At 35.0% G+C, this 72,089-nt stretch overlaps 2 long non-coding RNA genes across 3 annotated transcripts; both read right to left on the minus strand.

Annotated features, from left to right (window-relative positions):
* Nucleotides 1–4,943: 4,943 nt before the first annotated feature.
* Nucleotides 4,944–7,561, minus strand: LOC132303368 (uncharacterized). 2 transcript variants are annotated; one of them, XR_009481181.1, is made up of 2 exons: nt 7,394–7,561; nt 4,944–5,233 (listed from the first exon to the last, which is right to left on the minus strand). It is a non-coding gene; the product is annotated as an uncharacterized LOC132303368 (long non-coding RNA). The 2 variants fall into 2 exon arrangements; XR_009481182.1 differs by having other exon boundaries at nt 4,944–7,286.
* Nucleotides 7,562–12,126: 4,565 nt separating this feature from the next.
* Nucleotides 12,127–19,928, minus strand: LOC132303369 (uncharacterized). The gene is made up of 2 exons (XR_009481183.1): nt 19,604–19,928; nt 12,127–16,299 (listed from the first exon to the last, which is right to left on the minus strand). It is a non-coding gene; the product is annotated as an uncharacterized LOC132303369 (long non-coding RNA).
* Nucleotides 19,929–72,089: the final 52,161 nt, after the last annotated feature.

Raw genomic sequence — 72,089 nt, forward strand, 5'->3', positions numbered from 1 at the left:
AGCTCTATGAAGCTTGCACAAAACCATTCCGAGGCTACTGCTTGTATTTCGAGCGCTCTAAGTCCATTTTCGAGTGCTCGAAATGTAAGCCTCTTCATTTTCCCGAGCTTACTGATCCAATTTCGAGCACTCGAATTGGCATTTCGAGTGCTCGACATCCCTCCACATCTTGCCAATCTCTCTGCCCCAAGCTCGAGCACTCTAGCTCCCATTTGGAGTGCTCGAGCCTAGCCAACATGCCCACCATGCAACAAACCAAGCAACCTTCCCATCATCAACCAACCTCTTCACCCCATCCTCTCCACCAACCTCCAACCAACCCACAACCCCTCTCAACCTCACCCGAGCTCTCTCACTCCTCTGCCGAGCTTGCTTGAAGCCCTCACCCGAGCCCTCTCACTTCCCTCTTGAGTGCTCGAGCTTGTTTGAAGCTCACACCCGAACTCACTGCCAAGACTTCGAGCACTCGAGGTCCCATTTCGAGTGCTCGAAGTGTGAACCAACTTCTCTTCCTCCCTCACCCGAGCCCTCATCTCTCACAACTCACCTCACCAAACCATCACCCTTACTACCTCTCGGCATCAACCATCTTCCCCATCTCCCTCACCTGCAAACCACCAACTCAACCTCAACCCCACACACCACCCTCCTCCCTCTCGGCAACTCCTCAACCAACCCACATTAACCCACACCCATGCATGCACAACCATGCATGCACAACCTTCATCTCAAACGCATCAACCTCACTTCATCATTCTCAACCCGCATCTCACCTCCCAAACCAACCGCCATCCCTCTCGGCCTCACACCATTCAACCACCATCAACCTCACTTCACCACCCTCATCTCATCCCACCATGCATGCAACCCATAACTCAACCAACACCATTCCCTCAACCTCATGCCTGCCCAAAACCATCTCTCTCTCTCGGCACTTTCATGCAACTTGCATGCACCTCACAACCAACTCCAACTTCACAACCCAACCACCCTCAACCTCACCACCCCATGCAAACCCACCTTCACCTCCTCCACCTTTTTCCTCACTCTCCTCTAACCCAAGCACCATCATCAACCTCCCACCCATCCCCACCATTTATCCCACGCACACAGGGCCTTTGGTTCTCCATTGTTGGGTAAGTGTCTAACCCTCTTTTTCTTTTAATTTTTGATCAATGGAGGATGGGATTGCTTGTGGGAAGGATTTGTGATTGTTTGGGAGTTGTGTATTGCATTTGCAGGGCCAAATTTTTGGATTTTCTCATCTCTAATCAACCTTTGGCCCTCTTCCTTTTTGTCTTGCACACCACGTGTTTGACGAATTGCCTAAGCCAACTTTATCTCTCTAAATGCACGGCTTTTGGCATTGTTTTGTTTTCCATTTTACACTTATGACTCATGTGTGCCAATTTGTATTTTGTATGGATTTTTACCTTGCAATCACATTCGTCTTAGTGTTTTCATTTCTGTTTTGATTTTTTTCTTAAGATACCTATGCTTTCACCTGTGTACATTAGTTCTGTCTTGATAGGTCTTCATGTCCAAGTTTGGGGGACGCCGTTGCGCACTCACATGGCTGAACATCTACGTCGTCGTCACTCCACTTGGTATTATTGTTCTTTTACCCTCTTTGCGCTTATTTTGATTTACTTGTCTTCTCACATTGAGGACAATGTGACATTCAAGTTTGGGGGTGCATTTATGTATTTTTGGTTTTACATTTTTGCTAAGCAATGATAATGGAATTTGAAACCTGTTGGAGATGAAAGCATATGTTTAAAACTTTGTGTATAGAAGCAGCTGATATTTTTGAAAATAAAGAAAATTTGAGTTAAAATGATCATGTAGATTCAAATTAGTCTGTATAAATGTCTCAATTAAATTCTCGCTGGATTTGACACTCTTTTAAGCTTCACAATGCACAGATGCACATTGGAAACTTAACTGTGAGGCATGCAACTTGATTGACCTTGACCTTGCCCTAGTTAATCTGATTTGATGAACCTAATGGATGAATACTTTTGGCATGAATCTAAAAAAAAAAAAAAAAAAAAAAAAAAAAAAAAAACCTTAGAAAGAAAGAAAATAATGATCAGTTGATGTTCGTAGCCTTTCCAACTCGAGTTATTAAGCCCTAGGAGTGTCTCTACACTTAGCACCCTAAAACCGTCTGGTTTGGGAGTTGTTGGCCTAACGCTTGCTACAGGGGTTGGTTAGAAAGCTTAAGGGACTTAAACATTGCACGGTCATTCAAAAAAATAAACTGGTAATAAACATGGTTCGTTGGAGTTCGTAGCCTTTCCAACTTGAGATATTAAGCCCTATGGAGTGTCTCTACACTTAACACCCTAAAGCCATCTGGTTTGGGAGTTGTTGGCCTAACGCTTGCTACATAGGTTGGTTAGAAAGCTTAAGGGACTTCAGCATTGCATAACCATTCTATGTTTCGCTTATGAGTTACAATAAATTGTCAACAAGCAACAAAAGTTGTCTTGTAAATAAATTCATGCCTTAGGGACTTCATTTAAAAGGGAATTCAGTGATTTGAAAACTTGTGCTTTGGAATTGGAAAAGAAAATAAAAGCCGCATGTTGAGAATCCAATTCACTTTCACTGAAGCTAGAGTTGATTTCCATTCAAGAGATGATAATTGAGTTATTTATATAGACTTTGATGTTGATGCATGTATGTGGAAATGTATTTAGCCAATTTTTGTATCAATGCTTCATATATGCAAGGTAGTTTTCCCAATGACCCCATCTCTAGTTTTTGTCTGTTTCAAGTTGTATTTGAGCTATGTATCTATCTCATTTTACCATGGATGATATTTTTGTAGTAGCATGCCCATGGTTGTCTTTTTATTAAGTTTTTCATTGTAGTTTTGCTAAGGGACTAGCAAAATGTAAGTTTGGGGGTGTGATAAGCGCTGAATACTGTATATTTAAGCGCCCTAAATTGCATTAGTTAAGTCCGTTGTTTGTTTAATTAAGTAGATTATCTTCATTTGTGTGTATGTATATATTTTCAGGTCCATTTTCCAAAAAAGGAGCAAAATCAAGGCTTTGTGGAGTTTTGGCCATCAAAAGGCACAAGGCTGAATTTCTGGCAGCAGTGGATCCTGAACTTTGCTCGCCATTTTGACCTTGCTAACTCAAGAACTGGACTTCCCTCATAACATGAAAGATTTAGAGCTCTGAATCAGATTTCCAAATCTTCAAACGGTTTGTCATTCGGAGCTCGGAGCAGAGAGTTATGGCCTTGTTACCAGAGGTGCGCAGAACTGCCTGGCAGCAATGAAATTCTGCCTTGATCTTCATTTTCGACCAACCATCCTTGAGAATTGGATCTCCACAAAAACATGAAATATTTAGAGCTCTGAATTAGCTTTCTAAATCTTCAAACGGTTCATCATTCGGAGTTCGGACCGCAAAGTTATGGCTGTTTAACCGAAGTAGGTCTGGGCGGAGCAAGTGAAGCATGGGCATTTTTACACTAAATTCGAGTGCTCGAGGCCTTGCTTAGAGTGCTCGAATTTTGGGCAGAATGCCCTTCGGAAATGGCTCATTTCAGCCCACTTGCACCTTGGTTTCTTCACTTTGCTTTCCTCTTTAATGAAGTGGTTGGAGATGTTGGTTGGTGACCTTTTGGTGGTAGATAAGGCAAGGAAGGCCACACATATCATTATCCCATATTCTACAAGATTAGAGGAGAGAGAAGGGAGCAAGAAAGAGAGCTCTCCAAGCTTGAAGAAGGGAGCACGAAAATGGAGGAGGTCTTCAAGCTTCTTCTTCATTCTAAGGCTCCAATGGGTAACTAACTCTTCTTCTAGGGAGGTGATGAAGTCCCTCCCTTGTAAGCATGTTCTAGTGTAGATTTTATTTTGGGATTTCAATGTATAACCTATGGTCTTTTCATGGTCTAGAGCATTTTGCTTCTTGTAATGGATCTTCATGTATTTTAATGATTATTGTTGAATTAATTATCTATCTTAGATGGTTTATTCTTTTAATCATAGTGCTTGCACTCTCATGGTGACAATGGTAGTGAGATCATGGAATAGTCTTAATGGCATGAAGTTAGAGAAATTTGATAGTCCATTGCTTAGGTTCCCCCTTTGATGGTCTATTCTTGATTCCTAACTTTATGTGCTTTTATCATTCAATTAAGGGCTTGATAATCTTTGGCTTAGGGAGCATGTTGAAGACTACACCCTAGTTTAGGTAGTTTAAGCATGTATTTCTTTGATGGATTATTCTTGTTTTTGATTCAATGACCCTCTTGAGGATATTATAGCAACCAAGGGTTGTTATGTATCATGACCATCGTTTATGTTGATTTTCCGAATTTAAATTTAGCCTAGCATGTGTATAGGGATGGAGACGGATTCACTTCTTTAGTTTCTCTTACTCGTATCTTATCTCGCTTCAATTATTGTAAGTTTTTATTTCATGCACTTCACATATTCAATTTAGTGACAAACAAACAACTCCTTATTTCCCCTTCATCATTCTAAGAACGATTCTAGACATTTAGGTTGCCTTAGACTAGCGCAGTCCCAGTGGTTCGACTTACCCGACCAATAGCCCTATTTTACAATGATTCGTGCTATTGCGAAGGTTGATGTATGATTGACCAACCGATCAACGTCAGGAACATATGTAACTTTAATCCAAACAGAAATTTGCTATGCCAGGGCATATAAATCCCAACAAGCTATGTTGTTCCCATGCGAAAGAAAAGATCAATATTATCCTACAAATGTTTGACAATGTGTGAAAATTAAATGTCTGGGACAAACTAAGGCTGTTCAAAATTAAATAATACACAGAAAAGCTCAGTAATTCACATGTCGTGTGGAAAAATATGTGGTAGATTGTTCAAGATTGAACACAACAGTAGGAAAAAAAGAAAAAAAAGAAAAAAAAAAAGAAAAGAAAAGAGAGTAGAGAAAGAAATAGTTCCATTGAAAGAAAAAAGGATAAAATGAATTTGTTCTCAAATTCTCTGTAGTTAGGCACATTCATATTGTTTCCGACCACTCCATGAGGCACATTCAACATACACGTTTAAGCATTACAGAAGTACAGATGAGATCACATACAAAGCTTAAAAATATGTTCTGTAAATTTGTTTCAAATAGTCACCATGCTTGCTTCTCTTACTAAGTTAATTGGTTTGTGATGTGAGTGAAGTCCAATCACAGTTCTTTCTTTGTAGTGAATAATTAATAGATCTGGAAAAAGAAACGAAATGAAATTACGAAGGATATGCAACATAGCTTAAGGACATGAACACTTAATAATGACATTCAAGATTTCAAAAATTCAGTATAGACTGGGAGTATCTTTTTGTAATACTTTCCTTTCTTTCCTACACTTCTAGTTTCCGAATTCCAAACAAAGCTCAATCATACAGAATCGAAGGGACCAACAAAGAAAAATATAAATTAAGGCTCCAAGATATAATGTTGAAGCAATTGCCAAGTAGACGAAGCTACAAACAAATAATTCTTTTTTGGGAAAGAAGTACTAAGAGTTTTGCTTACATAAGTAAAATTTAACAATAAAGATAGTTGAGTAAACTTAAACTTATTTAATAAATACACAAGTCCAGTTGCCATATTATTTTTTATTGTGCCAAAAGTTCATCAAACTAAGCACATATATAACAGGAAATATTTCATTAAATAATACTACATAACATCACTCAATTGTTTTATAGGTGATATGTTTAATAACACAAGGAAGGCAACAAAAATATAGAGAATATATATTTAAATTCTAGTATAATTCACTTCAACTGGGTGTCACTAAGATCAAACCAGATTTGCTTGAGCACCTTGGTTGCTTCATTGCTATTTTTATCAACTGATTCAGTTGTACTCTTCTTTGTTATGATTGGAGGGTGTTCATATTCATAAAGTAATATATTAAAATAATCAAGCAAGTAAACCATGTAACAAAATAAATTTATCAGAATCAAAATGCTGCCATGATGTGTGCACACACACACATAAAAAAGGAGAGTTTGGAAAACTTGACAGTAATATGTAATGTATCTAGTTTGACATTTTGTTCAACTATAAATTAACAAGAAAATTGTTGTTCCTTCTGTAAGCTTTTCGTTCCATAGAGAAAAATGACAAGAAACCCATAGAAGGCTAGATTAAAAATTGCTTTGTCTTATACCATCTTACTTTTCTATTAACAAGTGAAAATATGTTGGTATTTATTTAAGAGCTACATAATACTCTGATTTACTTTTGTTAACTCGGTTATTTTAACCCTTAATTTTTTAATTCATTTTTCAAAGGGCACCAGTACCAAATGGCTCTGAATTTCTTCTTTGAACTTTTCAAATTCAAAATATATTTAAGCCCTTAAATTATATATATTCACCTTTCACAATCAACAAAAAAAATGTGATGAAATAAAAATAAATGAATTGGATGAAAAAAAATCTCAAGCTATTATCTTCCCAATCTTTAGTCCTAGAACAATGATGTGACACTAATATTTTTAAAAAACAATGATACCATTTTTAATTTTAAAAATAATAATTGGAACGTTAGAGGACTTCAAATATCTTCCCCTTACTTTAACGAGATATATATGTATATATATATTTTCATTACCCTTACGTAGAATCCAAATTTTGATAAAGATGGTATTCCAATCAACACCCAGAGAGAAAAAAAAAAATAAAAAAAATAACATCTTTGTAGACACTAAACTAAAACTGAAGCTACAATGGAATAGATGTACTCTTTCTAGAAATGAAACAAACATAAACTTTTTAAGCTAATTAATTACTTAATTAGCTTAATATTAATTAATTAATTAATCCTGAAATAATAGCAAACATAAACTTGTTGACCAGACCTGATAACATTTTTCTTTTATTCAACCTACTCTAAAATAAACAAAATAACAAAAATCCTAAAGAATATAAAAATAATATTAAGCTAATTAATTAATTAATCCTGAAATAATAGCAAACATAAACTTGTTGATCAGACCTGATAACATTTTTCTTTTATTCAACCTATTCTAAAATAAACAAAATAACAAAAATCCTAAAGAATATAAAAATAATATGAAGCGAAGCACAAGAAATAATAATAAAGCCAAAAAAAAAAAAAAACTTAAATAAAGGAAAGCGAAATTTTTTGATTACTAGAATGAAATATGAAAGAAGCTTAAGAGCAACTTTAATTGTATTTTCTCACAAGTTTCATCCGCCAAAGCTTACCCTAGAAGAGAACAGATCTGATGCGTATGATCAAACTGAAAAAAAGAGAAACAGAAAGAAAAAAAAATCTCTATGCGCGAACAAAAAGAAAATAATAACAATAATAATAATAATAACTCAGTAAGTGAAGAAGGACACAAACCCGGACGATCTGTTGAGCTTGAGGGAAGAGTGATTAGAGAGAGAAAGGGAGGCGTCTTGCAGACTTTGAGGGAAGACTAGAAGAATGCTAGTAGAGAGAGGCCTCCGATGGAGTACAGAGTGATTGTAGAGAGAGAGAGGCATCTTGTGGGATGTTCTAGAGAAAAGACTGAGATTGGGAATTGGGTAAAAGTATAAAAATAGGCAAAAACGACAATGTCTGGCCATTTTTTTTTTCTTTTTCCAAAAAGTAAAAAATAAAAATATTTTGACACGCATATCATCGAAGGAAGGGCGCTAAACTTTCCCCCCAAAAAATTTTGGTGCGAGCTTCAGCGTCTTTGGAGACGGTGTACACTGGACACGTCCACTCTTTGAATGAATGTTTATGAATATTATATATTTATATAGGGAAACGATATTCGCACTTTACTTTTCTCCAATTGCACTTCATTTATCATTTTCTTCTAAAGGAAATGATAAGAAAGTCCTTAAATTCATTAATGCACAATTCCTTAATTTATATTGTCATAACTACCATTTATACAATTTTATTTTTTATTTTTTATTTTTTATTTTTACCTTTTTTACTTTTTTTACTTTTTTTACTATTTATTATTATTATTTTTCTAGAGGTCCTCTCAAAGAAAATAATTTATTTCATACTAATAATTTTACTTTTGACCGTCAAAAGGATAATTTATTCCATAGTGACTTTTTTTTTTTTTTTTTTTTTTTTTTCGTACAATCGAAATAGATATTTATTCAACATAATTAACTTGTAGTTATTCTGGTATATTAGGCATCTCGGTTATTTGCTGGAGTCGATACTGGTTCTGGAGTTTGGTTTGACTATCCGAAGGTCGGAAATTATTGTTTATGTTTTTGCTTCTTATTTACTTCATTATTATTTATTTAACATAGTAAACCAGCAAAGTGCATTAGTAGATACTTATAAAGTGAACCCTGTTGCATTGACATGATATCTTATAAAATACTGATACCTGATGGTATGTCGTCGCACCATAAGCTTAAGATTGTGCATTAAGGTGAGGGCCAAGTTTTACATTTATAGAAGCCACTACTACCTTCACTAAAAATATAGTTAGGGTGAGTAGGGATCGTCCCAAGGGATTGGAGTCGAATTTGGTTGTGGAATCGCTATTAGGGTTAGTAGGTCGAGTGATCAAACAAATAGTTGGTTGGTTGATTAAACTAGAGAGCAAATTAAACTAAATAATTGAATGCAATAAAGAGTAAGTAAGAGAGAGAGAGATCTTGGGGTTTAGAGGTCACCACCAAACAATGCTTTTCTACACCCTTAACTAGTGACTAATGAGGAAAATATGTGTTATAATATTGGTGCATGTGTGTGTTTGGTTGATTCAATTAGCAAGGATGACCAATTAAACATACATTGTCTAATCAATATGTGAAAAGCACAATATATCTAGCAATTAAATATATATTGTCTAAATAGCATGTGAAAAACACAATATATCGAGCAAGTCATTAATCCTTTCATCAAGCTCATAAGCCAAATACACCACAAGGTTAGAGACATATGCTACTTGCATTCAAAAGTATGCAACATCAAACAATAAGCATGGATTGTCCTCCCATCTAACAATTATGCTATCACTACACTACAATTAAGCTAATGACATGAAATTAAACTAATTAAGCTAACAGAGAGGCATAATCCATCAAGAAATGAGCATGACCTATCTAAAAAATTACAAGAGTATTCCTTTAAGCACTATGTTTTGACAATCTCTAGATCTATAGCATTAATACACATAGACATGCATCAATAACATAAGAAATAGAGACAAACACATGAACATTTATTCTAGTATACATAGACATATGGATAGAATGAAATGATCAATTGGAAGCATTAAACTACATAAATCATTGAATAAACAAGATCTATATATATAAAAGTGCCAAAACATATATTACAACACTAATCCCTCAATAATACACAAAATCAAAATGTAGAAAGCATGCTTGGGACTAACTCTAGCCTCAAGAGGATGTCTAGCCACTCATGGTAGTGCTTCTCCAACCCTCAAGGGCTAACTCCATGGTAGAGATTTGCTCCTTGGTTGATGAAGAGTCTCCAATGGTGTTTTTAGCCTTCTCCTCCTCTAAGCTTGCTCTCCAAGAGTTCTTCCAAGGTATATGAGATAATATGATGTGATATGATGTGTTCTATGTAAAAAGTAATCATTATCCTTATATAGGTAGGTCAAAATGACACACAAAATGAGCTGGGGTCGTGCACAAAATATTCCCCAATGATTGGATAAAGGACAACTTTTTGTGAGCTAGAGATTTAACTTTTTCGCATTGGAGGAAGTTCGATCGATTGAACCTTGGACTTGGATCGATCGAACATGGCTGAGATCTATCGAACTGAAGTTGGATCGATCCTTAATGGCGGCGCTTTTTGGATAAAGACAAATCTGAGATATTTTGAAGATATTTTTGGGAGAAGGAAAAAAGTGGTTGGTAGGGTGGTACAACTAGATAAGATCAATCATTTGGATAAGGACAAGGTAATTTGATCGATCGATCAAAGAATGATGTTGGATCAATCGAACTTTTGAGATCTTTGAAAATGTCATCATGGCTCTGATCCATTTTGAAGTGCTGAGATTGATCGAAGATGTTGATTTCCACCATTTTCTTCCTTTTGCTCCCACTTGGCTCCTTTTTTTGATTCATCCCAGAATTGCTTCATTTCTGCTCTTATTTGGCTGAGTTAGCTTATTTTTGGGATAAGTGCCTAAAAATGGAAATAATACAAAATCAATCTAAGACGGTAAAGTAAGATAAATAAAGGTACTAGAATGCCTAAGCTTAAGGGGTTTAAATATGCACTTTTTAGTGCTCATCAATACCTTATTCATGTTCTGTATTGCAGTTTATCTTTCCTTATGGTATTGAAATCACAACTGAAGTTATTAGTCATTCTTTCTCTATTATTTACTCTATAGTTACAATTGAAGTTATTACTCATTGTTTCTCTATTATTTGTTTTATACTTACTGATGGTCTGGTTTCTACTATTATTTGTTTATACTCACTGAGGGTTTAGTTTCTACAACTTCTTTCTTTTTTTGGCATTTTCCCAGGTACCATCTAATCATATAAGACTAAATACGAGACTAAATGGTTGGAGTTGGTATGAGATCAAATGTTGATATTTTTTATGGATTTCTGGATTTAGAGAAATAATGGTTCTAGATTATTGAGTGGAAGAATGTCTAATTTTTATATTACAGTGAGTGTTATAAAAAGATATAGACAATTGCATATATATCAACTCACCTTACAAGTAAGTTCTCCTTGAAAGCTTAAGCCTCCAGTAACAAAAAAGTTTCCACTCACTGCTAGCCTGTTTATCTGCCTTTGTGTAAAGTCTTCTAACAAGCTTCCCACATGTCTCTAGATGACAAATTATTAGAAATAATTAGCCGAACAGAACATTACCGCAAAAATAAAAAAATGAAGGAAGTAGAAGAAAATTGGGGGAACGTAAATAAGACTTATTTCATAAGAAACAAACATAAAGAAGGGGTAGAGTCATTCTCCAAGCCTCAAACTAAATAAGAAATATGACCCTTTTTTGGACAACTGCAAATAATCTATACTTCATATAGGAGTTGAAATTAAGGCCAAAAAAGGGCTATTAAACACATGAAAAAGGACACACTTTTAAGAAAGAAGTGGCTATATCAAACACATGAAAAAAAAAAAAAACTATTAAGCTTTTGAAACTTCAAGAGGACAATGGAGAAATTAAGACAAAATCATTAATAAAGAAGAAATGCACTGTAGAGCCCCTTCTTATGTGTTTAGAAAGTGAACTTTTTAATGCGAGAGGTCACTTCGCAAGGTCAAAATATGAATGTGATTTCGGAAGCCTTTTTAGTCAAATTTACATTTATAAAAACCACTACTACAACTAATGAAGTATAGCTAGTAAGGATCGTCCACAGAGATTACACGTGTTGGAATTCAATTTTGACTCTAGCGTATCAAAAGATTGCAAATGAAGGTTGTTTGTTTGATTACACTAAGATGCAAAGAAATTAAAATGCAATTAAAATAAACTAGTGAGAGATAGGGATTTAAGAGATATGAAGAGAGGTCTTAGGGTGTTGGAATCACCACTAAGCTCATGTAATTAACCACTTGCTTTTCATTAATAGGGAATACATTGTTGCAATCAAGATGTGGCCACAAACATAAACATAATTTGCATGTAAAAGTGTGAACTATCTAATGCAACAGTAAATTGTCTACCTGACCAACAAGTAAACTAAGTGTAGAACAACCCACCAAGACAAAAACATAATCCATCAATTAATTAACAAATGGGTCTAATGAGAGCACACATCAATCTAGAGAATCATGAAATTTGCAACAATAAGTATGGAGTATCAAACCAAGCAAAGATTGTCTACCTACCTACAAACATGAATTAAATTGTAGACCAACCCATCAAGTGTAAGTATAATCCATCAAATTAATTGACAAACCCATTCAATGAAAACCCATGCTTAGCCATCACTAAATCCTTAATTAATCACACATAGACATGCAACCAACATAGAGAATCTAGTGTACAGATCAATTCCCAAATAATCACACATAAGACAACATGTAATTAAAATAGAGAATCATAGGAAGAATTAAATCAACAATCACAAGGCTAAGCACTAACCACAACAATATATATATAAATCCCCAAAAATAGAAATACAAGGGTTTAGATTACACAAGACTTAGGGTTCATCCAAGCCTTAAGTGTAAATCTAGCCAATCATGGAAGAGGTGGATGTGGTCATGAAACCCTCAAGGGTAAGCTCCAAACATGACTCCATCTTCTTCTTCTTCTTCTTTGAAACTTTAGAGAGAGAGAGTATGTGGATCTAGAGATGTGTTCTTGGAGTGTGCCTCCACTTCCCTCTTTTCTTTTAACCTTAATCTCTAATTTTCTAGAGAGGGAAAGTTACAACAATATAGAAATTACAATGTAAAAATATAGATCTCAATATAAAAATGGTTCAATCTATCATATATACAAGGCTTTGAGAGCCCAAAAATGTGAGAACTTGGCCATAGAATCTTATCTTTCAAGGTTCGAAATGAGCTTCAGATATGCTTTTTAATAACTTTCGCGAACAGTTCGATCGATCAAACTTTTCTTCGATTGATCAGGGTTCGATCAATCTTGGTGTGATTGATCAGGAATTCGATCAATCTGGGTTCGATCGATCAGACTTGGCAGATTTTCAGCATCATTCTCCTTTTACTTCAGATCAGCCTTCATTTGCTTTAGATTCTCACCAAGACTTAGTTTGACTCCAAAGAGGCCTTAAGAATTCATTTTTAGCTCGTTTTAACATTATTGACCTAAAAAAGCAAATAACATGAAATTAGTCTAAAACGGAAAAATAAGATAGATAAAGGTTCTAGAATACTTAAGCTTAAGGAGTTTAAAAGCGCACTTTTCAGCGCTCATCACACCCCCAAACTTAAATATTGCTAGTCCCTAGCAATGAACTACAAAGTAAAGGAATGAAATGAACAACTATACAACTATGAATCTAGAAAGCAATAAATAGATAACACCACTTTCGTAGGGAACACAATTGCATTTAGTGTATGCAACAAACCTTTTAAACCTATAGGTTTCCCCTAGTGGACGAGTGAAGTCTCTTGAGGGTTTCCAGAAATGATACTCACAAACATTAAGCTCATTCTTATAAAAGAGGCACCAATATTCCAAACAAGTATTGAGAGAAAACTACCTCAAGTATATAATTTTTCAACCATTTCCAAGCAATCTCCCAAAATTTCAATATCAAACAAACAAGTATGGTCCTCCATACATTAAGAAAATGATCATGCAAATCAAAACAACTCTAGAATCCTTTTTGAGTGGATCGACATCAAGTATGTTGCTATCTAAGCCAACTAAAGAAATGATCATATCCTTACCCTCAAACTAGCACACAAATTTAGTACAGATCATCAAGACAAAAAGTGGACCTTTTATTAAAACTTTATTGATTTAGGTGCGCTTATTATTTTCACTCGATTTTAGTTTTTATTTTATTTATTTATTTATTATCCCTAAGGATCAAAGATGGAAGCATAGTGCTATGTGTTGATCTATTAAGCTTTATAGCGATTTATGAGGTTGAGTGTTAGGTCAATGACTCCTAAACCAGATGGCTTTAGGACATTAGATGTTAAAATACCCCTAAGGACTTGCAAGCTCAAATCAACTAGGATACAAATCAAAACAACTTCCATCTAATCATTTCCCACTTTTCACCTTTTGGGAGAAGTCCTCACTTTTTATTTGCTTTTGCAACAACTTTTTGTTTTGTTTTTTTTTGTTTTTTTTTTTTTTCAAGTTATTAGCCTAGAGTTTGGGCCCTCCATCTTTTGGCGCGAGAAATTCAGTGCTTGATGAGGCTAGAATCCCAGTTACTCAATGAAAAGGGTTTGTTATCCACCTTTATCAAAATGAAAGCTTTCAATGCACTACTAGCTCAATTGGGATATAACCAATTCAATAATCAATAAAGCATGTACCCCACAAATGAATGCTAGTGTGCACCTGTGTTAGTGTAGAATCATAGAGTGAATCTCAAAATAATCACAAAATCAAGATGATGTGGACCACAAATGTAAGTAAGACATCAATCTTTTGAAAAATTTACTCCTAAATGGCATCCACAAGGCATACAAGGAGTATTGAACTCTCAAGTCAATCAATTTTAAAATTCTAAGCAATATAGTCCTCAAAAGATCAAAATCATAGCTAACATGGATCTCAAATCTCAATCATGCATTTAAAGTTCAACTTTAAGTAGAATGTAACAAAGCCACCTTACCCCCAAACTTAAACCGCCCATTGTCCTTAATGTGCAATGAGAACAATGGAAAAGATAGAAAGAGTATACCGTAGTGTCAAAAGCATGAAGCCCGGTAATAATCCAATTCGAAAGACATCTCCCTCAAACTTGGAATCAATAACCTACTTGAATAACCACATTCTAAAACTCACATCAAATATCAAATGGGAAAAGATTACTCAAATTATGCATTCCAAGGCAATATAGTATAAGATGGTAGAGATAAGAGAGCAAGCCCTACACTAAACATGAAAGCATGAAGGCACACAAGGGCATAATGATGAAACAAATTTCCAAGGCAATATAGTATAAGATGGTAGAGATAAGAGAGCAAGCCCTACACTAAACATGAAAGCATGAAGGCACACAAGGGCATAATGATGAAACAAATTTTTGTATTTTTCATTTTATGAAATTAGTTATATACAAAATGCAAGAAAAACAAAGAATAAAATGCATGAACAAAATGCAAAAAGAAAAATAAAGAAGGCAAAATGTAATGAAAGAATATGTACAATGCAAGAAATGAAAACAAAAAAGAACAAAAAAAAAATGAAAATTAAAATAAAAACTTTTTTTTTTTTTTTTTTTTTTTAACATAACAAGTATGTACACACACACAATAAAATGCAATAAATAAAAATACAATGAAATAAAGAATGCAAATTTTTTTTTTTAATTTTTTTTTAATGAAAGTATGTACAATGAAACAAAATGTAAGAAAAATAAAGAAATAAGAATGAACATGAACATGTATGATACAAGAGATAAACGACATAATGTGTTATGTGGGTGTTAAGTTCAACGTTTCTAGTAAGACAGAATGCTGCTTTGAAAAATCGTCTTTTTTTTCTTTGGTGTTTTTTTTTTTTTTTAATTATTTTTTTTAAGAGAAAACAAATATGTACACAAACAAAGATAAAAAGGTAAGTAAATAAAAATGCAAGAAGTAAAAATGCAAGGAAATAAAGAATGCAAAGATTTTTTTTTTTTTTTTTCAAAAGAGAAAAGTAAGTAAATAAAATAAAATAAAAAATTAAAAGAAAATGAAAAATAAAATAAAATAAAAATAGAAAGAAGAAAAAGTCAAAAAGTCAAAGGGGCAAAGCTGTGATCGATCTAAGGATGATCGATCGAAACTCGATCGATCCAAAATCTGAAAACCTATAGACAACTTCGAACGATACACAGAGATCTGAAATATGCAAAGATTAAAAAAAAATTTTAGTATAGAACTGAGATCGATCGAAGGGATAACTAGATCAATCGAGAAATAATTGAATCGATCTGGAATAAAGTTCGCACGATACACATAGAGCTAATTTCTGCAGAGTGATTGCAGAGAGGTTCGATCGATCGAATGGACACTTGTGATCGATCGAACTGGCACCAAATGCTTAATTTTGAGATAAAAGTGCAGAAAATCATATGCTAGGCCCCAATGATGGTAACAAGAATAAAGATTGAAAAATGAATGGAAGAATGTGACAAACGGGGAAAAGACAAAATAGGGAAAATGACGAAAAGTGAATAGTGTCGAAAAACAAAAAAAATGTGGAAATGACTTGGTCCTTAAAGGAAGTTGTCAATCCAAAGAAAAGAGTCTCAGAAACCATTTTCGAGCACTCAAGACGACACTAAATAAAGAGAAACTGAACTAAGAAAAGAAATTTTAACGAAAAAAAATTAATCCGTAAAATTCTCATGAAAAAGAAAAAGGAATGAAATGACCGGGTCATTACAGACTTAATCCGCTGAACACCCATAGCTTTGCGACTTCCCGTCCAATAGCTCTCGACTTCAAACTTATGTCTCGAACCTTGTAGAAGGATTGCTGATAGATCAACAACACTTCGCGAATGCCTTGATCCCTTCAAAGTGTGATTGGAAAATCTCCTTCTTCGAAGCTGAATTTGTTGTAGAAGAAATAAAATCTGCTTTCTCCAATCATTGTAGATGCAATCTTCAATAAACTTGAACACGATCAGGAATCGAATAACACCCTAACTTACTCGTGTGCATATAATGTATATGTTATAAAATATCTCACAAAAACGCTTTTAGTTTAATACAAAAAGCCACACAACCCTAGGTGAGAAAAATATATTTTTATAAATAGACTTTTGAAACCTTAATGCTACATGAAAAACAAGTCAATTTCGTGCACAACCTTTTAGGAGTAAGTCTATACAAAATAGGAAGTTAAAACATAGTAGGAAACAAAGTTATCAAAAACTGATGTAGGACGTGAACAGGTTCAGCTGCCCTTGAATCGGTTCAAGTTGGCCATTGTATTTTTTAAAAACAAAGCATTAACACTTGAACCAGTTCAAGTAGGCCAGACCTGAACTGAAGGTTTTAACACTTCGAAATTTTTTGGCAACTCTCATTTTTGAAAACACGCAATGCATGCAAGTGTCATTACCTTCTTGCTAACCTTCCTAAAGTGTTGTCTTTACATTTCTCGAAATTATCAAGCTATCGACCACGAATTACTCTTCAATTCCACTTCTAATCTCGAACTTGAAATTAGAACTCAAATTTACAATTCAATCGGTCTTGTTTTGATAACGAAATTCACCAATTATAAATTTTATATCTCACAATAATAATATCCAGACTTTTGGCTTGGTAGTTAGATTTTAGAATCCAATATTGTTACTTAAACTAAATTCACCCTAAACATCATAAACTTTTATCCTAAATCTCATAAAAAAAAAAAAAAAAAATGTGTGGTGCATTTTGGAAGAAAAAGTGTATTAATCCCGAACGAAAGTGGTCACAAACTTGAAGTAAAGGTGGTGACTTTTGTGGTAATTTTTGTCAACAAGATAACTACTAGTTGACTAAATAATTGTAGCTTTTCAAGTGATCAACATGCACTGGCTGTATTGAAGTCTGAAGATCAGTGTTTTGTTTCACACTATATGAATCAGTTGAATATCCGATTTTTTGTTTTAATAGTATTTCCGAAACAAAAAACGTGCTCTATTGGGTTTGTCCCGTTTACTTGGCTCAGCATTTCTCAAATTGATTTCAAATGTGGAATTTTAGTCGCAAAAGCCGAAGTTTGACCGATTAGCTATTCTTTGAAGCTGCAAGTACAATTCTGTGATTTGAATAGTAAATTGTGAGTCAAACTCCACAATTTGGGACTGGAACTAGTGTTAACAAAAATTTTTGTATTCAAGTATAAAAATAATTGTATAAAAATTAATAAGAACTTTTTCATTTTTTATTTTATTTTATTTTATTTTTTTGAATCCTTCGAATAAAACAATAGCACATTGCAGTCTATGAGTAAATTTGTTGTTTGGGATCATGATTCCAGGCTATTTTGCTACTCAAAGTTTTAAACCACAGTTAAATTCCTTGCAGCATCAGAAAATAAAATAAAATTCCTAAAACTAGTCAAGGCAGAAAGTCCAAGTAACATCTTATAGCAGTTAAAGCTGAAGATAAACTCAACTTATCAAACGATAAAGAGTATTATTTATAGCAACTATATTATTCTATTCATCATTCATGAACTGAGTCGAGTTTTGCTTGAAGAATTAATTCTCACTTTTTCTAGCTTCAGATTTAGGCATATTAATCATTTTTATTTTTTTACATGCAGTCAGAATGTGCATACTGTGTGTTAGGGTTATATTCCCTACAAAGTCATTATTCACATTTTTTATAGGTTATGTTTTAATAATTAATCATCATATAATATTGATAAATTTGTATTGGTTAGATCAGGAGTCTCTGATTTCAGTTGTCCATTAGTTGTGATACGATAAATTCATGTACACAACCAATATAGGTATGTGCAGGAGATATGAATTTATAGGTATTCGTAATTATAAATATTTGTATTCTAAGGAATAGAATTCAACAATCTATTATTCCATGAGTATAACCATTGGTTTCTAACTCGGTAGAAATACTTAGTGGAATAACTTATCTCAGTCATCTTGATGGAGTGATCCATAATCAAATGAGTTGACGTGCATAGATCATAATCAAAAGAGTTGACGTGTTCTATAGAACACTGAACAGACAGACGATAAGTAGAAGACATACTTCTTGCACCATCATGAGTCTGCGAACTATATTGACTGAGGTTGTATTAATTATTTAGGTCCATATACTTGGAGTGATCAATGGACTGAACAACTTAAATACTTTGTATTTATTCGCTACTGAACGTATTTTATCAAAATGAAATCCACATGGCCAAAGTATTTAAGCTAGGTTGATTTGATTACAAAAAAAGTATTTGTTCAAATACTAACTAATTATCATGGATGGGTCGATTGGTATATTGGATTGATGAAAATATTTACCCAAATAAATAATTATTGTGAAGAGTCGATTTATGATATTTACTAACAGATGGGGTTAGACTATAATTAATCATATCCTTGAGTGCAATTATTTTCATATATTGGAGTTAGAAATAATTAAATAAAAAATATTCTAGTTGGTTAAGGAGTTAGCAGTTCACAACAGTTTCTATTAAAGTCTTGAATAAGGATAAGCGTCAAATCCCACTCTTGGTGCAAATAGTAAATCTAAAGATGAGATGTAATTCTCTGAAATGAACTCATGCAACAGGCAAGTAGTAGATCTAAAGCTGAATTTGTGTGGGATAAGGAGACGTAATTATCTGAAACTCTACCTCTATATAAAGACAGGTAATTATTTGGAACTCTATTCCTATATAAAGGGAGTAGTAGAACATCTGAGAATTACATACACCAAATTATATGAATCACACTTTCAATTGCTTGAGGAATTCCTAATTGGAAATAGAAGTGAAGATCAAAGGTATCACGGTCAATACATGCAGTATCAAAGGTATGTAGATATTCAATCTAGCAACTAACAAAATTAATAATCGGTGGCAGACAATTATTCAATTGTTTATAAGGTATGTTGTTCCAATCTTTTTCAACAATGAAGAATTAATTTAATTTGTTAAAGCTGATTGAGACGATCAAGCGATATTAGTAGGTAAATAATTTTATTAAATTAAAAATGCTTTAGCTAGGTCACTAGCTTTTGCAAAGTAGGTAGCCTAGTACCAATTAAGAAAAAAAAAATATTATATTATTTTATTACTTTACGAGTAGATTCCAAACACTGTAAGCATTTCATGAATGATCAATATCTGTTATGCAGCATGTACTAATCATTGCAGAGACATAAAAACTGCTGCTTATAGGATCATAGGTAGACATACATTATTGATCTGGGAGAAATGTATGAGAGTCGCGTACCTTCCATGCGTGTTTCTTTCAGAAGCTCATCAAGGTAGAAAGCATGGTGCAGTTACTCATACACCGGGAAGATGATAAGGTCGAGCATGAAAGACAAGAGCCTGTCAGGTTAGCCAAGGTGACCGCCTGTGAACCAAACAAGGTTTTCTAAACCTAGGGCTTCTGTTTTTCAAGTTACAGCTAGAGAAGGGCTGCAAACTACATAAGCTATAATGTGTTGATCAAACGCTTTGAGAGGATACAGGCAAGTCATCCTTGGCTACCAGACTATGGCTCTTTGTCTTCATGTAAGACCTCTCTTTCCTTTGATTTTCTTTATACTTGAGCTCCTTGTTGGTTAAATATAATGTTCTTGGACCTTTATATATATATATAGCCAATGAGGGTTCTAGTTTATATTCGAATCCTCATCTAAATTAGAATCACTGTGGACATGCATGATTAAATCATATACGTTGGAATTTATTCTAGGTTTTATATGGCTCAATGTAATCCAGCCATCTATGATGAGATAGAATTTCAATATATTAAAAAATTCTTAAAGTATGTGCTTACGTTTCAATCTTGTATTGACTTTATATTAATCTAGTTGGACAATTTGCAACTAAAGTCGGTTACTCTGACTTATTCTGACAATTTGCGCGCAACTAAAGTCGGTTACTCTGACCCTTGGACATTTTCAAATCGTTTATTTCCAAATGTAGTTGGCCAATTTGCAATCGATTAAAGTCGGCTAGTCGATTCCTAAGGGCTTAGCCGCCGTGGCGGAGATCTGAGATTTAAGTCATTGAAGTCTTACTTTCGAATCGCCTCTTTAACTTGAATGGTACTCGCGTGTGTGTTGTAAGATGGATACATGTATCTAAGGGAAAAAAGATTAAAAAAAAAATCATTTAGTTTGACTCTTGGATATTTGTAATTTATTTATTTTTTTTCAAAGTTGAAGCAAACACACACTCACAATATAACCCTCAACTATTCCAAAAGAGGAGAGATCATACTCCTAATATTATCCTATCAGGAAGGAACGGATCTAGAAATTTATGAGGGGGGACAGATTTATATAGAGAAGTTATTTGATAATTTCAGTGGGGGCAATTTCAAAATTTATTGGCATAAATAAAAATAAAAAAGTACAAATTCAGGAGTTTAAAATGCAATAACAAAAAAATTTCAGTGAGGGAGCCCACAGTACATCCATGCCTGCTATCAGGGCTCGAACACCTAACCACGCCAAATGATGAGAGATCATATCATCTACGTTAATGTCTATTAGTTTCATATCTTCTTCTTTATTTATTTATTTTTTTTTCACGTTTCATATTATTATTTTTAATTTTTTTTAATAAAGGTGGCCTTTGACCTTGGTATAAAGTGGGTAGGGAGGAACAAGGAATTTTTTGATCTTCAGGCTCAAGTTCGGTTGAGGCTCTTGTTCGCATTTCTATTGCGATGGTTGTCACCTCTCCCATCTCATTTTTGTTCACTTTATGGTCATATTATTCCAATTCCAACGTCAACCTCAATTCCCATACACCACTAAATAGCAAGTCAAATGTCTTTGCCACCAAACAAACCTTTACATGCACCACCTAATTGGTTGAGGTGGTGGAGGGCTCTTTTGAGGGGCATGTTTAAACCTCTAATTGTTGGGGAAATGCCTGGCATTTCTTTTGACTTATTAGTTTTGCAAGAACTATGATGAATTTAAAGTTTTATTCAAATTTCGACAAATAAATAAAGCAATTGTATATCAGAATATTATTCCTAGCTTTTTCAATAAAGGAAGAACATAACAAATTGTGCCTTTTCGTGTCTACTCTTTGCATCTTTTCTCGTCTTCGTGGTACGGGATGAGTAGAAAAGGAAGCGTGTACGTGTCGAGCACAAGGCATTAGCATTTTTTGCCCCACCTATGGTAACATGTTTCTTGGCGTAATGTTCACAAGGGGACTCTTGGCGTTGTGTAGAACAAATATATATTTGTCTATTTAGTACTCCCAAAGGCGACATTGTTAAAGTTCAATTGTAGCATAGTGACAGAGGGTATGAATGAGCAATTAAGGAAAGTTGGATTCAACTAGCAAGAAACTGAAAATTGTAACTTTATCATACTGTGAAATATGAATTTTGTAATCGGTAAATTTTGGTCTCAAAACGTGTCTAATCAAGTTGTAATTTTCTATTTATTTTTGAATCTCGATGTCAAAAGTGGAACAACAAGTGCACGTGTACTTCGGTTCAATGAGAACGTCATTTATAACAGGTATGCGAGTAAGGACGTATTGCATTTATATGGTTTGGATTGGTTGAGAGAACATTGAGCGTTGTACAGTTGAAAACGTCAATTTTTGGCCCACAACAAATACCATCAATTTTGTTTGTAAACAAAACCGGTAGTTATTTTTTTCAAATCTTAAAACAGCTCTCAGTAAAAACACAACCGGTGGCATTTTCTATGAAAAAAAGTACTGGCTCTCAGTATAACACCACTGGTGGCAATTTAAATCGCAACTGGTGGTGCTTTCCTAAAAGCGCGAAATTTCAGATTTTTGTAACTTTCAATTCCTTGTTTTTACCCAAACACTTGGGGAAATCCTTGTATGATTTTAAAACATCTTTTCATATATTTTGAAGACTCTAAGTCTATATAACCTCTCTTTCTTTCCTAAATTAATAGGACTTGAAGATTAATATTTTTCTAATTGAGAGTATTTTTCTTGCAGAAAATCATAATTTTATATACTTGAGAGCACACACTATTACACAAGAGCTATCTTAGGGTGATGTTCTCTATCTAATCGGAGCCTAAGCAATATGAAGATTCATAGAAATTTCGAACAACAAAAGGAGGGTTTCTATTTTGCCTTCACCAATTTAGAATTTGAAGGAAGGAGAAATCAATCATACTATGAAAGGTCGGAGTATTTGGGGAGTGTTCGTGATCTACTAGCAACCTTTCTACAAGAATTGAGGAGTAAGCCTGAAGTTTGCGAATCACAAGAGTCAGCCGTGGGAGGTATCAGCATATAGATTTTAATAACAGAACAAATTAATTAATGGAGGAGAATATTGAGATGCTCTGATACCATATAGGAAGTGACACAAATGTAATGAAGCTACAAGTTTTCATTAATCAAAAGAGCTGTACATATAGAGTTAAGGAAAAACTAATTCACATCTAGATACAAGGCTAGATACAAGGAAGGATCCTAGTCTTAAGGAATATGTAACCAATTGCTGAATGCAAGAAAGTTTGAATTTAAATATAGATTTTAATAACAGAACAAATCTATATGCTGATATGCCCCCTCAAGATAGGCCACGTGTAGAGAGGCCAATCTTGTCTCGTAATTTTTGGAATTGGGAACGAGGCAGAGGTTTTGTTAGAAGATCAGCAAGCTGGTCTGCAGATGAAACATGAGCCACGCGAAGGGCACCAGATTGAACTTGATCACGAAGGAAGTGATAATCAACTGCCACATGCTTCATTCGAGAATGGAAGACTGGATTTGAACTTAACTGTGTTGCACCTACATTGTCACAGTAGACGACTGGGAGGTAGACCAGATTGATGCAAAGTTCAGAGAGTAAAGAGCGAACCCAACAGAGTTCAGCAGCAGTAGCAGCAACTGAGTGATATTCAGCCTCAGTAGAAGAATGAGCCACAATTTTCTGCTTCTTAGAGCTCCAGGAAATGAGATTGCTACCAAGGTAAACAAGTTAAGCACCAGTTGAAGAGTAGTCATCTTTGTTACCTGCCCAGTCAGCATCGGAAAAGGCATGAATCGAGTCTGAGAAAGCATGAAGGGATAGCGGTGAGTTGCGATAAAGAAGAAGGCCATCATTTAAGGTACCACTGAGGTAACGCAAAATTCTTTTAACCAGAGTCCATTGTTCATCTGTTGGTTGATGCATGAACTGAGACATTTTGTTAACAGCAAATGAAATTTCTAGACGAGTGAGTGACAAGTATTGAAGGCTGCCCACTACAGTTCTATATTCAGTGGGATCAGAGAGAGGCGATCCAGATGATAACTTGAGTAAGTACTGGTTTAGCCTCTTGCATATGTGTTCGAGTAAGTAGATCCTGTATATATCTCCGTTGGGAAAGGAGGATACCTTGCTGATGAGGAACAACTTCAACACCAAGGAAATAGGAGAGAGGACCCAGATCCTTGAGAGAAAATTGTTGTGCTAGACAAGCAACAACTTGGGAGACAAGGTCGTTATTGTTTCCGGTGAGTATAATATCATCAACATAGACCAGCAGGTAGAACAGTTTGGTGCCGATCTTGAGAACAAACAAGGAGGTGTCAGAATGGGAGTTTTTAAACCCGTAATCAACAAGGAATTGGCGCAACTCATGATACCATGCCCGAGGAGCTTGTTTAAGACCGTAAATAGCTTTGTGGAGTTTACACACGTGTGGGATTATCAGAGTCAATGAAACTAGGGGGCTGGGCCATGTATACTGTTTCTGATAAATGGCCTTGAAGGAAGGCGTTGTTGACATCTAATTGGCGTAGGGACCAACCATTGCTTACAGCAAGACTAAGCACCAGTCGGACAGTAGTTGGCTTGATGAATGGACTGAATGTTTCAAGATAATCCACTCCTAGTCGTTGATGAAAGCCTTTGGCCATAAGGCGAGCTTTAAACCTGTCAATAGAACCATCAGAATTCCTTTTGATATGAAATATCCATTTACAGCTTACAAGGTTGGTGATACCAGTGGGAGAGACAAGTTCCCATGTGCCATTGTGAACAAGAGCATCATACTCTTCTGACATTGCCTTTCGCCAATTTGGGTCTTTTAGAGCCTGAGTAATGGATGATGGTTCTGGGCTAGGGGAAGGGGCTAAGTGAGTGTGAAGGTTTAGTTTTTGAATTGGTTTTGTGATATGGTTTTTGGCTCAGGTAATCATGGGATGATGAGGGGGTGGTGTAGTGGCTGGTTGTGAGGCAGGGGAAGGCTGTGGTGAAGAGTCTGCTTGAGGGGATGAGGATGGTGATGTTGAAGAGAGATCTGCAGCAGGAGGCAAGTCTGGAGCTTGTACTTCTGGAGTGTGAGAATGCGGCTGTTCTTGAAGAGGTATGGAGACTATAAGAACTGGTGGAAGCCATGTTTCTGTGGTGGTGGAGTTGGGACCGGGTAGCTGAGTGTTGAGAGAGGTGTAAGGAAATACGGATTCTACAAACTGAACATGGCGAGAGACATATGTTTTAGAAGTTGATGGTTCAAAACAGAGATAGGCACTTTGGGATAATGAGTAACCAAGAAAGACACAGTGTTTAGATTTGGGTTCTAGTTTGTGAGATGAATAAGGACGAAGCCATGGATAACATAAGCACCCAAAATTTTTGAGTTTAGAGTAGTTTGGTGTGGTTTTGAAAATTAATTCAAAGGGACTAGAGAGGTTGAGAGTAGGGGTGGGCATTCTATTAATTAAATAGACAGCAGTAGTGAATGCATGAGACCAAAAGGTTAAAGGAAGGGAGGCATGGGAGAGTAGGGTGAGTCCAGTTTCAACAATGTGATGATGTCTACGTTCAGAGTAGCCATTGTGTTCAGGTGTATGAGGTGGAGTGGTTAGATGATTAATACCAGCTTTAGAAAGGAAATCTTTGAGGCCTAGATATTCTCCCCCATTGTCGGAGTAGAGAGTGATGATTTTGTGGTTAAAATAATTTTCAACAATGGTTTTATAGCGCTGAAATACTTCTTGAACATCAGATTTTCTTTTGAGGGGATAAAACCAGATGTATTTGGTAAAGTGATCGACAAAAATGACATAGTATTTGAAGCCATTAGAAGATATAACAGGAGAAGTCCAAACATTAGAAAAAATAATTTGAAGAGGATGTGTAGACACAAGGGATGAAACAGAAAATGGTAATTTATGACTTTTATTGCAGAGGCATGCATTACATGAGAAATCTTTTGTCAAAGATGAAGATGATTCTAAGTGGTATCTAGATAGAATATGCTGTAAAATGGGAGAAGCAGGATGTCCTAAACGATGATGCCAGTTGGTGGATGTTGTTTTGGTAGTTGAGAAGGCTAGAATCAGTGTAGACACAAGTGTGGTAGCCGGCCATTCATACACTTCATCCTTAGTACTGCCCTGGAATAGAATTGCCCCCGAGCGAAGATCCTTCACAGAAAAAGAAAAGGGTAAGAATTCAACAGAAGCATTATTAGTGATGCAAAACTGAGAAATGGAAATCAGATTTTTTTTCATAGTTGGTACACAGAGTACATCAGACAATTTGAAAGTTGAGTTAGGGGAAGAAAGATGTGTAGAACCGGTGTGTGTGATGGAGAGACTTGTACCATCTCCAATCATAACATCATCTGATCCATTGTAAGGCGAGTGAAGAGACAAATTGTTTAAATCTGCGATGACGTGAAGAGATCCACCACTGTCAAGTAACCATGTCGGGTTGGTGGCTATGGTGTTGGCTGCAAAGTGAACTTTGGGTTGCCAAGGAGCTGTGGGATTGTTGGATGATGTAGGCGCACTAGTAGAGGGCTGAATCGGTATCACCTGAAAGGAAGGACATCTCTTGGCTGTGTGTCCTTGAATGCCACAGATCTGGCAAAAACCTTGATAGGGTCGGGATGGAGGGCGATTATTTTGATATTGGGAGCGTGTGTTTGAGAACAGAGGGGGACGACCATTTGTGTCAGCTGAAGGACGCCAATTTGAGTTACCAGCAGGTGAGGAATGAGAGGGACGCCAATTGTTGTTGGTTTTGGGTGGATGCCATGTTTGATTGGTCTTTTGTGTGGGATTAGCTGTAATGGGCAGAGAAGTTGCTGGACTGTTGGTTGCTGATGTGGAGGCTTCAAAGGAGAGAAGCTTTTCGTGAAGCTCATTAAAGGAAATGGATGTGTCACGAGCTTGGACTGCACGAACAAGTTCGCTGTAGTCGTCTCCTAGGCCATCCAGTAATTTGTCTGTGAGATCTTCGGGATCCAATGGGGCACCTAGTGTAGCCAGTTCATCAGCACGGGCTTTAACGGAGTGTAGATACTCAGTTATGGTCAGAGTGCCTTCGGTTGGGTTTTTGAGTTGGTTTTTGACCTGTTTAATACGGCCACGAGAGGGCTTTACATACGTGTTTGCAAGTATGGTCCAGGCTTCCTTAGCAGTTCTTGCACGGGCAACAAAGGGAATGATGGTAGGGGGAGAGAGCCAATCAAGGCATTGAGCAGTAGCTGGTATTGGCGAATCCAGAATTTATGAGAAGGATTCACTATTGTGATGTTATTGTTAGTGATGGTGGTTGGAGGACAGGGGGTAAATCCATTGATATACCTAATGAGGTCATATCCAATGAAGAGAGTTTCAAATTGAAGTTTCCAGGAGATGTAGTTTGTGGATGTGAGTTTGAGAGGTGCTTGAGCTGAGATATTTATTGTGATAAGAGGAACCTCTTGGTTTTGAGAGCTGGCGGGAGAAGCAGTATCTGAGGAGTTGGTTTGGGTGGTCATGTTGTGGTTGGATGAGAAGGGAAGAAAAATGGAAGGAGATAAAAAAAAAAAATGGAGGAGAATATTGAGATGCTTTGATACCATATAGGAAGTGACACAAATGTAATGAAGCTACATATTTTCATTAATCAAAAGAGCTGTACATATAGAGTTAAGGAAAAACTAATTCACATCTAAATACAAGGCTAGGTACAAGGAAGGATCCTAGTCTTAAGGAATATGTAACCAATTGCTGAATACAAGAAAGTTTGAATTTAAATATAGATTTTAATAACAGAACAAATCTATATGCTGATAGGAGGTTCATCAATTAACTAGTTCTTAATAGAGTGAAGTTCTTAGTAGAGCGAAATCGGTGTGATCCTGAGTCAGAGTCAATTGTACTTTGTGGAAGATTGGTGGATCATTTCGCTCGAGACTGCAAAAGTCTATGTGGTTTTCATCCCGGTTGTTCGGATTTCTTCCAATTATGAGTTCCATGCACTTCTATGCACAAAACTGTCATTTTTCAAACTTTATTTATTTTGCTTGCATTTTATTTCTTCATTTACTTTACTTGTATTTTATTTTTATTTTGTGGGTTTGATTTTAGTAGAATTAAAATAAATAAAAATTAGATAAAGGAGAAAGTAAAACCTATTCACCATCCTCTAGGTTATTTTTACATCAAACTTTTACATCCATTCCACATAACGGAACTCACAATTGGTATCAGAGCAAGTTCTCGAAACATTAAGTTGTTTCGTGTGAAAGTTTATTTTTCAAAAATAATTCTTTTTTTTTTTGTTTTCAAAAATTTATTATAAAATATTTTATGAGAGAGAGTGAATTAATTTATTGCTTGGCTAGTGTGTATAGAGGATTCCTAAAATATGAAAAGTTTAAAAAATTTAGACAAAGGAATTTGTTTAAATTTCAAAGTAGTGAAGAATGATTATCAGGTAGAAGAAAGAATAAGAAAGATAAAAGAAAAGAGGTAGATCACTCTATCGAAACATAAATTTATTGTTAGATATAGGGTAGTAAAATTCATACATCTATTTAATGAGTTGACCCCTTAAATTGGTTAAGTCTGCCGATTTAGAAATTTTATACTGTGCGAGTGCCAGAACCAATATCTTGGTTTAGATCTAGTCAATTCCAGTCTTCTGAATGTGAAAATTATGAACTAGGTGATTCGTGAGAGAGAGAACAAGAACTCTCAGTTGGGTTCTAACTGCCTGAAATAAATAGGACTTAATTGGGAAACAAATTGCAATAATTAAAAGTGAAATGAAATGTTATTGTTTACTCCATTATTTTTGGCCCAATGGAAAGGCGATATGTGGTGAGTTCCAATGAACTTGCCACACTAGATTGGTACATTAACATCTAAGAGAGGAATCATAGTATGGAATTACTAAAGATTGACTTTGTGTTATCCACCAATAAGGAGGAAGTATGTGATGAGTTCCAATGGAACTTACCACGCTGGATCGCAATTCTAATAAGTTATTATTGGAAGCTATGTAATATTACGTAGTAATTGAAATCCAAAAACAAGTGGGCTAGCACAATCCTACCATTTGGGGTTTTCTATTTTTTAAGGAAAGAGGCAAGTCCTATTAGGACTTGCCATCTTTAAATCAGGGGTCCACATAATCCTATTTGGAAAGAGGAATTATAATATGGAAATACTACCATAAAGGCAACCTCAGGAAATTTCTAAAGACAAAGTCAACCAATTGGCTCTCGACACATGGCGAGTTCTGTGGAACTTAGCAAATTATATCAATTCTTTAGGGAATTCTTGTTGGATCAGAATCGTGTTTCCAAGTAAATGGATAATTTCCATTTTGACAAGACCAAGAGTTGACCAAGCCAGAAGAAGGAGAATGTGGGGTGGATTTTCTCTTAAATTTAAGGAAGTCCACATGGAGAGGCTACTAAAATCCAAGGGTCACAATGTTATGAACGCCAAAGCTCAGAAGGAAAGTCTCAGGATGGAAGTTACTAAAGTTCATGGGATGTGGGCAATCATATATTTCTGATATATATGGAATTCTATCCACGATAGAAGGAGGTCGCTAAAATCAAGGGGGAGTGCCACAAATACTACCCACGATGTGAAGTTGGAAACACCATGAAGTTAGAATGAAAAGTCTAGCCAAAGAAGGATACCTAAAATCAAGGAGACATGGGTCTGCAACACAACAGATATAGACATATATGCATGTGTATATGGAATTATAGGGAATAAAGGAATCTGCAAATGGAAGATCATGGGATACTTGACCAAACAAGAATATATATCAGTTGGAGATAGTGGTACCTTATTAGGTAACTACCACTAACTAAAGAGAGTTATTGGAAATTGTGGATGATAAGATTATAGATAATGAAGTCGTGTCTAAAAAAGGAAAGAAGTCTGTAATAGAGGAGGAAGAAGATGGAAGGGAGAAGTTATAACTGCCAAGAGAACATGGGACACTTGGCAGGTCAAAATCGAGACAAATGAAAGATGTCGAAGCTGCCATATCGAGCTACTACATGTATGGAAAGCTCTATAAATAAAGCACTTAGAGCCAGTTTACAAATCCTGTTCAAATCACATAGCAATACAACACTTCAATTACTTTACATTCATGTAATGCACATTTTATGTGTTTAATTCAACTCCTGCACTTATTATTCCTACTTTCCAGCACTTTACATTAAAGTCCTACAATTTCAATACTGTACTTCTTTCCACTAGCCATAGAGTAGTCCAGAAGTCCTTTTTTAAGGCAAAAAGAACCTCCGAAGGTGATAATTCTAGTTTTTCACACAATCGCTTGATCCCTGTAATCTCCTACTGGATAATTGTTCGGATATCCACTTTGGAACGACAATAGTTCTTGGCATGCCCACAATTCATCCTCATTTCCACACTTAGAAAGGACCACGGTTTTTAGGAACCGAACAGTTGTTATAGCTACTGCGAATCAAAATAAATGAAAAGTGGAATATGATACAATTGAAAACCAGAACGGGAAAGAAATTGCAAAGGAATTGTGATATAAAAGGAAATGATTAATAAAAGGAGTTGAATTATGCTAAGAAACCTAAACTAAGTAAAATAAGGGAGCACGATTTAGAAAAGAGAAATTCTATCGATGCATTTGATTTTGAGGTGCTGGAAATGAGTCTACAATTACTTATAGAAAATCAAAAGAAAGAATCCTGAAACAACTACTCCTTAAAAAATAAGATAAGAAAGCTATCATATCACTATAATAACCCTATCTATTAATCAAATATTAATAACTCTAAACATATCCCCAATACCAGGATTGTACCATTACACACTACTTCCATTTGCATGTAAACCTGCCAACGGATCAGATTCGGACCAGATTATGGTTAATCCGATCCGAATCCGATAATCATAATGAGTGATCTGATCAGGTCCAACAATTTGACAGATTTTTACTAAGTCAATCCATATCTGATTTGTTTGATTATTAAATTTCCGATCCGATAATGTAACTACACACTTGCACAAATTAACAAACAAATTAAGTAGGAAACGGGAAAAAAAAAGTTGGGAGAAAGTTTGTAAACATAATATTATGAAAATATTCACTCCAGAAAATTTAACAAAAATCAAATTGAGAGAGAAAGGAATAAGAGAAGGAAAACAAAAGAAAATAACTAAACGATTTTATGAAAGAGAAAAGAACAAAAGTGACAAGTACTGAAAAGTGCGCATTTAAACCCCTTAAGCTTGATCATTCTAGGACCTTATCCTATCTTATTTTTCTGTTTTAGTCTAATTTCATGTTATTTCCCTTTTTAGGCACTTATCCCCAAAATAAGTCAATTTAGCTGAATTAGAGCATAAAATATGCAACCTCAAGCTTAGTGGAAGAAAGGAGCAAAGTGGAAGTAAAGTGGTGGAAAACAGCAATCTTCGATCGATCAGACCAAGCTTAGATCGAATTCACAGTGATCGCTCCAACCATGCCAAGAGGATCGAGCCTCTTGTCCTTATCCTCAGGAAATTTCCATTTTCGATTGATCCAACATTACTTCGATCGATCGGACTTTTTTGATCTTATCCCCACCTACCACTTTTGTCCTTTTCCCAAAATATCTTGAAAATATCTCAGCTTTGTCATTATTCCAAAAAGGCACCGCCATAGTTTGATCGATCTAACCACTCTTGTGATCGATCGAACCTTCTTAAATACGAGAAAAATAGAGTTCTAGCCAATTAAAAGGTGTGCTCGTGGTGCAATCATTTGGAGGTCCTAGTGTACAAGGTCTAACCATTAGGTGTGACACTTGAGCTACCTATATAAGGATTTTGGGCCATTTTATACGTATACAATCTTAGAAAAAGGAACTATATACACAAGAGAGGTTGGAAGAGTTTAGAGATTAGAGAGACACACACCATTTAAGAGTTTTTCCACTCATCTAGGGTTTCCATTAAGGAGAAGAAAATCATTCCTACCATGGAGATAGCTCTTGAGGGTTGGATGACTACATCAATGAGTGGCTAAACCATTCTCTTGGGGCTAGAGACAGCCCTAAGCATGCCTCATAGACTTTGATGTATTGTAATTTGAGGGGATTTGTGTTGTAATTCTTGTCTTGACATTTGATTTATATATGAATCTTGTTTCTATAATGATTTGTGTAGTTTAATACTTCCAATTGATCATTTCATTCTATTCATATGTCTATGTATACTAGAATAGATGTTCATGTGTTTATTTCTAGGTTTTGTGACATTAATGCATGTCTATGTGTGTTGATACTATGAATCTAGTGATGGTCAAGGCATTGTGCTTAAATAGAATACTCTTGTGGTTTGTTTGATGGTTCATACTTATTTCTTGATGGATTGTGTCTCTTCCTTAATTTCATTAGTTTAATTTTCATGTCCCTAGCTTAGTTGTAGTGTGGTTGCTTTACTTTTTTAAATGGGAGGACAATTCATGCTTGTTGTTTGATGTTCCATACTTATGAATGCAAGTAGCATATTTCTCTAATTTGATGATGTATATTGATTGTGGACTTAAAGGATGGAATAATAGCTTAACTTGATATGTTATGCTATTCACTAGTTTGGCTAGACAATATATACTTATTTAGTCATCCATGTTTGTTGATTCAATTAACGACACACACTAGTTTTGCAACATATAATCCCCCTCATCTATTACACATTGAGTGTCTAGAAAGGTGATGTTTAGTGGTAACCTCTAAGTCCTAAGATCCCTCTCTTATATTCTCTATATTTTACTCCACTTCAATTGCTTTACTTTACATCCATTTAGTTGACATTGTAGTTTAATTAACCAATCAAAACAACTTTGATCACTCGACCTACTAATCCAACATTGATTTCTAAGCTAAATACACTCCATTTCCCTTGGGACGATCCCTACTCACCCAAGCTATATTTATTTGACAGTAGTGGTAGTGACATTCTATAAATTTAAACTTGGCCACACTACACTCCATTTTGTGCTTCGTGCTAGGCGACGCACCAAGTTTTGGCGCTGTTGCAGGGGATTTAGCACCGTCCTATTTTGGAAATTAATTAGGAATTAGTACTCTTTTGATCTTGTCTTTATTTTTATTTTATTTTGGTTACTTATTGTGTTTGTTCTTGATTGGCTAGGTGCATTGAACCGAGGAAGCGAAGCAAAGGGAAATTCAAAATCAAGGAGGCAAACTAAGCTAAGCAAAAGTGCAAAAAGTTAAAATTAAAAAATTGCGAAGCAAAGCAAAGAAAGAAAAAAAAGTTGAAAAACAAATTGAAGTTGCTTGAGAACCCTTTGTGAGCTTTTCTAAACTCTTTCTCTACTTAAATCGTGAGCCTGCGTGGAGGTAAGTCTTTATTTTCTTAGATAGATTGTGAGCCGTGTGGAGGCAATTTATTTTTCTTGCAAATTGTTCAAAGCATGGGAATATGGGATTATTCTTTGTGGAGGTTTGTTGATTGATTTGTTGCAAAGACGAAGTGTTGGCTAATTACTTGTTTCTAGTTGTTTTGTTTATGCATGCATGGTCGTAGATCATTAAATCCAACTCTTGCCCCACTTAATTTTCACCTTCAATCAGTTGTTCGCAATCCTAGGGGAAAGGATAAGTTTAGTGACTCCATTTCATCAATGAAGGAACACAATGAGGACTATATGGAGGACCATGGTCACATAGACCAACAAGGTATCCTCCACTATAATATGCATCATGACAACGTTCAAGTACCATTAGGCATGCCAAGACCATTCATTCCACCACAACAACAAGGCCATGTTCCATTAGGAATGCCTCAGCAATTTTTTGCTCCATAACCTCCCGTTGCTCAAGTTAATCACAGTGCTTATGTAGCACCACCGGTTGTGAATCCTCCTATTGCTTTGCATGATCATTATGTGCAAAATGAATATAATGTACCTATATGTATTCAATTGCCCCATTTAGAGCACATCACTATGAAATTAAACCACAAACTATCAAAATGCTTCCTAATTATCATGGACTTCTAAGTGAAGAACCTTACAAGTATTTGGATGAATTTCTTGAAGTGTGTTCCACCTTGAAATACACGGACATGCTGGAAGAGGTTTTGAGATTAAAACTCTTCCCTTTCACCCTTAAAGACAAGGAAAAATATTGGTTCAATAATCTTAGGCCTTTTTCGATAACTTCTTGGGCAAAAATGCAACAAGAGTTCTTGAAAAAGTACTATCCGGTTTCAAAGACCAATGCAATGAGAATCTCAATTTGAGACTTTTCTCAGGAGGATGGGGAATTATTTCACGAGGCATGGGAGCGCCTTAATGACTTGCTTAGGAAGTGTCCATATCACGACATTCCTAAATGGCAATTGGTGCAATTTTTCTTTGATAGGCATGAGGATGATGTATGGTGTCTCTATGAGAGCATGAGTGAGAATGCAATGCATTGATCCTTGTCTTAAAAATGGTAGAAATCTAAGTGGAATGAAGAATGTTGGCTTATATCAAGTTAACAATTCCAATGACATAGCTGTCGAAGTCAAGTCTTTATCTCAAAGATTTGAACAATTTTTTATCAACCAAAATTCAGTGAATCAAGTGTCTTCCTCCCCTAATCATTCTCATCACAATTCCAATGAATCTTGCATGACTTGTTCTAGTGTCTTACATTCTACTTCCAATTTTCCCCATGGACATATGCAAAGTGAGAACTATGAACAAGTAAATGCCGCATTTGTCAACCAAAGGAATAATCCCTATGGCATACATTACAATTCCGGGTGGAGAAACCATCCAAACTTCTTTTGTAAGAGCCAAGAGGAAGGCTCAAACCCTCCCCATAGTGGTTTTCAAGGCAAATATATTCCTCCTCTAATGCAAAGTCAAGGTTCCCAAGGTTATAAATCATCTTTTCGATCATCACATGGAAACTAATTTTCTAACTCTCATTTTCCTAATCAACTATCTTATTTTCAAGGAAATTATAGGAGTATTGATTTTGGGGAAAAAGTGTTGACCGCTTTTGGTACGTTGGAGGCAAACACCCAATTACTTCATTCTCATTCTTAATCAATAGCGAAGCTAGAAACCCATGCTGGGTAAATAGCTAGTACCTAAAATGCTAGGGAAAAGGGGAAAATACCTTTGAATCCACCACCCAAGCAATAATTTGTTGTAGAAACCAATTCCTCATCGGAAGGTCACACAATTGAGCATGTCAATGCGGTGACAACCTTGAGAAGTGGAAGAATTGTTGACAACTAAGTTGGTGAATCAAATGAATAAAGTGAACCGGTGCAACCAAAATTTGACACCCGTCCCGTCTCACATCATATTCCTCCGTTATTACATGTGCATGACCCTTTTGTTGAGAAAGATTTAAGAAATGATCTGAAAAATTCTTATGTTGAGAATGTTTTGAAAAAGGATTTTGAGCCAGAGGCTTCATTCCCGGATGCCTTAAAAGGATCCAATTCTCTTGAAAAACAACAAGGCAAAGTGAATGAGATCATTAAAATATTTAGGTAAGTGAAGATTAATCTTCCTCTCTTGGATGCAATTAGACAAATTCCGGCGTATGCCAAATTCTTGAAAGATCTTTGCACCTAAAAGAGGAAGAACAAGAGCCAAGTGCTAAAGAAAGTTGTTTTGACTGAGCAAATGAGCTCAATATTGCAACACAACACTCTCCCAAATTTAAGGACCCCTGTTCACCTACTACTTCTTGCATCATTGGTGACCATGTCATTAACCGGGCTTTTTTTGATTTAAGAGTAAGTGTGTACCTTCTTCCATACTCGGTGTATGTTCAATTGGGCTTAGGAGATTTAAAATCGACGTCGGTAGTTTTGCAACTAGCCGACCGATCCATCAAAAAGTCCTAGGGTATTATTGAGGATATATTGATTAAAATTGATAAATTCTTCTTCCCGGTCGATTTCGTAGTCATAGACACGGAATCAGTCGTGAATCCTTAGAGCCAAATTCTAGTTATCCTTGGCCGTCCTTTCTTGGCAACCGCTAATGCCAACATAAACTGTAGGACGGGGATAATGAAGATTTCATTTGGGCATATGAAGGTGAAGTTGAACATATTCAATCCAACCCCAATTCTTTGGAAAAAAAATGAAGTGGTTTGTGTTGTTGAAAAATGCATTGAAAATGAATGTGAAAAATTTGAGTCTTTGATTGATGTTGAACATTCCCATGGTTTGATTTCCAAAAAGACTTCAAAGAAAAATGTTTTCAAACCAAGTGTTAAAAGGGTATGGAGACCCAAAAATTGCTTTGATCAAGGACCATCAATCTCCTTTGAATCAAATCCAATGAGTTCTCTAGGGAATAATTTGTTGGGTAGGGTTCAAAGTGCTTTTTACCCCACTAAGGAAAGGATGCACAATAAGATTTTCGATCTGGGCTAAAAGAGCCCAACGTCTTGTTAGAGACGTTAGACATTAGTGATTCATAGGGTTTTTAACCCTATTCCTCCCTCATTTCTATTTTACCTTTCTTTTCTTGCATTATCTAGATATATTCTGGGATCATACACATTGTTTGAGACTTTAATAGGGAATGCATGTGCTTTCATTTTCGAATTGGACATTTAGTGTCTGCTCGATCGATCTGAGAAGAAGTCCAATCGATTGAACAATCATCCTTGTATATTCCCATCTTTCTGTCCCATAATACGAAAATCTCTGCATATTTCATCACTCTATGTATCGTGCGAACTTTCTTCCTGATCAATCTGAGTATTCCTAGATCAATCTGGCTTTCTTTCTGATCGATCTGTGTCCCATACTTAGAATTTTTTTTTGAAACCATGAAAAATCATCTCTCTGTGTATCGTTCGAAGATTTCTGCAGGTTTTCAGCTGTTCGATCGATCGAGTTCCGATCGATCAATCTTCGATTGATTTATGCACTTTCGTTGACTTTGACTTCTTTTTTAATTTCAAATTTTAAAATTCAAATTTAAAAAAAAAAAAAAAATTCAAAAATATTTTGTCATTTTATGGGTTTGATCGATCTAAGTACCTTCATGATCGATCTGTGTTCGATTGATCTGACCAACCGTATGATCGATCTGACATGTCGGAAGCTGTTTTTAAAAAAAAAAATGACCCAAGGGTCACTTAGATCAATTTACATATCGATCCAAGACCTACCTTCTCTCCCACCGTTGTTCCATCGTCTTCCCTACTTCCGGCGACACTCTGACGACCTCTCAAGGCTTTCCAACCTCCATTTTCGATTTCCTCTCATCTCATCTCTCTCGGTCCACTTCTCTCACTCTCTTTTTGGTAAGTTTTTAATTTTGTTTTCAATTTTCAAGCTTAATCTAGTGATTTCTTTGTTCCCTAAAGTAGATCTAGAGCTTCCCCTGATTTGTTGTTGCCATTTTGAAGTTTTTAAGCACTTGTATATATATATATATATATATATTTGTATATATTTTGTGTCTGAATTTGATTTCGGAGGTCACGTGCCAATTTAAGTGACCATTCTTGCTTTATTTAGGTGTATAGGGGCCCACAAGCATATTCAGATGCCCCCATGTTGTCTACGTCACAGATTCGTGACTGTTTATGTTTTTCCACAGGTTCGATCGTTCACACCAGTGCTCTGATCAATCAGAGCACGATTGATCTCAATCATGTCATGATCAATCCAAGTTGGATCGATCTCATCTTCTTCATAATCGATCGAACTTCACTGCTTTGCATATAGAGCTCATATACCCTCTTTTGTGTTCCATGTTATCTCATTTATGCCTAATGCATGTGTTTTCCACGTTGGTTGCATTCTGCTTTGTCATATCTAGTGTATTTCACTTTATTGGAATAGTCACTGTCTATACTTGGCTGCATTATCATTGGCATAGATTTATGAAATTTATTCTGAGTTGTCTATCTTAACTTGACAAATATATTTCTATCTATGTGCTTTCAATTCTGTATCTTATTTACTGTTTCTTATTACTGACTACAATTGCAAGTGTTTCTTTCTTCATTTTTTTGCAGATCATGGTTCGAGTCAAAACCACTGCCCGCCAGACATATGAGCGCAGGGTGCGGCAGAGGGTAGAGGAGGCTGCAGAGCCTGAGGAGCCAGCTCCCACTCAGTCCGAGCGCTTCTCTTATTTTGTATCCACATCTTCATCTTCTTCATCAGCTGAGGAGGCTGAGCAGGCACTACCCCATCACCTATTCCACCACCGGCATAGCCCAGCATGGTCCGAGACAAAGTGGATCACAGATTTTTGCGCCTTTCAGTGGCGTATGAGTCCGTATTTGATGATACTTTCTTCTCTCGGTTGATTCTGACCAAGGAGGCCTATGATGAGATTTACTAGCACAACATATCTCCTATCTTGGCCCCGGTGGCCAATCCAGTTTACCAGCAGCTCGTCCGGTTGTTCTACTAGAACCTCTGGCCGGCCCCGAGTAACCTGGCAGTGTTATAGACCACCATTGATAGCTATCCATCTGTATTACAGTTGAGACATTGGCCACAGCTTCTTAGTGCCCACATGTCTGCCCTCTCGACATTGATTATCCTATTCTTTGGAAGCCATCTGACGCAGACATGGCCACAGCTCTGAATGGCCCTGCTAGCGCTGGTGGGACATTTCCCACCAGCACTCACTTGCCCGACGACCTATGGTTCTTTGATTCAATTTTATACCGAAATGTATTTATGGCGGGGCATAAGATTTATAGGCGATCAGATTTTCTTGCAACATTATATGCCTTCTACACAGGCCACTAGTTCCCTATCCTAGAACTCTACTGGGGTGTTATAATGAAGCTCTATACGGACTACATCAACAAGACCAAGCCTAGGCTAGCCAAGTTCCTCCCCTTCGCGTATTCGATTACTTAGATCCTCTGGGAGTAGCACTATCCTTTCTACCCGTAGAAGCATCTTGAGACAGGGGCTTGCCACTATGGCAAGAAGGACTAGAATAAGAGCTACAATGCTCTTATCAAGAGTCTAGAAGACCAGGCAGCCGAGGCGGTAGAGGCAGCGATAGAGGAAGAGGCGGCATCAGCAGTAGTAGATGATCCAGCAGACGAACCGGCGGCTGCGGGTGCACATATGGGGATAAACTTGGAGCACGAGCCTTCAAAGGAATCACCACATCACTCTTCAGCGGGGTCACCACTTTATTCCCAGGAGCAGAGCCAGGCCGAGTATCAGTTCTTTGATCCTGCCATTCCTGATGCTCCAGCTCAGACACTTAATTTGGGGGAGCGTATCCAGACTTTGGAGGGATGCGGTAGTCTCTCTCCGAGCAGATGTGGCCTCTCTCAGCACCAACGTGACTACTCTTCGTGCTGATGTGTTGACTGCACTGCAGGGCATTTCCAGAGATATCCGGGGTTCACGCCCAGCTAGACCAACCTCTTTTGCTTGATCTCTTTCTCTTTATCATCATATATATCTGTGATTTTTTATTATTACTTTGATATTATTACTATATTTTTGCGGCCTGTCTATTAGCCCAAAAATGTAATGTACTTCATATTGTTTCTATTCTATTCTCCATGTATGCTATTTTTTTGGATGTCAGATTATTATATTGATATATTTATTTGTGATTGACTCTATTATCAGGTGCATCCCAGTGACTTCAGTGACAGAGTGCTGCCTAAATTTTTCAGGACCACCCTTATTCCTCTCTCTTTATTTCATTTACTATGCCACTTGCACTAGCATGCCCACTCTGCACCATTATTATCCCATTTGTTATCTGATGAGGTTTTTTCCTAGTTCCATCTTTTCAGGACTACAGTTAAACCCAAGTTTGGGGGGGTGACAGCCCTGGTTTTTCAAGGCAGTGCATTCTATGATGAACTGAAGATTGACCCGATAGCGGATCCAGATGTGGAAGTAAGAAACAAAACAATGGTCTCCCAAGGCACAACACACCTCTAAGACACTTTGATGACCTTCCATGAGGTCATGGAACTCAAAAGAATCAAATGCGGAAGTTAAGATAAAAAAAATAACAATTAAATCCCCAAGGGCAAAGTAGTCATTTATGAAACTATGGATTCATGTGCCACTGAGCATGCCACTAGAAAGACAACAAAAAAATAATCAAGATGGACTCAAGAATCGCATGATTCGGAGTCCGGACGAAGGAGGAACGGTAAGACGAAGAAAAACGAGCACTTAAGGATTAAAGGGTAAACTGGTAATTATCCAAGAAGATTTGAGTGCAACTGAGTACACTGTTGGAAAGATAGTGAAAAATTAGTCAAGTTTAAAAAAAATTTCACTCGATTTGGAGTCCGGACGAAGGAGAACGAGCGAAAACAAGACGTCATGACGTCGAGACGAGTACCCCAGGAGCACCCCAGGAGCACCCCAACAAGCACCATGACATGCTAGGGCAAGAAAAGTTCCAGCCAGAACTGAGAGCCGAAACGAGGTCCGAAACGACTTTTTTTTTGGAAAAACAAGAAAAAGAAACCCCCCCTAAAATTGAGTTTTCTACCCAACAACGTAGACGGAAATAAAGAAAATACATTGTGAAATGCCCAGAATACCCCCAAGAAAATCAGGTCAAGAAGTTTAAAATCTTTTTGAGCTGCTGCCAAAGGAAAGGAAATGGGGCTTTGGGAGATTTTCAAATTACCTAAATTGAAAATAAAATCTTAAAATACAGCCACAATACCCCCTGAAAGTTTCAAATCGATCGACACATTTTTCAAAAAAAAAGTCGATGAATAGTACCAAGTACTAAAATCTCAAGTTTTAAAAACATATTTGTAAACTTTAGAATTAATGGCCCTTGGCCATATGTCATATATACAAATAAGCATCCAAAAAGTGTACTTAGGTACACATTACATATTTGGAATCAAGGATACAAGTTTTGATATATTAAACTACAAAATGACATTTCATGCTAAAATTTGCATGAATGGGAATTTTAAAAAGCTACAAGTCATCCAAGGAATGATGAGCATCACGAACCAAGCCTTCGTATCTGAAACAAATCCTCAGTAACTTTGGGGTGAATAAAATAAAGCTACTCATAGGAAATAAGCATGAATCGACCTAGCATTTTATAATTTTATCACCTTAAGGTGAAATATGCTAAAGGGGCTTATGCCACCTAACATCTATGTCAAGTAAGACTTGGGGATCATCCTAAGCTACTTCTGCAATCGAAATGAACTACGGCATACAAGTACACATGCTCAGGTACACTAAACCATATTAAAACATGATACACGACATACAAGCATAAATGTTAAAGTACCTTAAATCATGTTAAATAAGATAAGCAATATCTAACACACATACACAACTATTCGATATATATAGAGTACTCGTAAATCAAGTATACAAACACAAGTATACTAAGCTAAAAAAAATACACATAAGACAAGTATACATAGCACAAGTATACTAAATGAAACTTAAACTCACGGAGCAAGTATACAAGTTCAAGTATACTAAATAGGATTCAAATATCCAAAGTAAGCATCAGTTCTCAAGTTACAAGTAATCCATGATTAACAACTTGAATTTAAATACAAAATCAAATAGTGGAAAGACTAGGACATGCGGTCGCTAGACCAAGCAAGTATTTTCGGGTAATTACAACCCACAAGGTACCACCTAGTGTGACTTATGACTTAAAGGACACTTGTCCACGTACTAGAGCCAAACCCTGGCCATCACATAAATTATGTCCTAACAAGGTTTCCAAAATCAATAAGTTTAAAACTTATAGAAAATCAAATGCAAGTTACCACATTCTATACACAAGTAAGGTTGAATCCATATAATCCATGTCCTAGAATTCAAGTCTAGATAGCATATGACATGTCATGTCCTCAATATGCAATTTATACCATAAGCAAGAATATTTTACAACAATTGAACCAAATTACCATCCTAAACCACAAGTACTAAATAAGTTATAATTTAGTAACTAGCTTTCAAGGTAAACAATTGTAATATTCTAACCAGCTATATACCTACACAAGATATATTTAAACAATTCATGCAAAACAATGATATCCTGTATCATGCTAAGTTCAATTCCTTGATTTAAACATAGAAACAAATTTCAAAGATATAGTTAAATCCATGGAAAAAGTAGATAGAATTTAATTAACTAAAATAATTAAATTATCTAGATTTCAAATCAATCCCAAATAATCTCAAATTAATATATGTTAAGGGACATAGCATAGTCATCACATATATCACATCAAATATCAAATCAATGGATTAAAACACTTAAAATAAAATTAATTAAACTCATTAATTAATTTTCTCTAGATTTCCAAATGACTCCAAGTGTCTTCAATTTTACATAGGTTGAAGAACATACCAAGGTCTATTTTAATATCATATTACAAGTTGATTTCATACTTGTTACAACTATATGAATTAATCTTTCACAAAAGATAAATATTAAATACTAGTATGCCATAATTTAATTCTAAGGTACACACCTTCATGAGAATTAAATCTTAAACATAGAAAATAATTAAATTAAATTCTAAAACTTGAACAAAGGCATGCTTACAAGTTGTATATGCTTATATAATCAATACAACATTAATATAAACCTAAAACATCCCCTACCTCAATTTGAGATGAAAATCTAAAAAGCCACTAAAATGAAATGGTTCCGAATCCGACAATACTTCGGGGTTTTGTCGGGGACAACGCCGTGAACATTAAACTCTAAGGAGGACCTACCAAAATCCTAACTTGACCTTAAATCCGAACTCAAAAAATGGCCAAAAACGGGTTCTAATAAGGGGGAAAGATGCGTGTTGTCAAGACAAACATAAAACGCAAAGGCCCTATGACTTTTTAACAAAGGGTAAGAGGTTTAATTGAGAGAAGAAGGGTGGTAGCCCCCCTTAGGCTACCATGGCAGCTGCTGGTCATGCATGAAGAGAGGATAAGGTCCAAAATGAAATGTCTCACCCCCTTTTTATAGGAAAACCCTAAAGGTGCCCCGAAAGGGCCCTGCCGAGTACGGAAAAGTGGAATTTAAGACGCACTCAAATGGGATAACTCTGTGAACAAAAAAGAACCAAAGTAAGAAAATATGAATAACAGAATAAACGACATCAAAAACTGAGTCCCGAGCAAAGAGATATGCCCCAAACAAGTTCGATGGCAACTAGGGCCAGAAACCCTGAAATTGGGGGAAAATGACCAGAAGGCAATTCTAAGAGTACATAACTCTACGAAAAGTGAAAATGAATCCCGTACGAGGATTCAGGCTCAAAACGAGACATTTTTGCAATAACTTTTATTAATTGCACAATGGTCCCTCCAAAAAGTGAAAACTGCACTAATGACCCAAAATGAAAATATCTTCCAAAAATATTTTTTTAAAAACCCCTGAAATAAAATATCTCCAAAAGATATTTACAAAAAACACCCCAAGAAGTAAAAATGCTTCTGAAGAACTTTGCATCCATGCCCTTATGGATACCGGGAGTAACCAGAGTACTTTCCTACAAAAGTAAATATACGTATTTCGTGGAAACCATTTAGAATAAAGATACATGAAATCAAAAACCAACTTTGAATACAAAAAGTGAGGTTATACCAACAAAGTGACAAACGGGGAAAAAACAAAATAGGGAAAATGACGAAAAGTGAATAGTGTTGAAAAACGAAAAATGTGACTTGACTCGGTCCTTAAAGGAAGTTGTCAATCTAAAAGAAAGAGTCTCAGAAACCATTTCTGAGCACTCGAGATGACACTAAATGACGAGAAACTGAACTAAGAAAAGAAATTTCAATGAAAAAAATTCATCCGTGAAATTCTGAGAAAAATGGAAAGAAAGGAAATGACCGTGTCTTGGCCATTCTTTGCCATAGCTGCTCTGGTATACTCTTTCCTCTTTCTATTGTTCTCTTTACACATTGAGGGCATTGTGCCATTTAAGTTTGGGGGTAATGTGTGTTCTATGCTTGCATTTTAATTCAAAATTTTGAAGCATGACTTGTGTATTTGAGGGATTTTCTATGATTGGTCCATGACTAGCTATGATTTTAATCTTTTGAGGACTATATTGCTTAAAATTTAAAAATTACTTGACTTGAGAGTTCAATACTCTTTCTATGCCTTGTGGATGCCATTTAGGAGTAAATTTTTTGAAAGATTGATATCATGCTTGCACTTGGGTCTGCATCATCCTGATTTTGTGATTATTTTGAGATTCACTCTAGGATCTACACTAGCACAGGCGCACACTAACATTCATTTGTGGGTTACATGCTTTGTTGATTATTAAATTGGTTATATCCCAATTGAGCTAGTAGTGCATTGAAAGCTTTCATTCTTGATAAAGGTGGATAACAAACCCTTTTCACTAAGTAGCCGGGATTCTAGCCTCATCAAGCACTGAATTTCTCGTGCCGAAAGGTGGAGGACCCAAACTATAGGTTAATAATTGATTTAAAAAAAAATTAAATAAAAATAAATAAATAAAAATAAGGCAAGTTTGCAAAAAGCAAATAAAAAAAGTGAGGACTTTTCCCAAAAGGTGAGAAGTGGGAAATGATTAGATAAAGGTTGTTTTAATTTATAGCCTAGTTGATTTGAGCTTGTAGGGGTGTTTAAACACCTAATGCCCTAAAGCCGTCCGGTTTGGGAGTCATTGACTTAACGCTCGACCTCATGGGTCACTAGAAAGCTTAATAGATCAACACATTGCACTATGCTTCCATCTTTGATCCTTAGGATTAGGGGGGAAAAAAAAAAAATTCGAGAGAAAAGAATAAGCGCACCTAGATGAATAAAGCTTTAATAAAAGGGCCACTATTTGTCTTGATGATCGGTACTAGATTTATGTGCTAGTTTGAGGGTAAGGATGTGATCATTTCTTTAGTTGGCTTAGATAGCAACATATTTGATGCCGGTTCACTCAAAAAGGATTCTAGAGTTGTTTTGATTTACATGATCATTTTCTTGATGTGTGGAGGATTATGCTTGCTTGCTTGATATTGAAATTTTAGGAGATTGCTTGGAAATGGTTGAAAATTTGCATACTTGAGGTAGTTTTCTCCCAATACTTGTTTGGAATATTGGTGCCTCTTTTATGAGAATGAACTTAATGTTTGTAGGTGTTATTTCTAGAAACCCTCATGAGACTTCACTTGTCCACTAGGGGTAACCTAGTGGTTTAAAAGGCTTGTTGCATATGCTAAATGCAATCGTGTTCCCTATGAAAGTGGCGTCATCCATTTATTGCTTTCTAGTTCATAGTTGTATAGTTGTTTATTTCATTTCTTTACTTCATAATTCATTGCTAGGGACTAGAAATATTTAAGCTTGGGGGTGTGATAAGTACTGAAAAGTGTACATTTAAACCTCTTAAGCTTGATCATTCTAGGACCTTATCCTATCTTATTTTCCCGTTTTAGTCTAATTTCATGTTATTTCCCTTTTCAGGCACTTATCCCCAAAAGAAGTCAATTCAGCTGAATTAGAGCATAAAAGATGCAATCTCAAGCTTAATGGAAGAAAGGAGGAAAGTGGAAGCAAAGTGGTGGAATGTATACCAAGTGTAGAATGTATACCAAGTGTAGAATGTATACTAACCTTTTAAAAATAAATACCAAGTGTAGAATGTATACTAACCTTTTAAAAATTCCTTCCTAATGTGTTGTCCTTTCCTTTCTCGAATGATCTCGATTATGGTAACTTGGAACAACTTTTCCATTCCATAGTCATTGTCGATCCCAATATAATAACTTTGAATTAAAACTCGACAAGGACTTGTTTTGTTTCCGAAAATTGTCAATTATAAAATAATATCTCACAATCTCCGCCTTTGGCAATTTTGTGACAAAGCCTTAAAAACAATTTGAATACTACCCGAAGCAGAAAAGTAAATTACAATTTTGTTTAAAGGCAAAAACACGGAATTTCATCTCTGATCTCTTTTCTTGGATATATGGCCTGACTTGAATTCCTACACAATATCAAGCAACAACTATTAGTGAAGTTTAATAAATAAAAATTTATAAAAACTCCTTAAGTAAATATCCATAAAAAAAAAAAGAATTATCTCCCCTTTGACATCACATTTGTTCTCCCCCTTTTTTTAACAAATTGATAAATAGACTTAGAAATGTAGACAAATAAAAGAATCAGATAAAACTTCCAAACATGTCATCAAATCATATATGAAAATATAAAAAAATAATGAACTTGTCAAGAGAATGATGTCATGATGCATGAATAAAAGCACAAAAAGTCAGCATCATTATCTAACAAAAAGTCAGAAGATCCATCAACTCAAATCTCCACTACCATCCTCCTCAGCATCCTCATCTTCATCCCCATCATCATCTTCATCTTCATCCTTAGCTCTCATAGACGGATCTGGAGGTGTAGTCCTATACACATCCTCATCAGGAACCCCTGACTGCTGTCCTCTCATCTAATTCATCTGTAACTTGAGATCTCAAATCATAACCATCATTCTGTCAAACATAGAAGTCTGATGCTGAAGTAAATGAGAACACATGATGTTTGCATCTGCTCTAGTGAAATTTTCTTTTGAAGGAAATAGTTGAGTAAATTTTGGAGTTGTGACGAACCCTCATCAACACCTTTCCGTGTTTTTCTTGCATTTTCTCTTGCAGTTTTGGACTTATTCAGAGCACGGGGATCTAACTCAGTCATGATAGGTTGATGATATGCTTTTGGAGGAACTGAATATTCTTCTCCTTAAAGATTTCTTTGATAATCACCAGAAAAGGAGAAGAATACTTTTGTGAGTTCTTCTTGTAATGAGGTATCATTAGCTGCACAATAGATTGTGCAAGTTGAATAATCTCATTAACAGTAAGAAAATAGAGAACTTGTGCTCGCTCAAGATTAATCCCATATTTCTTTCTGAAATAGCCAAGATTTGCCATTACAAACAAATTGAAGAATGCTGCTTCATCTGTTAAGAATCGGGCTAGAACACTGTCTTGATTCAGAGAATAGTTTAGTACACAAATCTTTCGAACAATCCAGAAAAATCTGGACCCGTTATTGTCTAAGGCATAATCTGTTCTGTCAATTGACGACTGTCTGGAAGGTCTAGGATAGCTTCAATATCCTTCTCATCTACCATATAATCAACTCCAAAAAGAGATACATTTAAGTATGAATCTTTGGTATCTCGAATATTCGCATAGAAGTAGCGAATCATATCTGGACAGTAAGTACTCTTTCTAAGATTAGTGAATAAAAGCCATTTGTTTACTTTGATGTAATTCACTAGCTTTTGCCCCGCTGTGTCTTGAAGCATTTGAAGATTAATATTCCTTTCAAACTTGATAGGACCATCTATGTAGACCAAGAGATACACTTGCTAAGCATTGTCATTCTAGAAGTATGACTCTTCAAACTCAATTCTACTAGTGCTAAAAACAGACGGATAATACATTGGAACATCTCTTGAAGCATGTGAACCACCTTGAGGTTCTTGAATATTTATGCTAGTTTGGGACCTTTTGGGAGGTCTAGGTTGTGCAACACCTTTGCCTTTAGCTTCCTTAGACAATTTAGGAGCCATATTCTTCACAAAATATTTCACTTTGAAGCTTTGAAGCTTTTTCAGTAATTTTATCGAACACCTGGTGTGCAACCCCAAAGGTGTTAGAGGGAAAAGCTTGGTTAAATCTTCAATCCTCCACAAAAATCAACAACAATTGCAAGGTTATATCCCCCAAACACAATGAAGCGTTAATTTTGCTGACCCAAAGACCAATTTTGACGATCACAAAACATTAATTGTGTTTTAAGAACTAACATTTGCCTTGAGAACAGGTTAGTTATTGGAAGTCTAAAAGTAAAGTGGAAAACTAAAGCCAAGCGAGATACATTCTATGTGCTCCAAAGACAAAAGAAAACAAGTCATTCACTTCCAAACTCCAAAGATGAAACTTGGAAAAGAAATCAATACTGGCAGTTCAAATGAGGTAGATAGGTTTGGTGAGCACCATAAAATCAAATGTTAAAGTATTTTATGAATGCGATGAAGCTCATATCCTAGAATCATTCATTTATCATATCATGATTTGAATGAAATCATACACTGTCCAAAATTTATTTGAAAGCCTAGATGCAAAGAAGAAAAATGGAGGATCACATTCAAGATCTATAACAGTGAGTTGGTTTTGGCCAAGGGACATTTCGGTCGACTGAAGATGATGTTTTAGCCGACTGATAAGGGTTTTAGATGCATCAGCTGACCGAAGAATACTCATCAGCTGACCGACAAAGAGCTTTCTTGATGTCCCGAGAGCAGTTACTTTAAACAATTGTTTCAGCCGACCGACGATTGAGGATCAGCCTGCTGAGGAGAGGGTTTCAGTCGACCGATGATACTCCATCAGTCGACCGATACATAGTTAATTTCAAATCAAACGGCTACCTGCAAACTTGGATTATTGACACCTCATCTCCAACAACTATACTGACCTCCGATAGCTATATTGACCTTCATTCTCTATAAATAGGAGCTACAGCTTGTGTTACAAAGATACACTATTGGAGAACAATTTGAAGAGCATTCAAGAACTTCATTCTAGAGCATTCAAGGCAATCATTTGATCACTCATTCTCTCATATCATACTAAAGATTTGAGCTTCATTTCATTCATATATTTACTCTAGTTGTGAGCCTACAATTGTAAATTTATCTTGAGAGAGAGATTCAATCTTGTATTTCATTTACATACTTTACTCCAAACTTGTAAGGGTTGGTGTGACACAAAAGAAGCCTAGGAAAATGGTGTTCTCCTAGCTAGAAAGAGAAGCAAGGGCTTGCTTCATGTGAAGGTTTGCTCTCCACCATAAAGGAAAAGCTCTAATGGATTAAGAAGTCTCAAGAGGGATCTTGAGCCGAGGAGTAGGAGTTTGTGAACCTCGCTAAAATCTTCGTGTCATTGTTTGCAATTTCTTATCCCTATCTCTCTTACATTTATGCTTTGAATTATCATTTACTTTAATTAATTATTGCATAATTGTTCATCTCTAGTTGAAATTGTAAATTATTTTTAAAAATTGGCCATTGACTCTATTCACCCCCCTCTAGAGTCAATTAGTGTTTAACAATTGGTATCAGAGCCTAATATTTAATTAAAGATCTAATCATCTTAGAAAACGATCATGGCCAATTTTCATCAAGAAGGTCAATCTAACAATAGACCTCATTGGTTTGATGCAAATGATTATAACTATTGAAAAATCAAAATGAGAGCATTTCTAAGAGGCCTTGACATCGATGCTTGGAAAGCCACCAAACAAGGTGATCATATTCCAACCAAAGTTGTTGATGGTCAACGAGTTCCAAAAATCGATGATGAGTGGACTCAAAATGAGCGTAAGCTTGTTCAATGTAATGTTATGGCTGTCACAAATCTCTATTATGCTCTAAGCAAAGATGAATTCAATAGAGTTTGGGATTGTAAAATGGCCAAAGAGATTTGGGATAAACTTGAAATTACATATGTTGACACTAGTCATGTTAAAGAATCTAAAATGAACATGCTTGTCCATGAATATGAATTATTCACCATGAGCAATAAAGAAATGATTAGTGAAATATATTCTCGCTTTACTAACATTGTCAATCCTTTAAAGTCTCTTGGAAAGTCATATACATCTTCCGAAAATGTGAGAAAAATTCTTAGTTCTTTGCCTAAGAATTGGGAAGCTAAGAAGACCGCTATTCAAGAAGCCAAAAATCTCAACACACTTCCTATTGATGAACTCATTGGTTCCTTGATGGCATATGAGCTAGAAATGAATGATGGGGATGACAACAGAGAAGCTCATAAGAAAGATCTAGCTCTTCAAGCCACTACCAAAGAAGTTGAAGTTGAGAAAACTCTTGATAAAGAAGAAGAAGAAGAAATTGTACTCATCACCAAAACCATGAAAAGAGTCCTTCAAATGAAAAAGTACCAAAAGAGTAACAATCTCAAAAGAAGTGGTTCCACAAGTGAGCAAGGAAAAAGAGAAGAACCTACTTGTTTTCATTGTGGAAAACTGGGGCACTTCAAATCGGATTGCTATGCATACAAAAATGAAAAGGAATGAAAAAAGAAAGCCCAAGCCATACGTGCTACATGGGAGGATGATGATTCAAATGGATCCAGAAGTGATGATGAACTCAATGAATTGGTCAATCTTTGCCTCATGGCCGATGAAGATAAGGTAAAATCTAACCATGACTCATTTGATTTAGAAAATACTTATGACGAATTAGTTGATGCTCACAATTACTTGCTTGATGCTTTTAAAGAATTGCATGATGAATTAGGCAAGATGGTTCAAAAGTGTGCTAGTTTTAGAAGAGAAAATTACATTATCTCTCAAAAGCTTGAAAAATCTCTTCTTGAAAATGAAGCATTGAAAAAGGGAAAATAATGTGAATTAGCTAAAGAATTGGTATCTATTAATTTAGTTTCCGAAAATGAGTCCTTGAAAGTCATTATTGAAGATCAAATTGAGACTTTAACTAAATTCACAAAAGGTAGAGAGAATTTGAGTCTTATGCTTGGCAAGCAAAGAAATGTTTATGCTAAGGATGGGCTTAGATATGATCATCACAACAAAGATTCTTGTTTAATAAAGAAGAAAAAAAACCTTTGAACAACTATTTTGTTAAAAATTCCTCTCAAAGTCCAAAATGCAATTATTATAAAAGGCTAGGACATAGGATTAATCATTGTCCCATTAGGCCATGCAAAACAAAAGAAATTTGAGCTATTAAAGGAACATATATGCCTTTTCCTAACTTCCATGGACCCAAGAAAATGTGGGTACCAAAAGAAGATTACTTAAATTCCTTTTGTAGGTTTGCTTGAAGACTTCATCATCATCCAATGACAAGTGGTTCCTTGATAGTGGATGCGCAAGACATATGACAGGAGATCATTCAAAATTTCTTTTAATTAAGCCTCACAAAGGGGGAAGCGTCACTTTTGGAGACAACTCAAAAGGCAAGGTCATTGGCATTTGATCTATTGGTTTCTCTTCTTCCCTATCTATTGATGATGTGTTACTTGTCAAAGGCTTAAAACATAACTTACTTAGTATTAGTCAACTTTGTGACAAAGGTTTTGATGTGCTATTTAAATCGGATAAATGCATTGTTAAAAAGAATAACAATGAAGTGTTTCATACTCTTAGAAAATGTAATGTGTACACCTTACGTTTATGTGAATTGCATGATCAACATGTTAAATGCCTTGTATCCACAAATGAAAATAGTTGGTTGTGGCATAGAAGATTAGGTCATGCTAGCATGGAATTGATTTCAAAATTATCTAAGCATGAGTTAGTCAAAGGCCTCCCAAAGACTAACTTTTCAAAAGATAAAACTTGTAGTGCATGCCAAATAGGCAAACAAATCAAGTCATCATTCAAAAGAAAAAAGGATATAATGTCTACAAGACCACTTGAATTAATTCATATGGACTTATTTTGTCCAGAGAGAGTAGCTAGTATAGGTGGAAAACTCTATGCTTTTGTCATTGTTAATGACTACTTTAGATTTACTTGGGTATTTTTCCTTACACACAAAAATGAGACTTACACAATTTTCTCTAAATTTTGTAAAAGAGTCGAAAATGAAAAGGAGTATAAGATTAAAACCATTAGAAGTGATAGAGGTAGAGAATTTGACAACCAAGACGTTGAAAGGTTTTGTGATGAAAATGGATATAATCATAATCTTTCGGCTCTTAGAACTCCTCAACAAAATGGAGTTGTTGAAAGGAAAAATAGGTCTCTCCAAGAAATGGCTAGGACTATATTTAATGAACATAAGTCTCTTAGATCTCTATGGGCCGAAGCCGTTAGTACCTCGTGCTATGTCATGAATAAAGTCATCATTAGAAAACTTCTCAATAAAACTCCTTATGAACTTTGGAACAAAAGGAAGCCAAACATTGGTTATTTTAAAGTTTTCAGATGTAAATGCTTTGTATTAAATGATAAAGACAATCTAGGGAAATTTAAACCTAAATCGGATGAAGGTATTTTCCTAGGATATTCTTCTCGTAGCAAAGCATTTAGAGTGTTCAACAAAAGAACACTTGTTGTTGTGGAATCCATACATGTTGTATTCGATGAGTCACAATTACCCCCTCCTACATGTTCATTGGATGATAATGAGGATGTAATTGAGATTGAAAAGAATTTTAAGAATTTTGATCCATACAATTCATCTCTTGAAGATCTCCCTAAAGTTGATCCAAAAGAAAGTCATCCTCATAAAGACACACTTCCTAAGGATTGGAAACAAGTGCCAAATCATCCAATAAATCAAATCATTGGCGATCCATCCAAAGGAGTAAGTACTAGGTCTCAAATGAATGATATATGCAATTATGTGGCTTTTGTCTCCCAACTTGAACCAAAAAATATTCATGGAACCGAAAATGATGAGTCTTGGATCTTGGCCATGCAAGAAGAACTTAACCCATTTGAAAGAAATAAAGTTTGGGAATTAGTTCCAAGACCTAAAAATAAGACTATCATTGGAACAAAATGGGTATTTAGAAACAAAAAGGATTAATCGGGAGTAATTGTGAGAAACAAGGCTAGACTTGTTGCTCAAGTGTATAACCAAGAAGAGGAAATTGGCTATGATGAAACCTTTACTCCCGTAGCTAGGTTTGAAACCATTAGAATGCTCCTTGCATTTACATCTCATTAAAAAAATTTTAAGTTATATCAAATGGATGTAAAAAGTGCCTTTTTAAATGGCTTTATTGAGGAAGAAGTGCATGTAGAACAACCACTAGGATTTGAAAGTTATGATTGTCCTAACCATGTTTACAAATTGTTAAAAGCATTGTATGGTTAAAAAAAACCCCAAGAGCTTGGTATGAAAGACTAAGTGGATTTCTACTTTAAAATGGTTTTATTAGAGGAAAAATTGACAACACTCTTTTTACTAAAACCACTGATGGCAACCTATTGATTATTCAAATATACGTTGATAATATCATTTTTGGATCATCCAATAGTGTGCTTTATGAAAAGTTCGCTTCTAGCATGCAAAATGATTTTGAAATTAGCATGATGGGTGAACTTACCTTCTTTCTAGGATTACAAATCAAACAAACACTTGATGGAATTTTCATTTGTCAATCCAAGTATGTTAAAGATTTGCTAAAGAAATTTGGCTTGGAGGAAGTTAAACATGCCAAAACTCCCATGAGTTCATCTTTGAAACTTGATAAAGATGAGAAAGGCAAAGATGTAGATATCAAGAAGTATAAAGGCATGATTGGTAGTCTTTTATATTTAATCACAAGTAAACCAGACATAATGTTTAATGTATGCTTATGTGCTAGATTCTAATCTTGTCCTAAAGAATCTCACTTGTGTGTCGTTAAACGTATTTTTCGCTACTTATGTGGTACAATAAATTTGGGGCTTTGGTTTCCTAGAAATACTTCTTTTAATCTTGTTAGCTATTCGGATGCCGACTTTGCCAGATGTAGAGTTGATAGAAAAAGTACTAGTGGCACTTGTCACCTCCTTGGTTAATCACTAGTATCTTAGTCTTGCAAAAGTAAAATTCGTGGCTTTGTGAACGGCGAAAGCCGAATATGTGGCGGCTGGAAGTAGTTGTGCCCAAACGCTTTACTTTAAGCAACAACTTGAAGACTTCGGACTTAAATTTGACCACATTCCTATAAAATGTGATAATACGAGTGCTATATGTATTTCAAAGAATCCTATTTTGCATTTAAGAACGAAGCACATTGAGATACGATATCACTTCATTAGAGATCATGTTTCAAAGGGCGACATTGAATTAGTTTTTATAAGCACCGATAAGCAACTAACGGATATTTTTACCAAACCCTTTCAAAAGGATACATTTTGCTTCATTAAAAGAGAGCTTGGAATGGCATATGAGGAAGATGTCATTTCTAGCAGCTAAATTTGTGATAAAGGGTTTTTCGGTCGGCCGATAATCACTTATCAGCCGATCGACGTTGTCTTGTCAGCTGACCAAAAGTTAAATCTGTGAATTTAATTAGGGTTTCAAGCCTCTCTTTAGTTATTTCATTTTAGGGTTTCTCTCTCTCTCTCTCCATTTTTGCCGCTGGTCTCTCTCTCCCAAGTTTCTCCATCTTCACGATTGGTTCATTCCTTCTAATTGGATCACACACTGAATCTCAATCTCATCGTCAAAATCATTCTCGTTGGTAAGTTTATCTCTTCATAATCATCTCCTCACTTTTGTAATCCACTATATCTATATGAATGTATCTTTCATGCATGAACTTTAAGTTGATTTTGTGGGTTGATGTTATGAAATCCTTATCTCATCCTATGAGCTCATCTTAGGGTTTTCATTTATCTTAATCTCATATTTGCAAAACCCTAATCTCATTCTGTCAAAAGTTTCCTTTTGCGGAAACCAGAAATCGAATTGGGGTTCATCGTATCTTCCTGAAATTGTTAAATTGTGGGTATCATGTAGGTCTAAATCAACCTTGGGATTTCAAAATTGTTGTAATTTCAATCCTATTGCAAAACCCTAGATTTCACTATGCTTAAGATTGGGGGATTTCCAAATCTCAGTGTTCATTGTGATATCCTTAAGTCTGATTTGTGCAAAACTTCGTGGGTTTGCATTGGATTTGATTTTGCCGTATTTTTATCTTATCAAAACCTTAAAATTCTATTAAGGCATGTTTAGTGTTACTATTGGGGTTTTTATCCTATGAAATTAAGGTTTTCATTCATGCACTCTTTCCAACTTTTCTAAAACCTTCTGTGATTGACTGTATTTTCTTGTTGATTCTCTATCAAAATTTATTTAGGCATTTAAATCATCTTCAAATCAATTTGATGTAGGATTTCTGTCAAATTGATCTGTGTTTGGGATTCTCTATTGATTTTCTGTTAAAAGGGGAATTTTCCAAAACCTCAAATCATGTCATCCTCTGAGCCTAGGAAAAACCCCTTTCGCTCTCAAAGCAAATGAAAGAAAACTAGCCATACTGAATATGCCGAGGCTAGCAATGTCAAGCCCCTGCCAGTCTCCAACCTTGCTCTTTTCAAGAATCCAGCCATGAAAAATCTATATGACACTAAGTTCCTTTATAGAAAAGTTGCTTTTGGAAAAGTCTTATCAAAATCCGAGTGTGAGGCCCTTCATCTCAACACTTACGAACTCTTTGATGCCATAGGGTTGAGCAAATTTGTATCTATGGATGTCCCTTTCTACCCTCGCTTAGTTCGTCTCTTTTATACTCATCTTAAAAGAATTCCACACTCTTTGAAAATGGAATCCTTCGTTGGGGGTACTTCCTTCACCCTAGATATGATACCCCTCGGATCCGAGACACGGGTTGATCAGGCCCAGGCCCAAACCCGAGGGATGTCAAACAATTAATATGTAACCGAACACAGAATACAAGATAAAATAAGAATTAAAAATAATAAGCTGAAAGAATGCTAATTGAAAATCCTTAAAATAATATAATTATTGAAAATCCGTTAAATCCAAAACCCATAGGTTTACAACTTGGGAATCCATCCATTGGACCCCTTATAAAGATTCTCAAACCGGAACTGAAAATAATAGAAATAAAGACCAAAGCTAACATAAAGGAGATTCCTACATAGTCGGAGGAATGAATATCTGTATCTGCTCTGCACGTCCAAGCTCTAACCCTGGAACTAACGAACACCTGAAAAATAAAGAAGTGGGTCAGGCCCACATGCAAGTCCTGATCTACTACAATCCAAACAGTAATCCGATACGCAGATACATCCTAGGAAGACTCAATAATAACTAGAGTAGTCCATATAAGTATATAGTACACACTATAGGACGCTCGCTAGTCCAGTAGGTTTGTCTCAGCCTGAATAGAAGGCAACATGCAAATACGCACCCTAAGGTGGGCATGAGTACCTAGACCTACCAGGGAACAACACCTATGTCCAGTTATCTATCCTAGGCGATATACGCGCCCTAACCATGGTCATGAGACTCAAGCTCATACCACGGCACCATATAATATATATATAAAGTCCGTACTCCTCCTAATATAGTATACCATCCATCTGTGTAGTGGTCTGATATATGTATAACAAATCCATCCTGAAATCCTAGTAGGTCATTCAATTCACAACTGATATGACACATGTAGATGATGGACTTAACCTTTATAATTAATCTATACCTTGATCCAAATTAGGTAGGACTTAATGTTGGAATTAGTCCATACCTAGTATGTCACCATCCCATACTGGTACATACCATCCTCCAGTTAACAGAGTTGATAGAATAGTACTAGATAGTCATCAACCCAACTCCCAAATTATGCACAAACCAAATTAATCCATAATTATAAAACTTAGGCATTTAGTCTAGGCCTAGAAATTATATTCCAACCATTAAATTTGTTATTTATAAAACATAGCATTTACATCATGCATCAAATTCACTAATTGATAAAATTAACTGAACTGTTATATCAATTACTCCCAACCAAACATAGATAATTCCAAGAATTTTACTATGCTTATAAAACTGTCTAAACATAATTAAAACATTAATAAATAAAAATCCCAATTCCAGTCCGTTAAATGACCAAACAAACATATGCAATTTAATTCTCCAAACAGTGCCATAACTGGTGCAATTTATATCCAGTTTAAATCTTCAGTTAATTCCATCCATATATACATCTAATTATACTACTATATGCTTAAACCATAATAAAAATATAACTAGCAGTTTAAGATTATACAGAGAAATCAAAATTTCGAAAATAATAGACAAAAGAAAATTAATTCTTCAATCATCCTCCTAAGGTTCTCTGTTTAAACCAAAGTTAATTCCATCCTCAATACCTACTTGTAACCATGCTTCCCAACATTTTTATAACTCTTTGGCAATGATTTACACTCTCCAGTAGCTTTTAAATAATTTTAGAAAACTAATTTTCAGCCCAAATGGACCTTAAATCAACATTCTGAGCAATTAAAGAGGGAGCAGGCTCTAGAAAAAAGTAGAGCCTGCTCTTCCCATCTAGAGCCAGCTCTAGCCTTACTAGAGCCTGCTTTAGTGCACCAAGAGCTAGCTCCTCCTCTTTGGGAGCCTGCTCTAAGGGTTTTGGAAGCCTCTTCTTCCTCCCTTAGCAACCTTCTGTCCGTTTAAGCTTCGTCTTCTCCGATTCCTGTGAGTACCAGTTCTCTGTAGTACTTTTATTACATCTTTTAAGATCCATCCCAGTTCCAAATTAATCACAAGACAATGGTACACAATCAAAACTTGAATTTAATTAAACATCAGTTTTTTTTTAAAACAACGGTAGTAGGATTCAAAACTGAAATTTTAAACAACTACAAAACAGATTAATTCAATAATTTTAAACACTGATTAACATGCATATAAGATGTATTTAAAACTTATTTTAATCCCTGGAGTCTTCCTAAACATGCATAGAACACAGAATAAAGGGATAGAGTGGAACAGAGACTTGCCTTGAGTTTCAGACTTTGAAACTCTAAACCTCCGTCTCTGAATTGTCCGTCAACGTCGTCGACTACCGTCCTACTCCTCCGACGCTCTTGGTTCAACCCAGAAAACACCCCGTCCAACCTTCCTTGAACCTCTCTGTATAATACTCAAGTTCCCTCTCTGTTTCTCTGCTCTCACAACTCTCTGTATCACTGTATACGAGAATATGGTGAATAGGGTTTTCAGAAACCCTCGGCAGACGTATACCCATATATTTATAGAGTTATACCAAAACCCTAAATTAATTAAAGCCCTAACTAAATCCTAACCGGCCCATAGAACTTAATTAAAACCTGTGTCGACTAAAGAAACTAAACCCAAAATTATGAAAAATAGTTAATTAAAATACTTCCTAAATTAAAACCTTTAATAATCAATTCAATTAAAGAAAATAATAAAGTCCAATCTAACGTAATACAGAAAATAAAATACAATGTAATAATTACTTAATTCACAAAATCACCATTAAACAACAAATCATCAATTATTGCAAATAAAAACACCAATCAACAAGTTAAATAATTGAAAATTCAAACACCATTTAATAATTTAATTAAAACAATACTAGGACTATCCTTTTGAAATTAGGGGTATTACACTAGACATTCCTACCATTTGCTCCATTCTTAACTTGCCTGAGGGTTCCATCAAATACTTTACCACATTCACATGGTACCAAGGGGAGGGATTCAATGAGCTTGAGGCTGTACGGCAAGTGAGCTACAATAAGCTAATCACAAATACTCAAAAAGTTCATCCCAAACAGCTTACTTTGGAAGCTCGGGTCATTTACAACATCATCATGTGTAACATTATTCCAAAATCCGAAGGTCACTTAAATGTCTCATACATGGAGGCCTTCCTCATTTGGTGCATCCTTAATGGTAAGGATTTTGATCTCGTTTTCTCATGTTTCATCATATTCTTAACTACCAACAGAGTGAAGACAAAAACTTGTTTTATGCTATGCCCTTGAGTTGTGTCTTTCATACTATGGGGGTATCAGTTGGAAGGGAAGTAAAAAAGGATCAAGGGCCTAGAAACAAACTTAAATCCACCACTCTTGGGTTAATGGGGTTTAAAAGGGACCGTGATGGGTAGTGGTATAATCCTATTGAGAAGGCTTGGAATGAGGCTTTAGAGAGGAGAGAACTTAGGGATGATAGGGAATTTCTTATCTCTCCTAACATTCCAGCCCCTGCCATCCGTGAGGATGATGATCACGATGATCCCACTCCAGTTGATCCTCCTATTCCTATGCCACCTTTACAGACTGATCTGGCTATTCTCGAGCTCCTCAACCGGCAAAATGCTCTTCTAAATGAGCAAATAAGCATTTCTCGCCGAACTAAAGCTAAAGTCAATGATATGGTTGGACGACTAGACACTATTGAGGGTGATGTAGACTCCATCAAGAAAAATCTCGAGGAACTGCCTATGGCTGCCAATCTTCCTCCCTATTAAGGATTTCTATGACTTCCTTTATTTTTCAGTTTTTATTTTGCCTCTCTATGCTATATTTTCTTTTTGAGGATGACAAAAAGGGGAGAAAATGTAGTTAATGTTTGTTGACAAATTGGTTTATTTTGGTGGTGTTTGGCTGAAGTTGTGTTGATGTGTTGTTGATAGTTTCTTGGTGTTAATACAGGTTTATTTTGGATAAACTGTTTATGTTGATTTTGGATAAACTATCTATTTTGACTTTGGATAAACTATTTATTTTGCTGACACAATTCATGACTATTGTACTCATTTTCTAAATGTCAATGTTAGTCTCTATATACAATGCATAAAAATAGGGGGAGACTTATATGAAAAATGCATATTCCCAGTTGCAATCTTAAATTGTCTTTAATTACCTACTATGAAGTACAAATGAGCATAATGATAGGGGGAACATGTTTAAATGTAAATTCTAAAACACATCAATGTTTTGTCATCATCAAAAAGGGGGAGATTGTTAACCCTAAGACCAATTTTGACGATCGCAAAACATTAATTGTGTTTTAAGAACTAACATTTCCCTTGAGAACAGGTTAGTCATTGGAAGTCTAAAAGTGAAGTGGAAAACTAAAGCCAAGCGAGATACATTCTATGCGCTCTAAAGACAAAAGAAAGCAAGTCATTCACTTCCAAACTCCAAAGATGAAACATAGAAAAGAAATCAAGTCTGGCAATTCAAATGGGGTAGATAGGTTTGGTGAGCACCATAGAATCAAATGTTAAAGTATTTTATGAATGCGATGAAGCTCATATCCTAGAATCATTCATTTATCATATCATGATTTGAATGACATCATACATTGTCCAAAATTTATTTGAAAGCCTAGATACATAGAAGAAAAATGGAGGATCACATTCAAGATCCATAATAGTGAGTTGGTTTTGGCCAAGGGACATTTCGGCTGACTGAATATGATGCTTCAGTCGATTGATAAGGGTTTTATATGCATCAGCCGACCGAAGAATACTCATCAACCGACCGACAAGGAGCTTTCTTGAAATCTCGAGAGTAGTGACTTTTAACAATCGTTTCGGCCGACCGACGATTGGGGATCAGCCAGCTGACGAGAGGGTTTCAGCCGACCGATGATACTCCATCAGCCGACCGATGCATAGTCAATTTTAAATCAAATGGCTAACTGCAAACTTGGATTATTGACACCTCATCTCTAACAGCTATATTGGCCTCCAACAGCTATATTGACCTTCATTCCCTATAAATAGGAGCTGCAACTTGTGTTTCAAAGATACACTATTTTAGAGCAATTTGAAGAGCATTCAAGAACTTCATTCTAGAGCATTCAAGGCAATCATTTGATCACTCATTCTCTCATGTCATACTAGAGATTTGAGCTTCATTTCATTCATATATTTACTCTAGTTGTGAGCCTACAATTGTAAATCTATCTTGAGACAGAGATTTAATCTTATATTTCATTTACATACTTTACTCCAAACTTGTAAGGGTTGGTGTGACACAAAAGAAGCCTAGGAGAAGGGTGTTCTCCTAGCTAGAAAGAGAAGCAAGGGCTTGCTTCATGTGAAGGTTTGCTCTCCACCATAAAGTAGAAGCTTAAATGGATTGGGAAGTCTCAAGAGGGATCTTGAGCCGAGGAGTACGAGTTTTCGAACCTTGCTAAAATCTCCATGTCGTTGTTTGCAATTTCTTATCCTTATCTCTCTTACATTTATGCTTTGAATTATCATCTACTTTAATTAATTATTGCGTAATTGTTTATCTCTAGTTGAAATTGTAAATTATTTTTAAAAATTGGCCATTTACTCTATTTACCCCCCTCTAGAGTCAATTAGTGTTTAACAAATTTCTTCAATCAACCCAAAAACTTAACCAATCCTCTAAGATTTTAATCCCAAACACCAAAACTTCCATTCAAACCCATTTTGCAATGTTCAATCTCCACAACTTCAAATTTTGTCTTCAATCTCATGTTTATCTTGTAATTATCATGTAATAATCAAGTGTATTCCGTGAATAAATGAAAAAATATTTATAATATGAATTATATATGATGTATATAAATGTATGTATGAGTGATGGAGTGAAGGAGAGAGAGAGATAGAGAGATTTTGCAAAAAAATTAAGCAAATAGCAGGTTAAAAGCCCAAATCCTGAGCCCTTGAACCAGTTCAGCCCTCTTGAATCGGTTTAAGAAGGGCAGTGCATTTTGGTGCACAAAGCTTGAACCGGTTCAGCCTAATTGAACCGGTTGAAGAGGGGCAGTGCACAATTGTGCACAAGGCTTAAACCGATTCAGCCATATTGAACCGGTTCAAGACCCCCAATCTTGAATCCCTAGTTTATTTTTAAAAAAACTTTTTTTAATTTTTTTAGAATTTATTCTAACACATTGGTGATTAAATAATCAACAAAAGAAAAATTTAAAAATCAAAATCAAAAATATTTTTGAATTTTTCAAACTTTTCAATTCTTTTCTTGCTTATTTTTTTTTTGTTTTTTTGTATTTGTTTTGTTTTTTTTTTTTTTTTTTTTTTTCCTAAATTAAGCAAATCACCAATCATTAAAATTATCTGGTCAACACATGATTCAAACTCCTTTAGAGAATTTTTAAAAATATTTTAGAGAATAAATATTTGACTCCACAAACTTTTCAAATAATTTTAAATCTCGGAAAATAATCACAACATGAAATCAAACTCGCAAATTTTAATGAAAAATTTAGAAATTAATTTAGCAAGTTCATGTGTGTGTGAAATCCAATCTAATCCATCTTTAGTTAAATTTCAACAGATCATTATTAAAACCTTATTGATCGAAAAACATCAAGATAAAATTGTTTTTAGCAATTTTCTAAACAAGGTGGCTTTCACTCTAAAGAGTAGTCAGCAATTCCCGAACTCAACTTATCTTTGCTTTTAGCTTCAATTCACAGTTTAATGGGAGCTTTTGATCAAATCTTAATAAGTAGCCTTTTCCTTAGCCAAGTATTCAGCAACGTTCAAATTTTTCTTTCTTTTCAAGCTGAATATTTTTTCTCAATTTTTTTTATTTAAACTCTTAATTTTTTTAAACAATAACCTTTATAGCTTTTATGAACAATAAACCTTAGTCAAAATATCAAAATATTTTCAACCAAATTTGTCAAAGATGGACTAGTGCACAAAAGTTTATGCATTAAAGCGATTCAAATCTAAAAATTCTCTAATCAATGCAAATCATCTTTTACTATATAGATTACAGACCAAGAATCTATTTTTATCCAAATTATGATGTGTCTTAATTGCATTCAAAGATATATCATAAATTCCTTAAAAGAATTTTCATTTGTATATCACGAAGAATATGATCAAAAACTCTAAACCTAAACCAAATCCTAACAAGTGATCCAATGGCAACAACTTATTCATTTTTAACACAAGCCATGATCACTAACTGTTTTGGGAATCAATGTGAAGGTGAAGTCCTTTTGGAACCTAGTTTAATGGACTCAACATGCATAAAATTGATTAAATCAGTCTTTTTAATCCACACAGTCTTTAATCTCAATTCTTGAAATTCTCTTTCATTCTTTACCTTTTTCTTAAGTAAATTTTCAACTTTAGAAAATTTAGATGATACAAAATTTTTTTTCTTTTTAGAAAACACCTTTTTCTTAGCTTAAACATTCTGAGAATGAATTTTTGAAGACTTATTCTTTTTCTTTTTAAAACATGAGTGATACTTATGTCCATTCTTACCACAGAAAGTGCAATGCAACAATGTAGGCATATAAGAAATATCAAAATGCAGCGAATCAGACAAACATAGTTTAGGCATATCAGTAGGTTTAACAAAAATTGTTTTACCTTAAGCACTAGATGAACCTCTAATAAATCATAACCCAGTTTTATCATTCATATCCGTTCCCATGTTGATTATCTTATTCAAATTGTTTTGACTCATATTGAATCCTTTCAGTTTATCTTTTTCAGATTTCAATTCAATTTCTAGATAATCATTTTTCAAAGCAAGACATTCTTTCAATGAGTTAGCAATACTTACCTTATCCTTAAGAATGATGATCTTCTTCTCAAGCTCAGTGATGACAGAATCACTTTCAAAAACTTTCCTCTTGCCTTCATCAATCTGGTTCCTTAGATCTTCATTCTCTCCTTTTGCTTGGATAAGCTCCTTTGCTAACTTATTGATTGCCTGTTTGACTTCCATGGTTTCTTTGACCATCTTTTTCAGTCTTTCATTGTCCTTTTTAGCCTCTTAAACCTATTCATCATGAACTTCATTGTCTTCATTATCTGAAATATCAGAGTCAGATAAAGTAACAACATGAGTACCTCTTTTAAGAAAAGTGACATAAGAAAAATCATTAGTATCATCATGAGGAGAATCATTATCACTTAAAGCAGAATTTTCTGACATAGAAACTTTCATTGCTTTTCCTTTTATTCATATCCTTTTGTTCTTTCCTAAGACTAGGACAAAAATTGGATGCGTAACCTTTGCCACCACAATTCCAGCAAGTGAATTCAGTTTATTTTGACTCTTCTACTTTCTTTTCATTAAACCTAAATTTTTACATTTTGTTAAAATTTTGAGGATTAGCCATGTTGTTATTCCTTCTCCTCTGTTGTCTTTGCAAGATCTGATTGAATTTCCTTGACAGAAACGCAAGATCATCATCAGAGTATTCATTTACAAAATTCTCAACCCGTGTAGATTTTAAAGCAAGATTTTTCTCCTTCTGATTTAAATCAAAGTTCTACAAGTCAAAAGTTTTCAATGAACCTACAACCTCATTAACTTTACAAGTAGTTAAATCCCAATGTTTAATGATGGTGTGAACCCTAATCTGAAATCTTTTAGGTAATAAGCTTAAGATTTTCTCACAGATTTTCTTATCACTAACCCTTTTTCCTAAGTGACGTAGTTTAAAAACTATTTCAAGAAGACTAGAATAAAAATCAGAAAAGGATTCATCTTCTTTCATCACGATGTTACCAAAGTTATGAGAAAACATCTGAATTTTGGGCAACTTCACTTTTGAAGTTCCTTCATGAGTATTCAATTGAAAATAAGTTTTTTTTGGTATCAGAGACCCTTATACCCTTTTTCTCTTAACTGTAGATGAATATTTTTTTCAGGGTTTTCCTAGGGTTTTCGGGGAAGAAGATAATAAGATAGAGGAGGGGCAACCCTCTTCGCCGGCGAGTAGTGTCTCACCTATTGTCAATCCCACAATGAGTCGACCATTATGGAGTTCACTACTTATAAACTCAGGTTCTACTAAATTTACACCGCTAACTTATTACAGTGAGAGTCACGGTAAGGAATTTGTTATTATTGAAGATGAAGACATCATTGAAGAATTGAAGGATTGGGAGAATTCTGTCGTCTGTTATGTCTTTGGTAGTAAACCCTACTTCCCTTATTTTAAAGCATATGTACAGAAGAGGTGGCATAAGGATACGGTGGTGGTGTCCATGAAGGATGGGTTATTTCAACTTCAATTTCCCTCTGAAGAAGATTTAATGCAAGTTTTAGCGAGATTTCACACATTTCAGGGACGTGCGATTATCATGAAAAAATGGCACAAGCGTATCCAACTTGAGAGAGATATTTTAGATATGGTACCTATATGGATGAAGGTATGTGAGTTACCAATGCATACACGTAGTGGTACATCAATTTTCAAGATTGTTTCTAATATTGCCAAACCCTTGTATATGGACGATGTTGAACAAAGCTAAGACAAAGGTTTGTATATACGAGTGTTGGCTGAAATGGAGGTGGAAGGTGTGTTTCCAGGCTGTAATGCAAAGTAAAGGTGGAATATGAATGGAAACCACACGTATGTAAACTGTGTAAGAAAATGGAACACAATGAGGTTGGCTATGTGTCCATTGAATAAGAGTAAGGCTATAAAATCAAAGGAAAAGTGGGTGGTAATGACTAAGCCTCTTGACCAAGTGGTGAAGGATTCGATTAATTATCAAGTAGTGGAAATCCCAAATGATGTTCAAGATGAGGTTGAAGGGTTTACAGTTCAGAAGAAATCAAAAGGAAAATCAAAGGTGGGATAATAAATTCTTCAAACTCAAATTATATCTATGAATGCATTCCAGGTGCTTGAGGAAAATGCTGAAAGAGTAGAGGTTGTTAGAATTAAGGAATTGAATGATGATATGAGGAGAAAAAGTAATGTGGAAGATAGTGTTTCTACTTCAGAAGTGGAGATTGAAAAGAAGGAGTAGCAGATAAATAAAAATGGTGTTGAATCTTCATAAGAGGTGGTTATGGAGACTTCAGAAGATGTCTGAGAGATTTTATTTGTAGAAAATCAATCTAATTTGGCTGTGGTTCCAGACTCTCATGGGGATGGTACATCTTCAAAGAAATAGAAAAAGAAGAATAGAAAGAAAGAAATGGAGATTGATACCAGTGTGAGAATTACTAGAAGCATGCTAGCAGGTGGGGTTGTGCCACTAAATTCTGTATCTCAATGATTGGACATTGGAATGTGAGAGAACTCAATAGGCAATCAATGCAAAAAGAAGTCATTGCCTGGTTGAACAGCTCCTCAATTTTCTTATGTGGTTTGGTAGAGACTAGAGTGATTAGTTCTAATTTTCAGAGAATAAAGGATAGGATTAGAAGAAACTGGGAATAGATCAATAACTATAATGCTGATGATAGGGGTTGTATTTGGTGTGGATGGGATTCTACGAAACTTAATGTGACTGTATTTGCTTATAAATATCAATTGATACATTTAAAAGTGAAGGTTAGAGGGACTAATATAATTGTCTTTGTCACATTTGCATATGCGAAGAATACTACTGCGGAGAGAAAATAGTTGTGGAAGGACTTGGAAGACTGTGTTCAGAGGGTTAATGGTCCATGGATTTTATTAGGGGATTGGAATGTGGTTAGATACAATAATGAGAAGAAAGGGGGGAAAGTCCATCCTCCTAGAGTTTTTGTAGACTTTAATAATACCATTGACAAGCTATATTTGGCTGATATGCCTATAGCTAATGGCCTCTACACTTTGTGTAACAAAAGGTTTAACAACAGAAGGATTTATGCTAAGCTGGATAGGGGTTTGATAAAAAAGGAATGGGCTTTAAAATTTCCTGATCCACAGGTTCTTTTGACTCCTTCTTTGACTTCATATCATTGGGGATTATGTATTAAAATGCCAATAAAAATTGCTTCAGGTCCAAAACCATTTAGGTTTTTATTGGTATGGAACAAGCAACCTGCAGTTAATGATTTGGTGGCTTCTATTTGGGTTAAGCAATGCAGAGGTGATCCTATATCTAAGTTGTTTTACAAGTTAAAACTATGCAAACAAGCTATGAAACAATGGAATATAGAAAAGTTTGGTTCAGTGTATGCTGAAGTTATTAATTGTAGGAAGAATTTGGCTGAGGCTCAGACAACTTTGGCTGATGATCTTATGAATGAAGTATTAATACAAAAGAAAGATGAAGGTAGATTACAGCTAGATATCTAATGAAACTATTGTTCTAGCTCAAAAATCAAGAATTACTTTGGTTAAAGATCAAGATAGATGTTCAAAGTTCTTTTTCCAAAAAATTAAGCAACATAGGGCCAATAGGTCATTGGGTGCAAAACCTCTTCTATAAATCCTAAAGAGTTTTATAGTCATGGACTATGCTTTGATATCTATCTTGTATCCATTAGCCCTATCTTGTAGTTTAGGATTTAAGTTTGATTTTTTTTTTTTTTTTTTTCCTTGAGAATTAAAAGATCATATTTTTCTTTGTTTTACATGAGTGATATCTATTTCTCTTAAATTCACTATATTTTTATTAATGTAAATTGGGACACGTGATTGTTCAATGGGATGCGTGATTGTTCAATGGGATGCGTGATTGTTCAATGGATGAAGTTCTTGAATATGTAATCTATATTTTGAAGAACAGATTGCTATGTTTATTTATTTTTAGAGATAACTCTCTTTAGTTCATATATTTTTCAGGTGCACTACTCCAACTCTGAGAAATTTGATTAAAAATTATTATGAGGATTGACTAGATCATATTGCTAATAAAATTTATAAAGGTTATTGTTTACCAAAAAAAAAAAAAAAAAAAAAAAAAATAGAGCATGTGTTTTAAAAAAAATTAAAAGAATCAACATGAAAAGAAAAAGAAAAATCTATTGCTTGCTGAAAATCTTTGCTAAGGAAAATACTACCTGATATTATTTTGAAAGCTCTTAAGACATTGAAGTGAAACAAACTGAGTAAAAAGCGAGCAGTAGATAAGTCTAAATAGGGAATTATTGTCTACTCATTAGAGTGAAAGCCGCATTGCTTAGAAAAGAAAATTATATATATATATATATATATTGCTCAAGCAATTTTATCTTGATATTTTTTTAACAATATGCTTTATATAATTAATCAATGAGATTTAGTTAAATATTGATGATGTTGGATTGCGCACACACACACGTGAGATTGTTAGGTAAATTTTTAAATTTTTATAAATATTGCAAGTTGAGACTTATGTTGTGATTACATACTTAAGAATGCATTTTATTGTATAATATATAGGTCTTAAAATTCCGTGTTCAGAAAGTATTTTGACTTTGAAAGATTGATTGATGTATTCTTATAGTCATAGCTGTTTTTGTTTTTCATATTTAAAAATAAAAAATTAAAAAATCTTGAAACTTTTCAAAAATATTTTGTATTTCTTTTATCATGAATTTACCTTGAGTTTGAGTTTTTTTTTTTTTTTTTGGCCTTTATGTCGTCCTATATGCTTTGTGCTTATATATGTCCATGTGATTTCAAGGGCAAAAATATCAATTTTTTTGCTTTTCACACTTTCCAGATTTGATGCAGTTTTAGTTAAGTCACTTTTGCATAGCATATGCCTCATTTGAACATATTGTGCACACACCATTGCACACCCAGGCACCTCCATATGCCACCACTATTTTCCATTTGTCTTTGATAAATTATTAAGGTATCATTGTTAGTTTTTCTTCATTAATCATAAGTTTGTATCTTTGATTGCATTTCGATGATAAAAATCTAGGTTATGATTGATTGAAGGAGTTTGGAAAATACTCAAGGTTTTAGTTGATTTTGGGTGATCATTGCATTTGGGTGATTGAGGTTTTTGATCTTTATTATTTATATTTAAGGTTTTGTGTTCATATTTGTGGATTGAAATAAGTGTTTGATATATCACCTCAACCAAGTTTGCTTGTCTTTTGAGTCCATTTTTGACTCGTTCTTGTAAGGACTCCAAAAAGAATAACGTTTTTGAAATTGTGAGTGCGGTGAACAATTATATGATAACTCAAGTCATTAGAGTCAATTTGGATTACGGGGATTGATTCTTAGATCTTTAGGCTTGTGGTTTTCGATGCTTAGGGCTTATGACATGATATCTACGTTTTTACTTATGTGGAGATCTAGATATGTTGAGGTGTTGATGATATGATTTTATTGACCTTGATGATATTGATTATTGAACATATTTTTGCAATATTTTGATGCTCATGTCTATATTTGGATGTTTTATTTGGCGATGCTTCTTTTTTTTTTTTTTTTTAATGATGATAGCTATTTTAGGATAGATCTTTTGATGACGGTGATTGATGCTTATCTTTTAGATTGTTCATATATGTTTTGTGTGAACTTTTAGCTAAGTAGTTGATTTGCATTATTATCTCTTAGCCTGTCCTTTTCCACCATCCAGTAACTATACATTAGGTAATATTTAAGGCCAAATATTATCTATCCAGTTTCAATAAAAATCTCATTGCTGCAATGTCCTCCATCATCTTCCATTCCCGAATAGAAAGACAAGCCAAATCACTACGAGAATGAAACTGTAAATCAAATTCATAGTCTTTCATGAACTCAACCCATCTCCGCTATCTCAAATTCAAATCATTTTGTACAAAAAGATATTTGAGACTCTTGTGATCCGAAAAAACTTCAAATTTCTCGCCATACTAGTAATGTTTCCAACTATTCAAAGCAAAGACAACTACCTTCAGCTCTAAGTTATATGTAGGGTAGTTGTGCTCGTGAGTCTTTAACTATCTAGACTCATAAGCAAAAACTCTTTTGTCTTGCATCAAGACACAACACAAACCATCATGGGAGGCGTCACAATAAATGACAGAACCCAAACCACACTCGGGTATGATCAAAATCGGTGCCGTGGTCAACCTTGTCTTCAACTCTTGAAAAGCAGATTCACACGCTTCATTCTACAAAAACTTTACACCCTTGCGAGTAAGCCTGGTCATAGGAGCGGTTAGGAGAGAACAATCTTGCACAAGCTGTAATACCCCTAAATTTTTAAAGGCTTTTATTTATTTATTTTATTTCAATTTATTTATCTATGTGGCTATTTGAATTGCTTGTGCATTTGTTTTAGGATTTTATTTGTTTGTCATTAAATGCTAATTATATAGTATTTATTTTATTTTATTTTATTTTTATCTACTTGGCGATTTGAATTGTTTGTAGAGTGTTTATTTGTTTGTGATTTAAATGTAATTATTTAGTAGAAATTTTAGAGGTAGTTGTAATTTTTATTTTATTTTATTTTATTTTTGTTTTATTTTTATTTTTGGTTAGTAATATGGATGGATATATATATATATATATATATATATATATATATATATATATATATATATATATATATGTAAATATATATATATATATGCACAATAATGTTAATGTAATTAGGATGAAAGTTTTATTATTATAATTTTAAAGGTTATTATCATTATTATTGTTTTTATATGCACAATATGTTGAAGTGGTTAGTATGATTAGTATTTAAAATTTAATTATATCAAAGTTTGTAGAACATTGACTTTTTATTGCCAAACGTGGAATTGAGTGGATTGTGGGCTTGTATGTTGATTAGATATGTATAGTGTGGCTGTTAGTATTTTAGTTAGTATAGGATTGGATTTAATTAGAATATATTTATATACATAAGTTTGTGGTCTATATGGGGAGGCGACGAAACAGAAGAAAAGAAAAGGTAAAAAGAGCGGCGGCGAGAAAGAAAGAAAAGAAAGAGAGGAAGAAAGAAGGAGAAAGAAAGAGAGGAAGGAGGAGAGCGGTGCTGTGGTTGGCGGTATTCGGACCACAGAGGTAGACGACGGCGACCCGAAAGCCTTCTGCATCAAAAGGAAATCGGAGGAGAAAAGAGTTGCCATCCAAAATTCATAAAAAGACAAGTTTTCGTTCTACTCATTCTCGTTGATTTTGTGTTCGATTCATCTATAGAACGGCTTTAGGGAATTAATTACAGATAAAATTAAATCCTTTAAGTTGAAAACGGATTGTAGAAGAAATATTTATATGTATATATATATATATATATATATATATATATATATATATATTCATAATTGGAGCGGCTGTTTATTGATTTTAACCACATCTAATTACCGTGTCAATTGCAACTTTGATAATGTCCTTAGGAACCAATCTGATTGAAGAAAGCAAATTTAATTGTTATTGATTTTGGGTTTGCAAAATCATGTGGCAGAGGTTTGGTTTGGCGAAGTGAAAGGCTTCATGGTGTTATATATATAGCATGGGTATATTGGCTTTGTTAATATGTAACGATAATATAGAATGTGTATGTGTGTGTGTGTGTGTGTGTGTGTGTGGCTATTGTATTGTTTATATATATAACAAGAAGTGGGTTCTTCGGAACTTTTGCAAATGGCAGTAGCAACGTCCAGGTGTGGGTTGGTTGGTGCTGGGAAATGAAATGCTCATATGGTGTGTGTGTGTGTGTATGTGTGTGTGTGTGTGTGTGATGATTTATTTAGAGCATGTGCATTTTTGGTTAATTTACTATGTAAAGTTGGTAGCTATGTAAGCTTTGTTAGTAAAGTTTTACATAAGTTGTATGTTTAATTAACATGCTATGATTTAATTTAGAATAGCCATAGCTTAAACGTGGATTCACTTATATGTGGACTATTATAGCTTATGGGTTTAGTAACCATTTTAATGATAATAAGTTTTTTATTTTATTTTATTTTTTATTTTAAGTTCAAATCCTTTTGCCTTGGTAAGAAAGTTTCATTGCCAGACATAATAGCCTGGTATTTAATGATAATAAGTTAGTATAATGAAATTTATTTAAAATTAATTTAACGTAGGGGCATACCTTGTCATAATAATTATGGTAGAGGATGTTATTATATTAATTGCTCATGTAATGGGAAATGGTTTTCCTTGCATTATAAGTTAATTGCCTGGTTGGTGTAGAAGTTTATGCCGCCATATAAAGTACTCAGATAAATTCTAATAATAATGTATGTGAATTTTAAGTATACATATTTGTATATACGTTTATAATGAAGGACCATTGTCAGGATATAGTCTTAGCAGCACCATTGTTAGGAGATGGCTTGCTGGTATATATATGGGCTGACTAATAAGTCTAAACCCATATGTTTTGGTCATACTATTGTCAGGATATGGTTATGACCTTAAATTGTGCCATTGTTAGGATATGGCTATAGTTACTTACATATGTATATTTTGAGAGTGTACCATGATACAATCTTGAGATCTCAGGATTGATGGTTAGGGTTGGTGTATATTGCCAGATGAGATGAGTAACTGGTTATAGGGATGTGTGTGCCCTGGTAGAACGAATACTCATGACCACCTTGTGTGCGCTTGCATGAGATCTACTATCCAGTTGAGGCTGTCTTATGATCCAGTGAAAGTCTATAGTGTGTATACTTATGTATATTAACCTATGTAGTTATTGTATGAGTCAGACAAGGATGGATCGTGTATCGGGTCTCTATTTGGGATGCAGTAAAAAGGGCTTGTTCGTAGGTTTTGACCCACTTTGTTGTTATCTTTTTAGGTCCTCGTTAGTTTCAGGTGTAGAGTCAGTTCGTACAGAGCAGAGGCCAGTCATTTTCACTCTTCCGGTGTCATCAACATAGGACTCTACATTATATTTTTATTATTTCTGAGATAGACATTTAGTTATTTCATCTATTAGTTTGGGATTTTTTATTAGGGGTCCACATTGTATGGATTCCCGAGTTGTTCTCTGGATATTTATTATTATTATGGAATTTTATTAGAGATTGTGTTATCAGAGGTTTTGTTATTTAATTATTAATTTAGCTTTCCCTTTTAGCGTTATTTATTTAATTTATTATTTTTCCTCTTGTATTCTGTACTTGCTTATTATTGATTGGCTGATTTCCCCTTACTTTGTGCGCGGACCTGATCAACCGGTGTTCTGAAATTAGGGGATATCATAGCCTCCAATAATATCCCACTATGCCCAAAAAGCTCTGAATCTCAAACACGTTCTTCAAACTCTCCCAATTCAAAACCACCTTAATCTTGGAAGGATCAACTAAAACTCTTCCTCCAG

The sequence above is a fragment of the Cornus florida genome, unplaced genomic scaffold (assembly GCF_030987335.1).
Source record: "Cornus florida cultivar Cherokee Brave unplaced genomic scaffold, ASM3098733v1 CherokeeBrave_3.0.0_Hap2_Chr04, whole genome shotgun sequence".
In the NCBI taxonomy this organism is placed as follows: Eukaryota; Viridiplantae; Streptophyta; class Magnoliopsida; order Cornales; family Cornaceae; genus Cornus; species Cornus florida.